Raw genomic sequence first — 66985 nt, forward strand, 5'->3', positions numbered from 1 at the left:
TGAAATTCAAAATTTGTAAAAATTTATGTAAAATCATGTGAGATGAAAATGGACAAACTAAAGTGTGTGCAATATAGAAGGGTAGGCAGTGGACATTCTGAACTTTATTTGAAGTCACTAGGTCACATGACCAATGAGTTATTGAAATGTTAAATGTAGAATAATTAATGTAAAAACGTGTGAGATGAAAATGGACAAACTAAAGGGTGTGCAATGTGTAGGCCCACTGAGTGGACATTTTGAACCTTGTTTGAAGTCACTAAGTCACATGACCAAGGAGCTATTGAATTTTTAAATGTAGAAAAATTCATGTAAAAACGTGTGAGATGAAAATGGACAAACTAAAGGGTGTGGAATATAGAAGGGTAGTCAGTGGACATTCTGAACCTTGTTTGAAGTCCCTAGGTCATATGACCAATGAGCTATTGAAACTCAAAAATGTAAATACATTCTTTTAAATAGTGCGAGATGTAAATTGACAAAAAAAAGTGTGTGCAATGTGTATCTATGCCATCGGGTTAGCTACAACCAGTTTTGAAAGTTTTAGGAGTAATGGTTAAAGAGTTGTTGAAATTTGAAAATTTTTATTTGTCACTATGTTGACGGTCCCTAACTGCTGTTGGTTGACTTAAGGAAAACTACAGGCGAATATCCGTCGAATATCCAACCTGAAACTGTCTTCACCTCGGTTGTTCTCCATGTGTAAAAGGCAGAAGGGTGCCTATGGTCCAGGGCGTTAGTGCGAGTTCCTCCACTAGGCGTTGAAGGCGCCCTGGAACAGAGCTAACAGAAGGGAAGCTAATGCAAACTATTGTCATTAACTCGTGACCGTAAGCCCGCCCCGTGACATCGTACTTCAAAACAAGGATGCGTCTCGACTTTAGAAATGGAATAATTCGCCACAATCAAAGATCACGCGGATACGGAAAAGCTGTAGAATCAGCGTACTTGTCAAGTTCTTATCTACTCAAAGGTAGGATAAGTGTTGATGTAGAAATGAGACTTTTCAATAAACCTTACAGTGGGGCACATTTGGCATAGGCTATAGCAGGTGTATTCAACTCTTTATTTTCCTACGAGGTCCGGAGCCTGTTGGATTTCTGTTCTATCTGATCATTATTTGCGCAGACCTGGGTCTGAATCAGTCCCTCTGATTAGAGGCGAACTAAAAAACGTAGTGGAACTGGCTTCGAGGTCCAGAGTTGAGTTTAACGGGGCAATAAGTTTCGTTTGCATGGGTTATACTTCTTTCTAATTATTTCTAAACCAGTTGACAAATCAATTCGATATCAACTCAATGAAAAATCGGATACTTTTTGTTAGTTTACTTCTGATACATTTGTAACAACATTGTAACATAATTGTAACATCGAAACTATTTTGACCTCATTGCTTTTGCTTCAGATGTTGTCACTTGTTGTCCTGCTGATCCTGTTTCAACCAGGAGAGGGAGGCACCTCACCTATCTCCTGTTACAATGATCAAGGGGAAGCTGTAGACTGGTGAGAAAACAGCTTTGGGCAGACTGAAGATTGAACTGATATGACCTTCTTCCCTTAGGTCTCTTAGCTACTTAGTCACAGACAGTGTGCGTAGCAAGGTATGCTAAAACAACACAAAGTACTGAGAATCAAACTCTCTCTCCTCTCTCTCGGTTGCTCTCTCTCAGGTTCTATCTCTACAAACTCCCCCATGTTGATCGTGAATTTCCCAACGATGGACAGAGTTATCTACTGATGGACAAAGGGAGCGAGGGATGGACGGATGGAAACGTGTTGGTGAATGACAGCACTGGAGCCCTGGGGAGGACAGTGGGCCAGCTGTATGAGCAGGGGAAGGTCTGGTTCCTTCTATTATAAATATCAGACCACATTTGAATGAGCTGTGAAACTTAAAGGGAAAATCCACTCAAAAACCATCTGTTGATACAGGTCCAAAATGTTTTTTTCATGATGATATGGCCGGTGACATTTTGTTTGTTGGAAGTTCAATATCTCGAAACTTGACTGCTGACTTGCAAACCGTTTTGGGACTGTATCAACAGTGGACTAATGAAAAAAAAATAGCAAAAGATAGTTTGAGTGTTTTCCCTTAACAGTTTCATTTGCAGTAACACAGCAGTATTTACAACTGCTGACATTTTTTGGGTCAAAGTGGAATGAGACAAATTAAAATGTGGAACTATAACTTTTTGTGGGTTGTTTGTTTCACTGTCTACTTTTCACTAAGGTGCAATGGGCGTTTTCTTTTCACCCAGACAGCCATGATAAATACATACAGCATATGACGTTATCAAAGAACAAACACTATTGACACTATAACCCTTGTTTCTGAGTTTAGAGTGTACAATATGCATGGAAGTGTAACGGCTGTCTGTAAGAGGGAACCAAGGTGCAGCAGAGGATGTGCTCATCATTAGAATTTTAATTCAAATAAACAAGAGAACACTACAAAATGAACAAAACGACAGCAAACAGTCCTGTTAGGAAAATACTCAAACAGAAACAATTACCCACAAAACCCAAAGGAAAAACATGCTCCTTATGTGTGACTCCCAATCAGCAGCAACGAGCTTCAGCTGTGCCTGATTGGGAGCCACACACGGCCCAAAACAAAGAAATACCAAAACATAGAAAAAGGAACATAGAATGCCCACCCAATGTAACACCCTGGCCTAACCAAAATAAAGAACAAAAAACCCCTCTATGGCCAGGGCGTTACAGTACCCCCCCCCCCCAAAGGTGCGGACTCCAGCCGCAAAACCTGACTCTGAAGGGGAGGGTCCGGGTGGGCCTTCTTACGGCGGCGGCTCAGGTGCGGGACGTGGCCTCTGCTCCACCCTTGACGTCGCCCTCTTAGGTGGCGCACCTGGCCGCGCCGAAGGTCTGGTGGGCGACGCTGACTGCGCCCGGCTGGCGGGCGGCGATGGTTGCGCCCGGCTGGCGGGCGACCCTTGTTGCGCCCGGCGATGGTTGCACCCGGCTGGCGGGCGACCCTGGCTGCGCCCGGCTGGCGGGCGGCGATGGTTGCGCCCGGCTGGCGGGCGACCCTGGCTGCTCCGACGGCACTGACCCAGGATTCACCAGGCTGGGGAGACATGACAGAGGCCTGGCCCTAGGCGTAGGCACAGGACTCACCGGGCTGGCGGGCGTCCCTGGCCACTCCGGCAGTTCAGCGCAGTCTGGCCACTCCGGCAGTTCAGCGCAGTCTGGCCACTCCGGCAGTTCAGCGCAGTCTGGCCACTCCGGCAGTTCAGCGCAGTCTGGCCACTCTGGCGACTGTTGACTGGCGGGAAGCTCTGACGACTGTTGACTGGCGGGCAGCTCTGACGACTGTTGACTGGCGGGCAGCTCTGACGACTGTTGACTGGCGGGCAGCTCTGACGACTGTTGACTGGCGGGCAGCTCTGACGACTGTTGACTGGCGGGCAGCTCTGACGACTGTTGACTGGCGGGCAGCTCTGACGACTGTTGACTGGCGGGCAGCTCTGACGACTGTTGACTGGCGGGCAGCTCTGACGACTGTTGACTGGCGGGCAGCTCTGACTGCTCTGGACAGGTGAGACCCACTGGAGGCCTAGTCCTGGGAGGTGGCACAGGATGGACCAGGATGGGGAGACCCACTGGAGGCCTGGTCCTGGGAGGTGGCACAGGATGGACCAGGATGGGGAGACCCACTGGAGGCCTAGTCCTGGGAGGTGGCACAGGATGGACCAGGATGGGGAGACCCACTGGAGGCCTGGTCCTGGGAGGTGGCACAGGATGGACCAGGATGGGGAGACCCACTGGAGGCCTGGTCCGAGGAGGAGGCACAGGATAAACCGGGCTGTGGGGGAGCACTGGAGTTCTGGTACGGACACTCTTTACCCACACTCCAGGCTGAATGCCCACTTTGGCCCGGCACAGGCGGAGAGCAGGCATTGGGCGAACTGGACCCTCCCAGCGCTCTGGAGACACAGTGCGCAAAGCCGGCGCAGGATAACCTGGACCGAGGAGGCGCACTGGAGACCAGACGCGCTGAGCTGGCACCATCCGCCCTGGCTCGATGCCTGCACTCGCATGGCACTTGCGGGGGGCTGGTATGTAGCGCACCGGGCTTTGAACGCGCACTGGGGACACCGTGCGCTCCACAGCATAACACGGTGTCTTACCAGTACCACACTGCTTCCAGTAAGCACGGGGAGTTGGCTTAGGTCTACCACCTGACTCCGCCAATCTCCCCGTGTGCCCCCCCCCAAAAAAATTGTGGGGCTGCCTCCCGTGTCCGTTGAGCTCCCTTGCCTCGTACCAGCGCCTCTCAGCTCTCGCCGCCTCGATCTCCCACTGCGGGCGGCGATACTCCCCAGCTTGAGCCCATGGTTCACCTTCGTCCAGTAATTCCTCCCATCTCCAGGAATCCTGAACGATCCTCTCCAAAGTCCATGAGTCCTTCTCCTGGTGCCTCTTCTTCCTCTGCTGCTTGGTCCGTTTTTGGTGGGTAATTCTGTAACGGCTGTCTGTAAGAGGGAACCAAGGTGCAGCAGAGGATGTGCTCATCATTAGAATTTTAATTCAAATAAACAAGAGAACACTACAAAATGAACAAAACGACAGCAAACAGTCCTGTTAGGAAAATACTCAAACAGAAACAATTACCCACAAAACCCAAAGGAAAAACATGCTCCTTATGTGTGACTCCCAATCAGCAGCAACGAGCTTCAGCTGTGCCTGATTGGGAGCCACACACACGGCCCAAAACAAAGAAATACCAAAACATAGAAAAAGGAACATAGAACGCCCACCCAATGTAACACCCTGGCCTAACCAAAATAAAGAACAAAAAACCCCTCTCTATGGCCAGGGCGTTACAGGAAGTGTATATCTTCTGATGATGAGTGTGTGTACTTTCCCTTGCAGAATGCTGACGTTGCATACATCCTGTACAATGACCAGAGACCACCCGAGGAGGGAGAAAGAGGGTTTGGTTTCCTTAGTAACCGAGGTGGCCACACTAAAGGTCAGGACAATATAAACCTCAGCTGTATACTGTATACAGGCATCACATTGTAATGTTAATCTCAGCACCCAGGTATCTGGCCAGCTACTCCATTTGTTGTATGTTAATGTCTTTGTCTGTCAAGAAAGTACTGTTGTGAAATGATTCCGTTTTCAATGAGTGACTGTTATCTCCCTCCGTCTCAGGTGTTGTCTTATTGGACAAGACACAGGGCTACTGGTTGGTCCACAGCACCCCTCATTTCCCCCCTGTAAAGGAAATAGGGCAATATTCCTACCCAGGTAGTGGTGTACAGAACGGACAGAACTTCATCTGTGTGACCTACCCACTGGAACGCTTTCAGGCCATTGGTAAGACTGTAATCCTGTAAAAGTAATTTGGAATACTATAGGTTTACCATAGAATTCTGATAAAGGATCTTGGATTATCCACCCTGTTATAATGCATGAAGCTGTGAATTGTTTCTATTTCATGTGACTGTTTCATGCTGAGACAGTCTCTCTGTGCGTACAACCCGATCCGACAAGGTGGGAAATCCGTCGACGTGCCCTTGAGCAAGGCACTTAACCCTAATTTTCCCCAGGGGTGCCGTACTATTATTGCTTACCCTACAAACGAAATGCTATGTCATAATCATTCTCCGTGGGTCTCTAATGATAAAGTACTGCTGCCCCTATCACTGAAAAACCTGCATGCAGTGAACATTTTTTTTACAATTAACTCATTATTACGCAACAGTTAATAAAGCCACATTAATGTTGACACAACAATTGTGAACCAAAAATAACATTTGCATAAACAATTTAGGTCATTAGCATTTTAGCATATTGTTGTAGCAAGTGCCACTACAACCTGGCTAGCAAATGGTGCTGTTACCATAGTGACAGATAGGGTTATCCTCTATGGCACTGTAACTATAGAGACCATAATCCTCCCATTGTGCGATGTTTGCTCTGTAAGTTTCATGTCTCTTGTGCAGTTATACTGAACAGAAATATAAACACAACATGTCTGGTGAGTATGCAGGCCATGGAAGAACTGGGACATGTTCAGCTTCCAGGAATTGTTTACAGATCCTTGTGACATGGGGCCGTGCATTATCATGCTGAAACATGAGGTGATGGCGGTGGATGAATGGTATGACAATGGGCCTCAGGATCTCGTCATGGTATCTCTGTGCATTCAAATTGCCATTGTTGAAGTGCAATTGTGTTTGTTGTCCATAGCTTATGCCTGCCCATACCATAACCCCACCTCCACCATGGGATAAGGCGTAAGGCACTACCGAGGGTAGTGCGAACGGCCCAATACATCACTCGGGCCAAGCTTCCTGCCATCCAGGACCTATATAATAGGCGGTGTCAGAGGAAAGCCCATAAAATTGTCAGAGACTCCACAGTCACCCAAGTTATAGACTGGTTTCTCTGCTACCGCACGGCAAGCGATACCGGAGCGCCAAGTCTAGGACCAAAAGGCTCCTCAACAGCTTCTACCCCCGAGCCATTAGACTGCTGAACAATTCATAAAAATCGTCACCGGACAATTTACGTTGACACCTCCCTCCTTGTACACTGCTGCTACTCGCTGTTTGTATGTTATCTATGCATAGTCACCTCGCCCCCACCTACATGTACAGATTACCTCAACTAGCCTGTACCCCTGCACACTGACTCGGTACCGGTGCCCCTGTATATAGCCTCGTTATTGTTATTCTTATTGTGTTACTTTTTATTATTACTTTTTATTTTAGCCTTCTTGGTAAATATTTTCTTCTTCTTGAACTGCACTGTTGGTTAAGGGCTTGTAAGTAAGCATTTCACAGTAAAGTCTACACTTGTATTCGGCACATGTGGCAAATAAAGTTTGATTTGATTTGATACTCTGTTCACAACGTTGACATCAACAAACCGCTCGCCCACACAACGCCATTACATGTGGTCTGCAGTTGTGAAGCCGGTTGGACGTAGTGCCAAATTCTCTAAAATGACGTTGGATGCCACTTATGGTAGAGAAATGAACATTCAATTATCTGGCAACAGCTCTGGTGGACATTCCTGCAGTCAGCATGCCTATTGCACGCTCCCTTAAAACTTGAGACATTTGTGGCATTGTGTTGTGTGACAAAACTGCACATCTTAGAGTGGCATTTTATTGTCCCCAGTACAAGGTGCACCTGTGTAATGATCATGCTGTTTAATCAGCTTCTTGATATGCCACACCTGTCAGGTGGATGGATTATCTTTGCAAAGGAGAAACGCTCACTAACAATGCACAACATTTGACAGAAAAAAGCGTTTTGTGCGTATGGAACATTTCTGGGATCTTTTATTTCAGCTCATGAAACATGGGACCAACACTTCATGTGTTGCATATATATTTTTGTTCAGTTTAAGATGAGTGTCATTAAATTGTGATGGGAGTTCTCAGTGGAGGCCAACTTCCATCATCCTCAAAGCATTGTGTTGTCTTGAAACATTTTCAATCTCATTTTAGCCACAATCAGTGAGTGGTCTTATACGTACAGGCATTTGTCTGCTACTCTGTTTGAAGAATTTGAAAAGTCATCATACTAATAAGTCATGTCATAGATTAAGATAGTACTTGTCTTGGAGCTTGGTGCCTATTGAATCACACAGACAGACAGACAGACAGATCAGTCAATTCATAATGATTTGCTTTACTTTTTACACAATTCGTTGATTGAAATGTTTGAAGTGTTCAGTTGACATGTATTATGTTTTACATTGTAGGAGAGCAGTTGCAGATCAACCAGCCCAATGTGTATGACTGTGGTGTCCCTGCTTCCTTGGCCTCTCTGGTGCCCGCACTGGCTGACGTCTGTAACAACAGCCAAGGGCAGATGGCCTATAGCAACTTACCGCACACCAAACCTGCATCCAATCGCAGTGTGTCTCTCACCTCATTGGGTGGAACCGAGTTCATCAGCTTTGCCAAGGGGAAATCATTCAATAATGGTAAGGAACAATTTAGAAACTATTCGTTTGTCATTTTTTCAAATGTTGAAGTGTTGTTTCATGGTTAGAATGACTATTCATGTCATTGCCGTTTTGTAGTTGTGAATGACCCAACATTTATCCACAATATCCCCATTTCCCCTCCTGTCTCCCATTAGATCTGTACCACTCCTGGGTGGCTCCCTCCCTCCAGTCAGACCTCCTAGTCCAGTTCTGGATCCGCTCCGTTGGCATCCTGCCCTCTGACTGCTCCCTGGGCTGGAAGGTCCTGGACATCCAGCTTATCTCCCCAGGCGGCAGGATCACCTTCAAGGCCTCCAACGACCACTCCAAGTGGGCCGTGAGTACCACCGGGGGTGGGGTGGATGGAGCTGCTGGCTGGGTGTGTGTGGGCGACATCAACCGGAACGAGGCTGAGGAGAAGAGAGGGGGCGGGACGGTGTGTCTGCAGGACGCCACGGTGTGGAAGGCCTATCGGACAGCGGCGCTGGAGTGTGAGATGTGCGGGGGAGGGACTAGCGGGTGTGATGTGGACGTAGAGGATACAAGGCACTACCAGGGAGATATGAATCAGTAAGCATCAGTGTGGCATCAGTGTAAAGTTACTAGTATGCACACAGTTCACTGAGCAGCTAGGTGTATTAGTATTATTAAGCTCCATGAACAAGGTACCCCATAGAATGTTGATTAATAAGGTATCAGCATCTAATTCACTTTTTTATGGCAGTTTTGGAGTGTTTCATAAATTGCCATGAATAGAAACATACTTGAAAGGGAAGTGGCACTCCTATAATAATTAAACAATGACCACTTTGCTACATTCTGTGTTGCTAATGACTGTAGGAAATGCTAATAAGTTGCTAATGACTGTAGGAAATGTTGATTTTGATCTCAGGTACATTTTATATGCGTCTTTTTTCAACCTTTTTTATGTAACAATTATTTTTTTTTAAATGATTGTTAAAGTATGTATAATGTTTTTTCTTTATTTCTCTTTTACTTTTTAGTCAAACATTTGGTGACGTTTTCAGCTTTTAGATTGAAACAGGCAAAGATACTGACTGTCTTCTGTCCCAATAAAGAAAGTACTGTTGCGGGGTGCACAAATATTTTGCAAAAGGTTCTTCATTAAACTTCCTCATCCACCAACAAGCTAGATACTAAACCACAGTCTGAATCTTTTATATGTACATCTTTGTACATTTATTTGATAAGAATAGACACAGCAGAATTACAGCACATATCCGGGGAGTTGCATAGAAATTCCTCATATTACTGTCACATCTAAATGCATAGAAAAAGGAAATGTATCACACAAAAACAACAGGGCATATGTAGTGCATAAACATGCCAGCTTATACAGCACTGTGAATGTGCATCATATGTACGTACATTCCAATGCATATATCACAGAGGCTTCATGTCAAATAGCACCCTATTAAGCCCACTACTTTTGACCAGGTCCCATAGGGCTCTGGTGAAAAGTAATACACTATATAGGGAATAGGGTGATATTTGGGACACTTTTAAGTGGTTCAAGCACCAATGAGAGAAAGGCACTAAACAATCAGTAGCTTAGCCTGGCGCTAACACTTCATCAAATGACGTTACCCAGAATCCTCTCTCCTCTCCCTGGAACTACTGTATCTATGCTTCAGCCTTAGGAGAGACTTCAACAGCACTGGCCAGAGTTCATCAGTTAGGGCCTCCGACCATCTGTCCCCCATGCGCCCTTATGCATACAGGTTTTTCTTCCTACGGGTCTCATCCTCATGGGATAGAAGCAGAGCCTTCTGCAAAACCCTCTACATTCAGTTCCTGGACTAAAGACATTGCATAATGAAACCTTATAGCTGTCAGATCTCTATCAAACGTCAGAGAAAATATCAATTAAACATCATTCAGTGATTGGTCAGAATCCCTCACTTACCTCGCATGGGTCTTTGAGGACTGACTTTGGGAGCCCTGGTTGAAATACTCCTCAGACAGACTTCCATTCCAACTACCAACTAAACCCATTCAGAGACCATTGATAAAGATTAGCTTATGCTGTATTGAAAAGTATAGCATTAAGGTGCAATGGTAGACATCTTTTCAATACGCACAACATAGTCTGGACTTTCATTAGTGTCTTCACATGAATTGTTTAGGTTAGAGTTTGTGGGTTGATGCTGTTACGCCTAATGGTTAGTACTCAAAATATGACTATATTCTATATGGGAGTGGCAAGGCTGTAAATGTAAAGTTATTGTATTTTACATAAGATACTACCAGAAGTATCATTCAATATGTATGCACAAAGCCCAAGCGAAATGATCATGTAAATCTTTGACACGTCTTGACCCATCTGAAATGGTTGCAATTTGAGGCAATTTCATACATTTCATGTTACTTCACAATGAATAACATGTCATTCTGACACTTGTTGATAGCTCCTTGGGAATGTAAACACAATCATGACATCGTCCATACATAAAAAAAACATATACATACAAAGTACATAGTTAAAACATTTTTGATGAGCCCCCGTGCTTTGCTATAAGGAGAGGCTTCAGTGACTCTGTCTGTCACTTATTCAGATGCATTATGTCGTAATGTCAGCCCAGTGCTCTCCCCAACATTCCCATTCTCGAAACGCCTTGCATAATGAATATGTCGTCATGCTGCTTGTATCCACTCTCTATGGCGAAATGTAAAACTTTGTTGTGGTCATGGTCAATTCAATGAGGTCATATCACCCAAACTACTTTGATTTAATGAAGTTCTCTACTATCAACTCATTTCTAGGATGGCACCTGAGGCACATTCCTCAAATACTCAAGATGATTTGGATTCCTCAGTTGCTCTTGGTTCCAAAGCTATTCCATTTGGTTAAATAGGAAATAAGATGCCAATGAGACTTAAGGAACAGAACCATTCACCATCTGTTAAAGATTTGCAATGGTCTTGTTCTAGGTGTATATTTGCAGTGGTATGCATTGCCAACGAGAGAGACATGCACCCTTCTACACTAATGGACTTCCCTGGTGTACACAAACGGGCAGCCTATTTATTGAAATGTCCCAGGTAAGAATACGTTCATCAAACAAGTTCAGACAGGTTTCAGGATACATTTTGCTAGAACAAGCTCGGTCAGAATGTGTTCCCACTTCGGAAAAAGATTAGGAAAGACAAGGCCACATCTCACTTAGATATCTGCCTGCATTCTTATCGTGACCTGTCCTTGAGAAGAACTAGCTACATTATGTCTCAGATATAGCCTATTTGGGAAAGAGCTGTCTCCGCCCCTTGGCTTTGATTCGAGGGAATGTGGCACTAGTTTCTGTGCTGATTGGTTGAGAGCGAAAAGGGGTGTTGCCTCCTTGTCTGCGCAGCAGGAAGTCCACACTAGAGGAAGTCATGGCATAGAAGACGTTTCCTGTGGCAGGGATGACCAACTCTACAGGGCAGAACAAGAAAAGTCATCACTACAATCAATATGAACAGAGAACTGTTAAAGTGATTTCGCATGGTCGGGTTGAGAAATGTCTTTACCTTTTCCCTCTGGCAATAGTTGGATCAGCTCATATCTGGATGCTTGTTTGGGGTCCTGACTGTGTTTTTCTAAGGCAGAACTGATCACAGTGGGCGTCTTGTCATTGCTTGTCACCTGAGGAAACAGAGAAGGAGAACGACAATGATACCAGACAGCTTGACTCCTAGTTATAATATCCTGTGTACAACCTGAGGAAATGTTTTGGATTACTATCATTAACGGATATTTGCGGATTAAAGTAAATAGTCATGAGTGCAGGGTGTAGTGCAGTGTATAATTTGATACCAAAAAAAAGGCAAATATCTCTAATCAAATCTCAACTCAATATATCATTATCCCAGCTCAGTACCAGTATGCTTCTGTACATATTCCCATCTTGTAAATCCATCCGTATCCTGACGATCCGCATATCAGGCCCAGGCCCTTTGTTGTTATTGGTGGGATTGTTGCCACAGGAGACTGATCGACGATGTGATTTGATGGGAGTGGATGGTGTCAATGCAGACGGGATGGGGTCATTGGTGGGAGGGGAGGAGTCAACATCCAGACAGGAAACTGAGGGGGATTTCATATGCTGAAATAATAATAGTGATGAAAATAATAAATAAAAACATTATACTTACTGATATGACAAGATAAAAAGTGGCTGTTCCGTGAAGGCCAAAGCAAATAAAAAGACACAGAAGAGAATTAAAAGATCAAAGATTTTCCTCTTTTAAAAGTGCTCTTCTGTGTGTTTTTACGACATTTGTTTTAAAACAATCATATTTGATTACTAGTAAACAGCAATACTTAGCAATAACTACGAGTATTTGCGCATGAATAGTAATTGCATGCTCTGCAATTCTAGCTGGCAATGCAAATATACTTTTGGGAAAGTACGTAAAATAACTGGAGATATTAGGTCTTATTTTGTAATTACCTTGGTGAATTTGGAAAGAAAGTGACAGACGGGGGAGGGGAAGTCAAAAAGACCATCACTGTCAGCAACAAGGCTGGTCCTGGAGGAATTCAGGCTGTAAGGAGGTGAGAGAATCATATCATGTATGTTCATCATGCACCGTAATCTGCATGACAACAACCTACAAAACATCTTACTCAACCCCTGAGAAATACATAGTAAATGTACAAGCTTAGCTCTTTCCAATGTTGCATGTTAATTTACCAGCTCTTGCACTGTGTGAGGATATTTTTAATGTAAAAAAGTATGCAGGACTTACCCCCAGACCCCCCCCCCCCCCCCCCCCCCACCAAGTACATTTTCCACAACTGATTACTTATGGCCACATTACTACAAATTTGACAGTCAAATAGTCAAGATAGTCACTATATATACAGTATATAGTATGTGGACACCCCTTCAAATGAGTGGATTCGGCTATTTCAGCCACACCCGTTGCTGACAGGTGTATAAAATCGAGCACACTGCCATGCAATCTCCATAGGAAAACATTGGCAGTAGAATGGCCCATACTGAAGAGCTTAGTGACTTTCAATGTGGCACTATCATAGGATGACACCTTTCCCACAAGTCAGTTCACCAAATTTCTGTCTCGCTAGAGCTGCCCCGGTCAACTGTAAGTGCTGTTATTGTGAAGTGGAAACATCTAGGAGCAACAACGGCTCTGCCACGAAGTTGTAGGCCACACAAGCTCACAGAACCGGACTGCCAAGTGCTCAAAAAATTGTCTGTCCTCGGTTGCAACACTCTCTGCCAAGTTCCAAACTGCCTCTGGAAGCAACGTCAGCACAATAACTGTTCTGGGAAGGCTTTCAGATCAGGGCTCTGTGCAGGCCAGTCAAGTTCTTCCACACTGATCTCGACAAACCATTTCTGTATGGACCTCGCTTTGTACACGGGGGCATTATCATGCTGAAACAGGAAAGGGCCTTCCCAAAACTGTTGCCACAAAGTTGGAAGCACAGAATTGTCTAGAATGTCACTGTAAACTGGGAGCTTCCTGAAATGGGTTTCTTAATCTTAACGTTCTTAATCTTAACGTCTTCTGGGAAAGCCTTCCCAGAAGAGTGGAGGACATTACAGCAGCAAAGGGGGGACCAACTCCATATTAATGCCCATGATTTTGGAATGAGATGTTTGACGAACAGGTGTCCACATACTTTTGGGTCATGTAGTGTAGTATAGTTCACAGAAAATGCTGACTGGCCATTCTTTTACAATAGTACTGAGCCCATATAACCAATGTATTTCACTATACATAGTGAAAGGTATCTGCAGTGAATACTACCGGTATGTTGTGTGTAGAGTGTAATAAAAGGCCTCATTACTTTGGGCACCGTGTGATGATCACTGTAGGGTTCAGGGTACGACCAGAGCTCGGTTCGCACGGCACCTCAATTTCATTGGACAGTCTGTAACTGCAGACATCATGTGACGTGATTAGCGATCATCATAATTGTAGAGTTCCGTTTGAAATAACATGTATGTACAAACGTGAATGTTTTGATTGTGAAATGAATAAAACCAAAAGATAATCACGGCTTACCTTTCTTCTTCATTTAACGAGGGTACACTTTGGTACCACTGTAGGAATGCCTCGTCAGTGAGGAAAACACAGTTTTTACAGGAAGACTGCAGTAGTCGGATCTGAGCTAAAACCTCAAACTCCTGCAAAGAGAAAAACAAATCATTATCGTCAAATGATTCTCCAGTACTAATGGCACATTATCAGTTGAAATGCTAGAAGTTAAACATTAATATGGGCATGGAGGCACTGCTCCAGAATTCAATACACGGCCACACATTTAATGAGTGGCACAACAGAAAAGCAATTTATGAAGACCATCTGCTATGTTGAGCCAGAGGCTAATGAATTGGTCTGGATCCTGGAATAACTCAACATGTGGACAATGGGTGATGAGGAATTTAAACAGCAGCAGCGCAAGGCCCTGATTGCATCACTTACTCGTCTCCTCTTGTCAAAGTTGATGTAGCCGTTCTGAAATGGAGGAACAGGATATTATGTCAATGTCAATGCAACTTTTTTTTTTTACAACTTCACCACCAGAGCTTATTATCAACTTCCTGTTGATGGACACATGATGAGGGATAAATGACTGTATACGAAGGGACTCACCTCTAGTCTGTCTTTGACGGCCGTGTCCAGCATGGTGAGGTCTGTGAGGAAGATCCCCAGGTAGGGAACTGTGCCCTGGGCACTGGACTGTGTGAGAGAGGGGAGGGGTGGAGAATAATGAAAACCAAAAACAGAAGCATAGGGCTTCAGGCTTCCCAGACACAGATGAAGCCTACTCAATGCATGCTCAGTGGAGAACCGTGGGTTAAGACCGGTGAATGTACTGTATATCAAGTTGTCCTTACTTAACCATCAACGATTCCTATATTGAAGAAATACCAGCATTGCATTACGTTACATCAGCAAAGGGTTATTTGATGCCCTTTGTACAGTATATTCCATGCTTCTTCCTTCAAGGCAAAAATGATTATGAGCTTTGCGAGAGACTTCAAACTCGCTTATAAGAGCACTTTACCCCTATCTGTCTCCTCTTGGTCATCTTGCCGTCCAGGTTGGCGAACTTCGAAGTGCCCTCCTGAAAAACACAGACAAACATCTAAGCATGATGATCTGGAACACAATCTAGAATTTAGAACCATGGCTATGTGCTCTAAAACCCTGTGTAGTAACTGTGTAGTAACTGTGTAGTAACTGGGTAGTAACTGTGTAGTAACTGTGTAGTAACTGTGTAGTAACTGTGTAGTAACTGTGTAGTAACTGGGTAGTAGGCCCTCAATTCCAGACAAATTGAGAGGGTAAGGAAGCAGCTTGCTTAGTAAGTTATCAAAGCACAGCAGAAGGCAGTGTGATATTTTTCCAACATCAAAGCCTGGAGTGAAGCTTTCAAACGAAAGCTCCGGCATATGTTTCGATGAATTCCTGCGTGGATGCCTTGGTGAAATTGCAGCTAATGTAAGGTATTGGTGCATGCACAACGCACAACAGTGAATGAAAATGCTGCTAATCCTACCGATTTCCAGCCCCCCCCCGTCAGAAATTCACAATGCATCCTAAATACATGTTTAGAAACGTGTGAATTTAGATTGACAGGACGTTGACATTGAGAGGCTGTACACCCCCAGATTAAGCCTTCCTCTGGGTTAAAAGGCATGATTCATGATTCAAAGTGATTTTTAGCCCTGGAGTAGTGCTTAATCTGGATCTGTGTAGTGCAACCGCTCTTGAATGTATATGAATTTGAGATGAGTTAAACACGTTTGGTGTGATCTGTGATGACACTTCACATGAGACCTGTCCTCGTTTCATACTACTTGTATTATGGGATGTCTGTCAGTGCACTGTGTGTGTCTGTGTCTCTGTGTGTCTCTGTGTGTGTGTGTGTGTACATGTGTATGTACATACAGTACGTGTGTGTGTGTGTGTGTGTGTGTGTGTGTGTGTGTGTGTGTGTGTGTGTGTGTGTGTGTGTGTGTGTGTGTGTGTGTGTGTGTGTGTGTGTGTGTGTGTGTGTGTGTGTGCAGTAACTCTGAATCACTGTGACTCACCTCTTTCAGCAGCTCCCTGCTCTGGGAGTAGTTGTCCTTCTCAGAGAAAATGTTGGACAGCTCCTCGTATCTCCTCACTGCTTCCCTGTCAGACAGAGTCACATGACAACAACAATGAGCTATGCACCCAAAGAGGGTATTAGGGGCCTGGACTGACATTTCTCTTCTGTCTACTGGGCCTTACTATAATCCACATCCAAGCGAATCAGCTAGCCATGATTAGTTTAGCTATGATTGGGGAAATTATAACAAGATGAGATGATCAACGCATGGTAGTGTTTTGGAACGTTAAATGTGTTTGACTATGGGAAAGGATGGTGTTATATCAATGACAACGTGATTAAATTCCTGAGTTTTTGAAATGGCTGTGTTGTAAAAAAAAGAAAAAAGAAATATATTTTGAGTAGTGTTTCTCTCTGTGTCACGATTTGTTGTTTTGTCATTTATGTATTGCAAAGTTTCACGGATTTAATAAAATGTGGAACTACAACCACGCTGCACTTTGGTCTGCTCCTTTCGACAGCCGTGACAATGACAATACTTTGAAAACATCTGCAATACAAGTACGTTTTGCTGTGGCCTAGGGTGGTCAAGTGGTCTAAGCCGCTGCCTCCAGTGCATATGTACCGTTGTAGCATGGGTTCAAATCAGGCCGCCCATTTCAGCACACTCTCCTTTACCTAGAACAAAAAGGGTTCTTCAGCTTTCCGCATAGCAGAACCCTTAGAAAAACCCCTTCTGGTTCCAGGTAGATGTCACGGCCATCGTATAAAGTGGACCAAAATGCAGCGGGAGTGTGTATACTCATCTTCTTTTTATTAGGCAGAAAGAAGGAAAACCAAAACAAAACAACGATAAACAGTCCTGTAAGGCTTACAGCTATACAAAGAACAACTACCCACAAATCCCATAGAAAAAACACCCCTCTTAAATAGGACCTTCAATTAGAGGCAACGAGGAACAGCTGCCTCCAATTGAAGGTCAAAAGAATAAACTAGACATAGAAATAGAAAAACTAGAAAATAGAACATAGAAATACAAAACATAGAACACAACCCAAAAACCCCGACAACACAAAACAAACACACCCCTGCCACGTGACAGGACATGACAGTAGAACCCTTTTGGCACCCTTTTTTCTAAGAGTGTATCGCTCTCTATCCAATAAACATACAAAGACAAAAATAAATAAAAAATAAGTATGTTTTTCTGTTATAACAATCGAAATGCTTCCTCCACCAACCTGTCAGTTTCCAGCCACGTCCTTCTTAGTCTGTGTACAGGGTTACTCTGCAGGGCAGACACGATGGCGTAGAGAGACGAAAAGTTTTTCCTGGCTCTGCATTCCTGTTGAAACACACACAGGACAGCATTGTCTGAGAATACCTGCAGCCGGATCAATGGGGTTGTTTGGCACTCGCTGTCTGACATGGTCAACTATGTACATTCCTAAAGTGACTTTTCCCATAAAAACCTGTTGATGAGGTGAGTGTTTTGGCAACAAACCGTGATATCTAGCCTGAGAGTGTGTGTGAGATTGTGTGTGTTCCAAACAAGTTCCTTCACACACACAGGAGCTAGCTAGGCTTTTAGTCGTGAAGGAGAAAGAGGTCTGGCAGTGACTCAGCTTGCTCATGTGTCCATAACAACCTGAGGGCTGTGTGTGTGTGTGTGTGTGTGTGTGTGTGTGTGTGTGTGTGTGTGTGTGTGTGTGCGTGTGTGTGTGTGTGTGTGTGTGTGTGTGTGTGTGTGTGTGTGTGTGTGTGTGTGTGTGTGTGTGTGTGTGTGTGTGTGTGTGTGGAGTCAGCAGGAACAGCCCAACTGCAAGCAGCTAATGTTCTCCTAATGTTACAGGATGTCAGAACTACATCTACTGTGAGCACCTTTATAGAGAGAGGAAAGTATAATGATGAAAGTCAAGTACAGTGTAGTTTTGTTAATGTTTTGAGAAAGACAGCTTAGTATTCTGCTCCCAATTCTCTACTTCAACTCAAAATCCCAAACCTATTGCTGTTGTGCCCTTGAGCGAGGTATTTAACCTCGACATTCCTCCAGAGGAATGCTGCTTCCAAACTCTCAACGGGTGTGTGTGGACAATAAAGTTATTCTATTGTAATGATGACCGGCTGACCTCTGCCACGCTGATCCATTTCTCCAGGAGGCAGGCTCTCTGCTGGCTGCGGAGCTGCGTGGGCCACAGGCACGAAGCCATCACGGCATTGGCCAGCCGGTTGAACTGGCGTACAGTGGCCCGGACGGACCAACATACACCCTCGTGGCCCTTCTTGTCTCTCTGAGACCACAGGGAGCCCAGGCAGTGGTACGGGACCAGACGCACAAACAGCTCCTGTTAGGAGAGAGTGGGGGAAGAGGTAAGGAGTGAGTGAGTGAGGGAATAAGAGGTAGAGAGTGAGTAAAGATTGAGAGAGAGAGAGAGAGAGAGAGAGAGAGACAGAGACAGAGAAAAAGAGACACTGAGAGAAACACCAAGAGAGACAGAGACAGAGAGAGACAGAGAGAGAGACACTGAGAGAAACCGAGAGAGACAGTCAAACAGAGTGAGAGAGAGAGAGAGAGAGAGAGAGAGAGAGAGAGAGAGAGAGAGAGAGAGAGAGAGAGACACAGAGAGACACAGAGAGAGAAAGAGACACAGAGAGAGAGAGAGACACTGAGAGAGAAACCGAGAGAGACAGTCAAACAGAGTGAGAGAGAGAGAGAGAGAGAGAGAGAGAGAGAGAGAGAGAGAGAGAGAGAGAGCAAGGCATAGCCAGAGAGATTGCAAGTGGCAAACATGTCCAGTATGAGAAAGAAAGGGTCAGAGAGACGTAACAATAGAAAAAGAGGAACACAATTAAGACTGTGGTAAAGTGCATGATCCCATGATCTATATAAGGTTAGGCTGAGTAATGATACCGTAGGGGTCAGAGGTTAAACCCACCGTCTCTATCTTGGTGAGCTGCTCAGCGATCAGCCCAGCGGGGAAGCCCAGGATATTGGTGGGATCAAACTTAGTGGGGTCAGCAGGAGGGCTGGCGGTGGTCCGATCTAAACGACAGAGATGATGCAATACTAATCCCAATGAATGTGGTCTATTTTAACTGATACAAAAGAAGAGGCTTATTCAGTCGGGTTGGCAGTGGAAAGAGACATTAGGGTGGTCTTACAGAAGCAGGTTCCACCAGATTTGGATGGTAGACAGCAGACAGTGGGAATAGAACACTGAAGATCATCACAGAAAACTACTGGAAACAATTTGGAGGAGAGTTCTGCCCATATATATCTATGGTTATGCCACCCACAAAATCCTCATATAACCTCAGGTTGGCAGTGCCAGGACTGTCATAAACCCAGAGTGTATAGTGACCTGAACTAGAGTCAGGCAGTAGGGCCTGTTCACTGAGCTCCTCTGCCAGTCTGAGGAGGCGACCCCTGATCTCTGTCCCAGAGGGGTCGGAGGGCAGCAGGGGGGCCAGGCGCAGCAGTAGACCAGGCTCTCCCAGAGAGCGGAAGTCCTCAGGATACTCCGACAGCCACATACTGAACACCATACACACCGCTCTGGGAGAGGGAGAGAGGAACAGGAGAAAATATATACAAATGCATGACACACACACACACACACACACACACACACACACACACACACACACACACACACACACACACACACACACACACACACACACACACACACACACACACACACACACACACACACGTGAGAGGGATCATATAGTATCAGACTCACCTGTTGAAGGGTTGCCTAGTCTGACTCCTTGTACTTTCTCCTGGAGGATGTTGCAATCTGGAGAAAGAGGGAAGAAAAGAGAAAAAAATAGAGACGAAAGTTCCTTTGAGAGAAAAAAAAGCTGCATAAGAGATGGTTTCTTCAGGGCAACGCAGAGGCATCACAATGTCTCCTTTCCTTCCCTTGGTCTTTCTGCAGCACTTCAAAAACGTTTTGTAACACTACATACAACTGGTGTGCAATGCATTGTTCCCTCTGTCTTCCCCACCTGTCGATGAGGATGTCCAGCACTCTCTTGGTAGAGGTAAAGGAGCGATAGGTGGAGAGGAAGATGGTGATGAAGGAGGAGTCTCCCATGGCGAAGGAGTGGAGGAGGTGCTGCACCAGCTTCTCCTCTGTTCCCGCCTTCACACACTGCGAACGAGAGCTGGACTGGAGGGAGGGAGAGAGAGAGATTCATAACAATATTACCATGACGATACAGACTTACAAAGATAACGTGTAAGGATGTAAGGTGTAATTATACTGTCATTTCTGTGCATTGTATAATGGTATGTATTCTCACTGTTGCACTGGTGGGGGCGCCATGCTGTTGCTTCACCACCACATTGTATATCACTCCGTCCTCTTCCTCCTCCAACACAGTAGACTGAGGAAGAGAGAAAGAGTATGATTTAAGAGTATGATTCAGAAAAAAAATTGCATCATTCATACTCTCGCAGAAATCACCCACTGTCACCAAAATCTAGTTATTCATGCTTATCTCAAGTTGCATTGACCTACCAAATCCAGAGGACAGTACCAAGTTGTCTTCATGGGGGAAGTCTCCCCCTGTGGAATACAATAACATCTAATAAAAATAAGTGCTGTCACATGACCAGAACCTTGGGTTTTAACATAAAGCCCCGACGTGCCCATGAAGGATATTATGTTATTAGAATTGTACAATAATAAACACAAAATATTTAGGAGTTTCAAAGGGCAAAGCAGTTTTAACAGAAAATATCTGAGTGGGTTGAAAAGAGAAAACAAACAAACATGGGTGAAATATCACCAGAATCTGATAAGGTTGTAAGTGGAGTACGTCTTAACACAAAACAATCCACAGTCAATTGTAAATGCAGCTGAACCTATATATCAGTTTACACTTCCCCTGCCATTAACACCCATGAAAATGTGATTTTCCATGCTGAAAAATGCATGAGAAAACACAGTGACCTCATCGTTAGTCTGACATCAACAATCCATACCAGTGACCCAAACAGAAGTCCGACTGGTCATATGTGAATCATTCAACATGTAAACCACAATCACGTCAACACGTTTAAAAGCTATTTAGGGCATTGCACTGCCTCCTTTTGCATTATCTTCCCCCTTCAGTTGAGATCCAACCACACTATGATGATAAGCAATATCCAGGTCAACATATACGTGCAAATGCATTAAGCACAAAGCAGGTCATATAGACCACTGACCAGTACATCACAGTTATAAAACAACTGCTGTATCCTATAACGTGTCTATCAGTTTCCTTTTTTGACATGCGGAGGTGCCTTCTGTATTCACCTTCAGTAACCACTTTCTCATTCAAATCAATTGGGGTACCGAAGGTCCATGCTCAGTTAACGTAGCGAAAGGATCTTGTTTTGGGCTCCCGAGTGGCGCAGCGGTCTAAGGCACTGCATCTCAGTGCTAGAGGCGTCACTACAGACCCCGGTTCGATTCCAGGCTGTATCACAAACGGACGTGATTGGGAGTCCCGTAGGGCGGCGGAGAATTGGCCCAGCGTCGTCCGGGATAGGGTTTGGCCAGGGTAGGCCTTCATTGTAAATAAGATTTTGTTCTTAACTGACTTGCCTAGTTTAACAAAGGATGAATAAAAAAATCCATAGTCCGTCTATTATCGTGACATAGGTTCAGAACATGTTGGTCTACCTACTGCAGCATGTTTCTGTTGTTGATCTCATATGTCTGTTGCTCTTTCTCTTTCCCCCCTATCTGTACCTGATTGACATTGACCCAGAAAAACACAAGTTACCTTTGCCTCGACAAGTCCAGACAGGCTACAAGCCTTTAGCTTCTTTGAGAACTTCACAAGAAAGCCACAAACACCATCTTGTCCACTTTCTTTCATCGGTCTTTTTAGTTTCCTATTTTCTCCTTGACCGTCGTTTTTCAATGACCGAGGGATTGTTTGTCTTTGTCTTTCAGTTTGTCTGGCTCTCGGACTTAACACACATAAACACACCTGAAGCCGTCATTAGGTAGGGCCACCCCCTCTGTGTGCCTGCGTCACATGGACACACCCATAACACACACAGAGATAGACGTATGCACACGTATGCACACGTATACACTCACTCACAGACAGACAGACAGACAGACAGACAGACAGACAGACAGACAGACAGACAGACAGACAGACAGACAGACAGACAGACAGACAGACAGACAGACAGACAGACAGACAGACATGACAAGGGATGATATAATATTATACTCACTTGTTGAACACACAGGGGACTCACATAGCCTACACACAATGAGAAGGCCTGCAGCTATTGGCTGAACAATACCTTTTCCCTTTCAATCCCTCCTTCCCCCTCTCCCACTCTCTTTCCCTGTGTGAATGACCTACATTTGTAACTAAACCTGTTTGACTATATCTCTTCCCACAATAAATAGAGTAAATTTAGAGGGAGACCTAATTGACTAAACTCATCCTACATCATCAACATTTCAACAAACCTGCTCTGAGGATCATTACATCTTCTGACACTGATCTGTTAATATGTGACATATGCTAATGACTTCATAAATGTTCCTACTCAACTAATAAAGCAGGAAGCACGCCCTGTTTACATAAGGGGCTAACGACACTAGCGGGTGAGCACATGTTGACACACAGGTGAAGACTTTCACAGCCTCACAATGATAGACTGGTTCAGGCTACAGCCTGTTAGCACTAGTAGAAGCTAGGTCTGGCTGTTAGCATGTTAACCTCCTGCAGGGAGGAGATCAGAGACCTGGCAGTGTGGTGCCAGGACAATCACATCTCCCTCAATGTGAGCAAGACAAAGGAGCTGATCGTGGACTACAGGAAAAGAAGGGCCGAACAGGCCCCCATTAACATTGACGGGGCTGTAGTGGAGCGGGTCGAGAGTTTCAAGTTCCTTGGTGTCCACATCACCAACGAACTATCATGGTCCAAACACACCAAGACAGTAGCGAAGAGGGCACGACAACACCTTTCCCCCCTGACGAGACTGAAAAGATTTGGCATGGGTCCCCAGATCCTCAAAAAGTTCTACAGCTGCACCATTGAGAGCTTCCTGGCCGATTGCATCACTGCCTGGTATGGCAACTGCTCGGCATCCAACCGTAAGGCGCTACAGAGGGTAGTCCGTATTGCCGACTGCATCACTGGGGCCAAGCTTCCTGCCATCCAGGCCCTATATACTAGGCGGTGTAAGAGGAAGGCCCAAAAAATTGTCAAGGACTCCAGTCAACCAAGTCATAGACTGTTCTCTCTGCTATCACACGGCAAGCGGTACCGGAGCACCAAGTCTAAGCCCAAAAGGCTCATTAACAGCTTAAGACTGCTGAACCCCCCCCCCTTTGTTTTTACACTGCTGCTACTCGCTGTTTATTATCTATGCGTAGTCACTTTACAAATTACCTCGACTAACCTGTGCCCCCACACCGGCACCCGGTACCGAGTCAATATAGCCTCGTTATTGTTATTTTATTGTGTTACTTTATTTTTTACTTTAGTTTATTTAGTAAATATTTTCTTAACTCTATTTCTTGAGCTGCATTGTTGGTTAAGGGCTTGTAAGTAAGCACTTCATGGTAAGGTCTACACCCGTTGTATTCGGCAGTCGTTGAAAAAGTCATACTTGAGTAAAAGTAAAGATACCTAGAAAATGACTCAAGTAATAGTAAAAGTCACCTAGTAAAATTCTACTTGAGTAAAAGTCTAAAAGTATTTTTTTTACAATATACTTAATTATTAAAAGTAAAATAATAAATCATTTCAAATTCCTTATATTAAGCAAACCAGATGGCACCATTTTCTTGTTTTTTTTATTTATGGAAATCCATTTACATCATTTACAAACGAAGCATGTTGGCTAGTGAGTCCACCAGATCAGAGGCAGTAGGGATGACCAGGGATGTTTGGTTGATAAGTGTGTGAATTTGACTATTGTCCTGTCCTGCTAAGCACTCAAAATGTAATGAGTACTTTTGGGTGTTAAGAAAAATGTATGGAGTAAAACGTACATTTTTCTTAAGGAATATAGTGAAGTAAAAGTTGTCAAAAATATAAATAGTAAAGTAAAGTACAGATACCCACAAAAAAGACTTAAGTAGTACTTTAAAGTATTTTTACTTAAGTACTTTACACCATTGGTATCCGGCACATGTGACAAATAAAATTAGATTTGATTTGAACTCTAGCTAGCATAGACTACTAGCCTTTGTTAGCCTGTGTAGCCTGTTTACCGGCACCTATAACCACACTGACTGCACACATTTGACTCTATGCAACAGACAGAAGGAAGGTTGTGTAAATATATACACTGCAAACCAGTTGAAGAGGATGTCTACCCTTGGTTTATTCACCTTAATGTATACAGAAAGAACATAATACACAGGACTTTTAGAGATGATTATTTCTGTGTTGTCATCAATGCTAGCCTACGTCAGGTCACGAAAAACAGTGACTACAGGCTTTGTACTGTAGGCCTACAGTAGCACTGTGCATTCAACTAATCAGGGTGTTATGAACTAGGCTAACAGCACAGTCGCTGTTTATAAGAGACTGCAGTTGTAAAAGTGAGGCAAAATACAACTTGTTTACATTTTTGACATCGGTCTACTGTAGGCCTACTTTTCTATGGTATTATGTTTTTGTCTCAAGCAGTAGGTCTAAGGTTAAGTTGACCCACAACTCTTCCTGGTACAGTTACCTACAGTAGAACCACTTACTTGGGACCATCCGTGTCAACCTCAACCAACCACAATCCCCACATCTCAGTCTGTGAGTGGCAATGGAACAGGGAGGCACCAATGAGGATGTCTAATATTGTGGCATGTAACAACCCCTACAGTGTTTCTGTTCTACTAAATGCACAAAATCTTTGAATCTGTTTGAGTCCATTTTTACCCAGCAATCAATACAAGGACTTGGCTGCTCCGCTGTAAGGAAAAGCTGGCACACGGCGCAGATGATAATAATCATGGAAGTAAGTGGCTGAGGTTCATTCCATGAGAAACATCTTGATAAGGAAATTTGCTTGACTCTCCTCAGATACCGCATCATTCAAATCTCCCATTTTGTCTGCTCATGTTTACAGATTTTGTCCAATGTTTTCTTTCGTTCGCCCACTTTTTCCATTGCTACTAGTTTTAACTCAATGTTTATACTCTTTATGTGGAACCTCTCTCATGATTCAACATGCTCCTTGTCTCTATATTTCCATCTTTTCTCTCCATAGAGGAAGTACATAATGAGCGGAGACAAACACAGGAAGCACGATGTGCTGTTGTGACGAGCTGCTATTTTTTGTCTTTCTCTTTCCCTCACAACCCGGCCTCCTCTGACCACTACGATAGGCATCGGTGCAGGGGAGGGGGAAAGCAGGAAGAGCCTCACAATCTCTCAATCTTCACCCCCTGTCTTTACACATTCTCAAGTTCTGCTTCCGTTACTTGTTCGTCAACATCAGACATTTTGGGCTATGTCTCTTTAAATAAGTATATATGGTTGTTATACAGTATGATCAAATGGGTACGTGAGCAAATGGGAGCGTATTGTCATGTGAAAACGTAATCCCACCGCTGAAACCAATATTGTTGACTACTTTATACAGCAGTACAATTGGGGCTCGTAAATATATCCTCAGAAGTTTTATTTTAAGATGCCTATTGTTTTTTTTAGCTCCCTACTCTCCCTCTCAGGCTCCCACCCCTTCCTTCCCATCTTTCCCCGCTCTTCTTCTCACGCTTTCATCTGTGCATCCCATGGTACCCTCTCTACTCTTTAAAGTGAGCCCTGGTGGTATTCTAGAGCTGCTCTATTTCCTTATATCAAAGTCGTATCTGAAATCTCTTTTAAATCTTTGGTTCATAAGGTTGTTTTAACTATCAGGGTCATATTGGCAAGACACTTCGTTTTTTGGTTCAGAATGAATATTCAGTAGACTATATGGGTCACCACAGCACTATATGACAAACCATTGGCCCCATTTTTAGATAAGTGGAAATACTACTGAAATTATTCCACCAAGCTATACCTGCAAAACAAATGTTGATGCTGGTAGCTCATATCTATGAAACCTGACCTAAAGAACATGTTGCCCTGTGTGGAAAAGTTTCATTGCCTGCAGGGGGGGATGGATTGTCATTGTGAGGCCTGACCCCATTGTCTAAATCCATTCACATGCATCTAAGTTTCCCTCATTAAAGAGTGAACAAGTGGCTTGATTCAATTCCACTTGATAGAATGTCCTCTGAAACCCGGCCTATGATATCTGAGTGGAGTGGGGGATGTGGCAGCTGTACAACACACAACACATAGACCCACCGGCTGGTTGCCACCCATAGATTATTTAACACGAGACACATAGTACAGTGGTCATGTCATGTGACACAAACAGAACGAGAGGGAAGTTACCACTGCAGCTGGTGCCTGAGTCAGTGCGACTTCTTTTTATAGCCCCGGGGAGTTTCTTGAGACTGCATGCTAAGTGAAGTCAAAGCCAACGAGACGAGCATCATGCGCACTACGAACTAAAGCCAAGTAGCAAGTGTATGAGAGTTAGTCAGTGGAAAATGATGGAGTTAATTGACATGTAATTAAGAGACAATCAAATAAATGGCAATCGTGTTTTCATCTTAAATTGAACTGATACGGTCTGCAATTATTGGGTGAATATAATGATTTGTCATATCAAAGTGATGAAATTACATTGGCCTAAGTGACATAAAATTGTGGCCCCCTCCCAGTTAGGGGGAGTGATGAGCTCTACAGCAGTCTCACAACTCAATCGCTGGTTGAAAACTGTTTTCTGCCCCTCCCAAAAGATAACATTTGCAGATAATTGGCCCTCTTTCTGGTACTCACCCACAAACAGGCCTGTTGAGGAGTGACGGACTCCATCCTAGCTGGAGGGGTGCTCTCATCTTATCTACGAACATAGACAGGGCTCTAACTCCCCTAGCTCCCCAATGAAATAGGGTGCAGGCCAGGCAGCAGGCTGTTAGCCAGCCTGCCAGCTTAGTGGAGTCTGCCACTAGCACAGTCAGTGTAGTCAGCTCAGCTATCCCCATTGAGACCGTGTATGTGCCTCGACCTAGGTTGGGCAAAACTAAACATGGCGGTGTTCGCCTTAGCAATCTCACTGGAATAAAGACCTCCTCCATTCCTGCGATTATTGAAAGAGATTGGGATACCTCACATCTCAAAATAGGGCTACTTAATGTTAGATCCCTCACTTCCAAGGCAGTTATAGTCAATGAACTAATCACTGATCATAATCTTGATGTGATTGGCCTGACTGAAACATGGCTTAAGCCTGATGAAGCCTGATGAATGTACTGTGTTAAATGAGGCCTCACCGCCTACTCAATCATTTTTTATAGCTACTGTTTACAGGCCTCCTGCGTCATATACAGCGTTCCTCACTGAGTTCCCTGAATTCCTATCGGACCTTGTAGTCATGGCAGATAATATTCAAATTTTTGGTGACTTTAATATTCACATGGAGAAGTCCACAGACCCACTCCAAAAAGCTTTCGGAGCCATCATCGACTCAGTGGGTTTTGTCCCACATGTCTCCGGACCTACTCACTGCCACAGTCATACTCTGGACCTAGTTTTGTCCCGTGGAATAAATGTTGTGGATCTTAATGTTTTTCCTCATAATCCTGGACTATCGGACCACCATTTTATTACGTTTGCAATCGCAACAAATAATCTGCTCAGACCCCAACCAAGGATCATCAAAATCCGTGCTATAAATTCTCGGACAACCCAAAGACTCCTAGATGCCCTGCCAGACTCCCCCCGCCTACCCAAGGACGTCAGAGTACAAAAATCAGTTAACCACCTAACTGAGGAACTCAATTTAACCTTGCAGAATACCCTAGATGCAGTCGCACCCCTAAAAACAAAAACATTTGTCATAAGAAACTAGCTCCCTGCTATACAGAAAATACCCGAGCTCTGAAGCAAGCTTCCAGAAAATTGGAACGGAAATGGCGCTACACCAAACTGGAAGTCTTCCGACTAGCTTGGAAAGACAGTATCGCGCAGTATCGAAGAGCCCTCACTGCTGCACGATCATCCTATTTTTCCAATTTAATTGAGGAAAATAAGAACAATCCAAAATGTATTTTTGATACTGTCGCAAAGCTAACTAAAAAGCAGCATTCTCCAAGAGAGGATGGCTTTCACTTCAGCAGTGATAAATTCATGAACTTCTTTGAGGAAAAGATCATGATCATTAGAAAGAAAATTACGGACTCCTCTTTAAATCTGTGTATTCCTCCAAAGCTCAGTTGTCCTGAGTCTGCACAACTCTGCCAGGACCTAGGATCAAGGGAGACACTCAAGTTTTTTTGTACTAAATCTCTTGACACATTGATGAAAATAATCATGGCCTCTAAACCTTCAAGCTGCATACTGGACCCTATTCCAACTAAACTACTGAAAGAGCTGCTTCATGTGCTTGGCCCTCCTATGTTGAACATAATAAACGGCTCTCTATCCACCGGATGTGTACCAAACTCACTAAAAGTGGCAGTAATAAAGCCTCTCTTGAAAAAGCCAAACCTTGACCCAGAAAATATAAAAAACTATCGGCCTATATCGAATCTCCCATTCCTCTCAAAAATGTTAGAAAAAGCTGTTGCGCAGCAACTCACAGCCTTCCTGAAGACAAACAATGTATTTGAAACACTTCCGTCTGGTTTTAGACCCCATCATAGCACTGAGACTGCACTTGTGAAGGTGGTAAATTACATTTTAATGGTGTCAGACCGAGGCTCTGTATCTGTCCTCGTGCTCCTAGACCTTAGTGCTGCTTTTGATACCATCGATAACCACATTCTTTTGGAGATATTGGAAACCCAAATTGGTCTACACGGACAAGTTCTGGCCTGGTTTAGATCTTATCTGTCGGAAAGATATCAGTTTGTCTCTGTGGATGGTTTGTCCTCTGACAAATCAACTGTAAATTTCGGTGTTCCTCAAGGCTCCGTTTTCGGACCACTATTGTTTTCACAATATATTTTACCTCTTGGTGATGTCATTCGGAAACATAATGTTAACTTTCACTGTCATGCGGATGACACACAGCTGTACATTTCAATGAAACACGGTGAAGCCCCAAAATTTCCCTCCCTGGAAGCCTGTGTTTCAGACATAAGGAAGTGGATGGCGGCAAATGTTCTACTTTTAAACTCGGACAAAACAGAGATACTTGTTCTAGGTCCCAAGAAAAAAAGAGATCTTCTTTTGAATCTGACAATTAATCTTGATGGTTGTACAGTCATCTCAAATAAAACTGTGAAGGACCTCGGCGTTACTCTGGACCATGATCTCTCTTTTGACGAACATATCAAGACTGTTTCAAGGACAGCTTTTTTCCATCTACGTAACATTGCAAAAATCAGAAACTTTCTGTCCAAAAATGATGCCAAAAAATTAATCCATGTTTTTATCACTTCTAGGTTAGACTACTGCAATGCTCTACTTTCGGATAAAGCACTAAATACACTTCAGTTAGTGCTAAACACGGCTGCTAGAATCTTGACTAGAACCTCCCCAAAAATGTGATCATATTACTCCAGTGCTAGCCTCTCTACACCGGCTTCCTGTTAAGGCAAGGGCTGATTTCAAGGTTTTACAGCTAACCTACAAGCATTACATGGGCTTACTCCTACCTATCTGGTCCTGCTGTACATACCTACACATACGGTACGGTCACAAGACGCAGGCCTCCTAACTGTCCCTAGAATTTCTAAGCAAACAGCTGGAGGCAGGGCTTTCTCCTGTGGAGCTCCATTTTTATGGAATGGTCTGCCTACCAATTTGAGAGATGCAGACTCGGTCTTAACCTTTAAGTCTTTATTGAAGACTCATCTCTTCAGTAGGTCCTATGATTGAGTGTAGTCTGGCCCAGGAGTGGGAAGGTGGACGGAAAGGCACTGGAGCAACGAACTGCCCTTACTGTCTCTGCCTGGCCGGTTCCCCTCTCTCCACTGGGATTCTCTGCCTCTAACCCTATTACAGGGGCTGAGTCACTGGTTTACTGGTGCTCTTCCATGCCGTCCCTAGAAGGGGTACGTCATTTGAGTGGGTTGAGTCACTGACGTGATCTTCCTGTCCGGGTTGGCGCCCCTCCTTTGGTTGTGCCGTGGCGAAGATCTTTGTGGGCTATACTCGGCCTTGTCTCAGGATGGTAAGTTAGTGGTTGAAGTTATCCCTCTAGTGGTGTGGGGGCTGAGCTTTGGCAAAGTGGGTGGGGTTATATCCTGCCTGCCGGTATCGTCAGACGGGGCCACAGTGTCTCCCGACCCCTCCTGTCTCAGCCTCCAGTATTTATGCTGCAATAGTTTGTGTCGGGGGGCTAGGATCAGTCTGTTATATCTGAAGTATTTCTCATGTCTTATCTGGTGTCCATGTGAATTGAAGTGTGAATTGAAGTATGCTCTCTCTAAATATCTCTCTCTTTCTCTATTTTTCTCTCTTTCTCTCTCTCTCTCGGAGGACCTGAGCCCTAGGACCATGCCTCAGGACTACCTGGCCTGATGACTCTTTGCTGTCCCCAGGTCACCTGGCCGTGCTGCTGCTCCAGTTTCAACTGTTCTGCCTGCGGCTATGGAACCCTGACCTGTTCACCAGACGTGCTACCTGTCCCAGACCTGCTGTTTTCAACTCTCTAGAGACAGCAGGATCGGTAGAGATACTCTGAATGATCGTCTATGAAAAGCCAACTGACATTTACTCCTGAGGTGTTGACCCTCGACAACCACTGTGATTATTATTATTTGACCCTGCTAGTCATCTATGAACATTTGAACATCTTGGCCATGTTCTGTTATAATCTCCACCCAGCACATCCAGAAGACGACTGGCCACCTCTCATAGCCTGGTTCCTCTCTAGGTTTCTTCCTAGGTTCTGGCCTTTCTAGGGAGTTTTTCCTAGCCACCATGCTTTTACACCGGCAATGCTTGCTGTTTGGGGTTTAAGGCTGGGTCTCTGTACAGCACTTTGTGACATCAGCTGATGTAAGAAGGGATTTATAAATACATTTGATTGATTGATAAATGAAGTAGTATAATATCTCACAAACACATTCTTTCCAATAAAAGAGGCAAGAACTTACAATGGAAACAATTATCTGCGTACTTTAGGGTTGAAAAGGAGTAAAACCCAGACATTAGTGACAGAACAACAAGGCTGTGTGAGTATAGAATAACCCAGCAATGGACTGCCACAACTAGTCTGATAAAACCTTTACAGCCTCTGTCTCGGCCAATGGAACATAAACAAAGGTTATACATCGTGAGAAAAACACGCATGCTGTCAACCTGTCCAGGTTTGCAGACTTTCAAAACAACCAACACAACCCTTTCTGTTTCAGGGGAATTCAACTGGATATAAATAAATAGTGAATTATATTAGAAAATACATGTAATATCGTCATAAAAGTAATGCTCATGAAAGCAACATCTTAGCAAAAATGTTACAGTAGTCTACTTGGAAATCTCAAGACATGAGCATTTTATTCAATGCTTGGTGGTCAAACATCATCTCATTCACTGGCATGTCTTGATGGAAAGTACCTCCTCTTTAGTATCTGTCTTCGAAATCAAAATGACTGAAATCCCTGAGGTTCTTTGAAAACCAACCGACCGCATCTGCTGTTTACTCAAGGAACTGGTAGGGGAGCCCTGTTACCACGGTTTCACAGACCACTGCTCTAATACCCTAACCCCCTACCCTGGTTGGTCTGAGGAATGTGATCAAGACTAAGAGGACAACCTGACTTAAAGCTGCAATATGTAACTTTTTGGGTGACTGACCAAATTCACATAGAAATGTAAGTTATAGATATGTTATTCTCATTGAAAGCAAGTCTAAAATGCCGTAGAGATGTTCTATGTGTGCTATTTCTATGCTTCCCGGTCTTAAGTTTCATTTTTAAGACTTTTACTTTCGGTTTTGTAGTCAGATTCAAACAGCTGAAAATACAATATTTTTGGTTTTTGAAAAGATTTTTCACAGCGGTTTAGATGGTAGAATGATTCTAATAGTTTGTATTTTCCCTAGCACTGCACAGCTGATTCATATAATTAAAGCTTGAAGGTGAGTTAGTTATTTGAATCAGCTATGTAGTGTTAGGTCAAAAACCAAAACGTGCACCCAGGGGGGCCCCAGGACCGAGTTTCTGTATCAAATCAGCCATTTATTGGATTCCTCATAGGTGAATTTATTTAATATGAGACCACTGGAGAAAATGTGCTATATGAGAGATCAGGAAACAGTGCCCTCCATAACTTTACAGATATTAAAGTGCAACTGCACCTTGATGTATCCATCATCACAATGAAACTACTACTGCAGTTAATTGCTGTGAATGAGTTACTTACAGTACATGTTCCTAATCAAGTTCATTAAATATAAAATCACTTCCAACCTCAGAGGAGTCCAGTCCAGCACTCTCAGTCACTTGTCCTGATTGGCTGCTGAGGCGAACATCGTCAGGCGCTAAAGGCCGGTAGCCAATGAGGGGTACATCCCTTGACTCCACCCCTGGCAGGTCCATCCCACCTGTTCGCATACTACGAGGGATCATGGTGCCGACGGCTAGAGACACAAAATAAGCAATAGGCACTTATGGGGTTAATTGGTTATAATTTCAAAATTTTCGACTCAGAAAATGAGAGTCAATGGCACAGGACCAACATCATTTTATAGTTCATGGACTTTAACCAACTCGGAAAGGCATAAAGAAATAAACACAATAGTATATATAGTGTGCAATAAAAATAATTGTGTACCAAAGCTGTGGTGGTATCAGTTCATTTGTTTACATGATGATTTACATTTCACTGTGTCCTGCTCCAGCATTGAATTTGAATGCCAGCTCTTCCTGCATTTTCCCTTCTCCCTCCCTGACATGTGGATTGCCATGATGATGGAAATCTAATAAACACTGTTACACTGTAGGGCAGGAGGAGGATGTTGACATGTACCAATATATATATTTAGAGACAGCAGATATTCGTGTGATGATGCATTGCTGATTCATATTAATGAAACTGTTTCAGGATTTTTTTTGCCAAGCATGTGTGGTGTAGGCTACTGTATATGAATGTACAGCATATGGATATGTCAGAAGACTTCCTGTTCTTGTATGGTTAATGTCATTACTTCAGTAATGATGCTAAAGGTGTTTAAATAGGTGGAACAAACATTTTATGTTTCATCTTTATCTGTATAATTAAGGGTTTGCTATTGTTATTTTATTTTATTTTACTGCTGCTCTTTAATTATTTGTTACTTTATTTCTTATTCTTTTAGGTATTTTTCTCAAAACTGCATTGTTGGTTAAGGGCTTGTTAGTAAGCATTTCACTGTAAGGTCTACATCTGTTGTATTCCGCGCATGTGACAAATACAATTAGATTTGATTTGATTTGATTTAGGCTACCTGTTATACATAGCTTTTTGTCTGTGAAATGAAATGCACTTTTCTACCCTACATGCACTGTTATACAATAGGCTTAGATGGGACACTAATCAACTCATTCACCTCATCTTTGGGAACATGGTACTAAACTTTTAAGTGTATTTCAGTCTTGAGGGCCTACATATAATTAGGCCTCGTGTTATTAAAAATATATATATATTGGTTATAGGAAAACATATCTGTAAAATGTGTCTATATACTGACTGTTAGTTTGTCATCATAACCAACCAACGGTTATTCACCGGTCTGAATAACTTCCATTCATGACATTGCTGCCTTTTTGAGGAAGGCAAACATTACATTTTGGTCTGCATGAGTGAGTCCACACTGTAACTAGGCTACAGATGGTCACACCCCAATTGCATATGTTCCCTTTCAATTCAACCAACCGATGGGTGGTGCTGTATTGACTTCTCAACCAAATTATGTTCACCTTCAATCATAGGAAACAAGACGCTATAGGGGTTAAGCGGAATATGATGATAAAGTTTGCGTGTAAAGCATTTGTTTCTTTAGTAACCAAGTACATAAGGTTTAGGCCTATTTGTAGAAGGCCATATATATTCAATGCAATTAAAGAGATGATGAAATTACAAAATGTCATTCATGGCTACATCGTATGAACGAACTTACTGGATGTTGCGTGTCCAACTACCGTCAGCTAAATTCCGCCAGCATTGGATAGCTGTAGTGTCTGCCGCCGTGTAATATACGGTTACCGGTTAGTGGACGAATGTCGCGCCTATCCGTTCCAGCACCGACGTCGGAAGAGAGTCTCGCATCCACTCTATCAGTATCTGTGTCCCCCTCTGGTCGCCTGTCAAGCTTCTAGTGCTGATAGCAGCACTGAGCACATTCGTGTGCCGCACACTCCCTCACTGCTCTCTGTGCTCCGACAGCGCAGTTCCTGTAGACGTGTGCCCAGCGCATTTAGCAACATAGCCTACACTTGTCTCACTGGCTGAGAGAGGGGGAAAAAGTGGTCGTCTCGAAAATATAGTCTATTTGGACTGTGTGTTGGTGTACAATATGAAAAATGTCAAGTCATCTATGGGCTCCTAAAATTAGGGTTTAAGAACAAAACCAATAATTCCCTATGGAAAGCACACACACACACACACACACACACACGCACACACCCGTGATATAATCTAATATTTTATCTGCTGGATTTTTTGTACATTTTCTTTTGGCTATCTGCCACATTTTTTTTCAATGCTGACAGTAGGGGAAAACGTTTCCAAAAGGAAATTGACCCTAACACAGCTGGAAGGCATTACAGTGTGTCATGCCCATAGGGGCCACAAGGGTATGTGCCCCCTCAGATTTGTCCTTTTTATTTTTTTCATGTAAAAAAAAGGTTCCTTCCAAGTTGCACCACAGAGTAAAGGTATGCACAGAGTAAAGGTATGCACAGAGTAAAGGTATGCACAGAGTAAAGGTATGCTAAGCAGAAAGCTGGATACTCTAGTTCAGGGATCATCAACTAGATTCAGCCGCGGGATGATTTTTTATTGAGCGGAGGGTCAGGGAGCCAGAACACAATAAAAAATATAATCTAGACTGCAAATTGACCGTAAGAAGCCCAAATAGATATTATATTTGACTAAAACATTTTAATTTAAAACCTTGCTTACATTTGCATGCCATCACATATCTCTCTCTATTATGCATGGTAATACCTTTGAACAGATTTCCAAAATTAAAATCACTTGGAGCTGATTTGCCAGTGTTGTCCAGTCTATTATGCCCCCCCCCCCCCAAAAAAAAAGAAAAGAAAGGTTTTTATTTTTTGGTTTGAAAACTTGGGGGGGACAAATAAAATCACTCACGGTCCAAATTCGTCCTGTTGAGGAACCCTGCTCTAGTGTGTGTGTAGTCAGTATCGTCAGTGGAGGAGGAGAGAGAGAGTGTAGAGTAACACACATAGCGTTTCCTTTGACTTTATCTGGGATGGACGCGTAGGAGGAATGTTTGAAAAATGAATTCCTTCTTGATGAATAAATAAAGCAAAAATGTTTTATTTCTCTGTAATACTAGCCACTTAGCAATTTTATGAAGTTGGCTTTCGCTAGCCAGCTAGATACACTACATGGCCAAAAGAATGTTAACTCCACTTCAAATGAGTGGATTCGGCTATTTCAGCCACACCCGTTGCTGACAGGTGTATAAAATCGAGCACACAGCCATGCAATCTCCATAGACAAACATTGGCAATAGAATGGCCCATACTGAAGAGATCAGTGTCTTTCAACGTGGCACCGTCATAGGATGCCACCTTTCCAACAAGTCAGTTTGTCAAATTTCTGCCCTGCTAGAGCTGCCCCGGTTGTGAAGTGGAAACATCTAGGAGCAACAACAGCTCAGCCACAAAGCGGTAGGCCACACAAGCTCACAGAACGGGACGTCTGAGTACTGAAGCGCGTAGCGTGTAAAAATTGTCTGTCCTCGGTTGCAACACTCACTACCGAGCTCCAAACTGCCTCTGGAAGCAACGTCAGCATGAGAACTGAACGTTAAGCAACATTAAGGCATTTATATACAATTTAAAATATTGCATAATTCATAACAGTTTACCGAATACATTTAGTGTGTTCCCTCAGGCCACTACTCCACTATTACATATTTACAATTCAACATCCGTGTGTAGAGTGCGTATCTTATCATGTGTATGTGTGCCTGTGCCAGTGTTTGTGTTTCTTCACAGTCCCCACTGTTCCATAAGGTGCATTTCTATCTGTTTTTTTAATTACATTTTACTGCTTGCATGAGTTACTTGATGTGGAATATAGTTCCATGTAGTCATGGCTCTTTGTCGTACTGTGCGCCTCCCATAGTCTGTTCTTGATTTGGGGACTGTGAAGAGATCTCTGGTGGCATGTCTTGTGGGGTATGCATGGGTAGCTACCAAGCCATTTCAGGCTATTAATCAAGTCAGAGAAGCTTGTCTAACTATCTTAGCTGGCATGCCTGCTGGCAAGGTTGCTAGACTTTAGAAAAGCAAGCAATTACTAATGACTCAAATTCCTTTCAATCTTTTACCCAGATTTTAGTGGAGATGCAGAGAAGCATATTTAGGGCTATGATACTATATACCAGTGTGGTAGTTGTACTAAACTCCTAAGGTATAAAAGGTCTTGAAGAATCAATGTGCATAGTTCATTAAAATAGCAATTGAATAGATAAAGAGGTATGCTTAAATAACCTATTCAGAAAAATATATTTTATAACATAGTCTAGATTGCAGGAAAAACATTTTCAGGTGTCTGAAAAATGCAAAATCCTCCAACTCATGTGTGTGCGGGCGGGGGGGAGGACAACCCCCTCTATAATAATGGGTGCATAACCAAAGTTCCCTCATGACCAAAGTTCCCTCTAAGCGGCGTGTGTGCAGGCTTGCAGTATCCCTGAGACTGCCACGCAGGCAGAAGAAATATGAGCCCATGGAGAGAAGGGTTTTTCCTCTTAGTTAACACTATTAATATGTCCCTTTACTGTGGCAATGGTGATTGAATCAATGCAATATTAGCCACTTTCAATGCAACATACCAAAACAAAAAGAAACATAGTGAAACTAACTATGCAAGAGATTTTGTTGTAGGCAGAACGCATCAGAGTAGGATTCTATTACATTGACACGTATGACTCAGCCCGTGCTCAAAACAGACCTGTGCGGCATAACCAATCAGAGCTGCAGTAGGCCTATGTGCAAATAGACAATTCCATATATGGATCTGTGCCATTTACTTTGAACTGAACTGTGTTTACAGCATGAGCGATCGTGAGTAGATGTGCTTGTTTTGAGATCAAGGCGAGAGTTGCAAGTAGCCATGTGAGCACATTTTGTTAATATCCTTTGCTAGTTAGTGAGTTCGCACAGTTATAGATCATTTGTAGTCAGCAATAGGGGAGTGATTGCTTCCTACAAGAGCACAAAACGTGTACAATTCTAGACTTCTTTGAAAAGCTAGTCAGGCAAACAGCATTTTTTTTGTCTTAAAGGGGCAGTGTTGTATTTTGAGGCATGCTTGAATAAGCTAAGTAGCCAATAGGCAGAAGATAGCATAATTTGTCTGATTCTCTGTAATAATGGTATGGAAATAATAATGCATTTTATTTTGTAAAGTGGTTTCTTGCATCAAACAATACAACAACATTTTCAGTCACCTCCTTGTCTGAAGGACAAGTGGATAAACAGGTTAATGTCAAGCCCTGTATGTTTTTTTCAAAAGTCTCATGGAATGTAGCTCTACATTGAACTGCACACATTGGCTGCTACTATAGGCTGAATGATTAAACAGCTATTTCCATGTTAATATGTTATGGGATGCTTTTTCTTCGTTGTTTTTGATGGTAGGCCACTCTGGTAGGCCTACATTATAATCAAATAGCCACAGTAGCCTACTTGGCCACTGTTAAAACTGTAACGTCAAGTGGGTACAGCCTCAGGGCTCATAGTAAATGTTCACAATGTTCAAGTTTGTGCTCATCAGACCGGAAATTTGCTCAGTGCTCAATTAGAGGGAACATTGTCCATGACGCCCCTGGATGTAGTAGCACATTATCTTAATAATGGTGCTTGTTTCCTTCTTTCTCTGTAAGCTTCCTCTAATATTCTTAATTAAACCCTTCTGTAGACACTAGCCACACTGAACGTGCCTAGTTTTTATCAGAAGCTCATGACTGTCTGCTTCCCCTCCTCTCTGTCTCATGACAGAACCGCTCACAAAGCCCCGGCTGTGTGTGTGAGAGGCATCTTTATTCCAAAAGGGAGAGCACATGAAAGGCATCAAGTTGTCACTCTTATGACCTCTGCACAAGCCCCGTATTAACATGAATAGGGGTCCTTTTTCTCTTCTGTGATGATACTTAAGTTGGGCTAACGGGCTCACTATCGTTACTCGGTAAACAGTGAATCTTGCTGTGAGACTGCTAGAAGCATAATTCCGTTTTGCCATTATTAAAAGTGATCCTCATCCAAATGCTAATGATACATTTGAAAATATCTCTGTCATCACACAGTTATGTGAACTGAACTGTAGTTCAGCTAAATGCCACCACTGCATTTTTATTCGCCTACCACTACACTCCACTACTGACAAAGCAGCGCATTAGAAGGTGTAGTGTGCTCGCCATCTAGTGTAGCCAATGAGGAACTCATTGTCATCCTTTAGAAATGCCAGTGGCCATTTTGAGCGCAATATTACCATATGCTTGATACATTCATATGACAAAAACAAGCAAATGAACAAGTACATATAATCTAAAGATAAAAAATAACATATGAAACACCTCATCGCTTGTTGTTTTAACTATTAAATTATAAGCTATGTTGCCTACTCATAGAATTGTCAGTGCTAAGTTATGGTATGACACTTTTAAATGCCCTTTAATCTGCCGTTCATAAATGATATACATGAACATGGGCTCATAATTAACCAATGGTAAATAAGTCAAATTGTTACTCATTCTGACATTGGTTATTACCATGTTATGTTATCACCCAATTGTTGTGAGAATTGAAAGCTTGTGTGACCAGTGATATTCATGGTGATAGTGAGCAGTGACAAGTGATGATGACATTATTGAGCGTAGGTACATATTATCAAGCAGTAAAGAATTGACGATTGATCATAGATAATCAATATTTCACACACAATATGTATATTAATAGGAAATGTATAGGACAACTATAGACTATTGTAAATCACATTCAACAATTCCCTTTGATGACTACAGTGACAAGTGCTCAAAGTAATCCAAGCCTTAAATGATCCTTAATTACTTAGACCTGAAAATAGGCTTATCTGGCAAGGGGACCACAAAGACTGCACAAAGTAACTCTATATAAACAATCACAATGTTTATTATACATACTGTATATTACAGCCGAGGCTATATAATCAAAATGTGTAGTAATATTAAGAAATTAGATAATTTATGATTACATTATGATTATAGTCTTATTTTAGCTGGAAGGAAATAAAAATGCCTACTATAGCAAGGAAACTATTTATTGTGCAATTTACTGAATGGTAAAAAAAAAAAGAAAAAGTGAATAACACGTGTGAGCGCAGCTTCCACTGGCTCTTCTAAAACTTTCTCCAGGACTCCAAACTTGCAGCACCCTTCTTTGGGAGGTACCAATTAATGAGGTATGTAAACTTCCACTAATTGCCCACTTAAACTCCAGCGACTACGTCGTCGGCTGATTTTTAACGGGCTTTTATCACAATTTAGTTAATTCTTCAGAAAACACAGCTTGCCTTGTCATAACGGTTTAGCGGCAATTTCTTCGGATGTTAAGGTGTTCCCGCCGCCGTTGACCCGGTCCCCCCATCTCCCTCCCACTCTATCGGTGTTTTATGTCTGCGTCACAACAAGTCGGTCGAGAAAGAGGCAGGGATGATGGCGTCTCTCGCGGGTTGATTCGCGTGCTGCTCTGACAAACACGCTTAATAGCATCAATAGGTGGAGAAAAGAGAGCAAAGGCACGGGAACATGACGAAACGACGTCGCGGAGGACAGACAGACCATACAGACCGAGAGAAAGACGGCCGCACCGACGGTGTCTCACTGACGACTTGACAGACATACGCGCTTGGCACAGACACATACATGCACATCCACTTTGGCACACACGTAGGCTTCACATCCAACCGGGCAGTAATTGAGACGAGAGGAAAACAGAAGAGAGAAAATATTTCATGTCAAGCCGGCACAGGAATCGCTGTGACCCCAACGGAGAGGAGTTCGACTTGACAGGTAGCAATGGCTCTCTGTTCATCCAGCAACACTGTCTATGTTAATTTTTATTGATCTGAAAATGCTATTATGTATCATGTGTCTCTTTGACTTGAGTGCCTGCACTGGAACAACCGCTGGATGTGCAGAGATTATGTCCATAGGCTACAGCGATTCCTTTCTATTCAAGTTTGTCGTTTTAGATTTTCAAAGAGGATACAACACATAAGTGCATGAGAAAGCAAAGTATTGAGGCGTCCAGTGGTGTTACAATCAAACTACAGTGCAGTCATCATGCAGTGGTGAATGCATTTTCTCACATGTGTTGTGCCATAATGGTTTGTCCTGCTCCATGCATGGGCATTTACACTCATCATTCAATCTGCTGGATTCTGACTGTGGCTATGCTGGGTTTGTGAGAATGTAACCCTTTATCCACTCCAGCCCAGTGCCTACAGAACGGTAAGGCCATAAACCTCTGTCGGCAATGGCAGCAAAGTATTCAGTGAATAAATTGGATTTCCATTTCACATGAGCCCCCTCCTCTTCCTCTCCCTTCTCTCTCTATCTCTCTCCCTTCTCTTCCAGGATGGGGGGAGTAAGTGAAGGGGATGATGTGTTAGCTCGATGGAGTGATGGACTACTGTACCTCGGCAATGTGAAAAGAGTAAGTGTGTGTGTGTGTGTACGTGCGTGCATTTGGAAAGTATTGAATTTAGGTTTGAGTGAACAATTCCACTCTGTTTCCATCCCTCTCCTCAGGTAGATGGAGTCAAGCAATGTTGTCTGGTGAGATTTGAGGACAACTCGGAATTCTGGGTCCTAAGAAAAGACATTCACTCTTGTAAGACTTACAACTTACTCTTGTTTTCCTCAGTTAACACAAAACATTTAACAGAAGGTTTTTTGGGCACTGTGAATCAAAGAAATATCACCTAAAATGTTGATACAAATATTTCATACATATCTACCCTGATGCTCCAACTTTTATCATATTTGATTAATCTTTACTTTTACCCTACCTTGATTCACCTCAGGGAGATGAAAGAAATTCATAAAATGTTTTTAGATTTTTCTCTCAGCTTTGAAAAGTTTGTTCTTAATTTGACGCTCTCTCTCCATTCCGATCCATTTTAGTTCAAAAGAATGTTGTGCAATTAAGGTCTCTAGTCAAGGTTGAAATACAACATTCCCTGGAAATGTTGGCAATTCTGATGGGGTACTTTTAGGTGTAATAGGTGTAATTGGTGTATTTATGAATTTATTAGCGTAATGACTCCATAGGGAAATGGCGCCCCCACGTAGTTAGTGTAAAGTGAAGGGAAGCACAGCCAAATATCCACATGTCAAAAGGAGTGAAATCTGAAAGGGTGCAGGAGACATTGAAATCAATGAAGTGGCAAGGAAATGAATCAATATACATAAATTAACACTGTTGAGTGATATCTTTCTCCCCCTCTCTCTGTTACTCACTCCTTTTCTCTCTTGCTTAAGTCTCAGTTGGAGTGGAAGAAGTTTGCTGTATCTGTGATGCCCCGCCTCTTAAAGAACCTCTCATCAATTGTCTTAAATGTCGTCACTGTAAGAAAACACAACATGTTATGTACTCTTCATAGAGGTATTTTCAAATAATAACTTATGACGGATAGGCACAACTATTTTAAATAAAGTAAAAAACAATGGCATCTATTTTTTTTTCTTCAGGTTTTTTTACCAGATAATATACACTGAGTGTACAAAACATTAGGACACCTTCCTAATATTGAGTTGCAACCCTTTTGCCCTCAGAACAGCCTCAGTTGTCTGGGGAAATGGACTCTACAAGGTGTCGAAAGCGTCCCACATAGATGCTGGCCTATGTTGACTCCAATACTTCCCACAGTTGTGTCAAGTTGGCTGGATGTCCTTTGGGTGGTGGACCATTCTTGATACACACAGGAAACTGTTGAGCGTGAAAAACCCAGCAGCGTTGCAGTTCCTAATGTTTTGTACACTCAGTGTATAATATTTCATGAAAAGAGACAAGGAAAAGGCCTCCATCTGTAGCATATCCTCAGTATGTGAATTACAGTAAACACTCTCTCCATTCCATAACAGGTTATCATCCTGAGTGCCACACTCCGTCCATTGAGCCGGAAGCTGACAGCAATTCTTGGATATGTCGGCAATGTGTCTTTGCAGTGGCAACCAAGGTTAGACTGCTAATCTTTGTTTCACACGCTGCCTCTTGGCTCAGGGAAAATATCCAGTTCAGACTTGTCATTTTTTTAAAAATCTATCCAGAGGATTTCAATACCAGTGTTGTGTTAAACAATGTTGTCAATGGATATATCTGAAGGAAACCACAGAAATGTTTCATCTCTGTATTATTCACCATAGGGATTAGATACTTCTCTACATTGTGCCTGGACATCTGACCAGTTCGTCAATGCAGATTTTTTGAAGATTATACTGTATTATAGTCATTATGGTCAGTAATTCATTTATGCTCCAATTCTGTACTGTAGGTGTTAGATGAGGGAGCACTGTGGTTAAAGGCTAATTGCTCATCGGTCAATGTCAATCTCATTGACCTGACTTTTCTTAAGATATTATCTCACTCTGCTGACCTACAATAAAATGAGATGAATTGCTATTTCTGGATAGTTCCCATCCAATGTCATCTATCTTGAATGTACTGACATGACCGTGAGTGGAGAGGTCGCTGTAGTGAATCGATTTGTCAAAATTGTCTTTCAGAGAGGGGGAGCCATCAAACGAGGACGGTTTGCCCGGCTCATGCAAATCATGAAACTTCGGCTGCCCTATCAGCTGTCATCTTTAGACTGGGACCCACAGCATCTGACCAACCAGCAGCAGTGTTACTGCTACTGTGCCGGACCTGGAGAGTGAGTGACAATTTATCGCTTCTAACAGATGCCCTCAGTAGATAAATTATGTTATACAACGGGTGGGTCTAATCATGAATGCTGATTGGTTAAAACCGCATTCCAGATGGTGTCTATTCTACAAGTTACCACCGGCTAAGTCTATGATGTTAAAATGCCTGTTTACTCTGTTCCTTCTGACTGCACAATCCACTGATCTCCACTGTAAAAAGCATCTAGACATTATCTCACATTTCTTTTAGACTAACATTTAGTTTTTAACAGCGGAGATTTGTATGAACCTTGGTGTCTTCAAATTCTATCTCCAGCTGTCCCATAGTAACAAACATGTTGGGAGTCGGGATGAGACAGACATGCAAGGCAGCTTTTCTCAGCCAGTTGAAATTATGAATCAGCATAATTTTTTTATATATATATAATCTATCAATAGAAATGAGAAAACAGGTAAAACGAAAGAAAGTGCAGCTAGTTTGCAGTATTTCCAGCTTCAGTTTGAAGTGATTGTGTTAGCTGTGTTGTTGGCTAACTCCTCTGAACAACAGTGTCCTAAAGAGAGAGCACATCTTCTATGCCAGGCGAAATCGCGCATCAGTAGCTCATTGTTATGGATGTATCCAAATAAATGTCACTAGAAAACATCGTAAACAAACGCAAATGTAGCTACTTTGCTCTTATTATGACTGCACTGTTTGACATGACTGTAAGTTAGCCGTAGTTAGCTAGCTCGCAAGCAACAATAACAATGTTGCCAGTCAGTATTTCAATGGAACATTTAGAACAAACGACTGGGTCGCATCCATAGATACAGAACAAAAAGACTGAACGACTGGGTCGCTTCTCTGGCAACCGAACCGATAGAACGAACGACCAGCCAGCTTGGGTATCAACCCTAGATTTGTGTCGGGACTATATCTTGTGGAAGGATGAAATAGTATGAATAAATGAATCAAAATAACGTTTATAATGAAAATATGTCAATCATTATTTGAATATGTTGTTAACTAGTTGTATAAAAGTGATAATGCCCTCAAAGCCAGTGTTTGGAGGATATATTTTCATGGTTTGCCGGCCCTCGACTTTGTCTCGGTTCTAACAACACCCATGCTAATATATCCTCCAAACACTGCTTCTCGGGCATTATCACTTAATAATAACATTTTATAACAAGTGTTTAGCACATGTATTGGTCAATAAGCTTTACTATTAATTTTCCTTACCAACAAAAACAAATAGAATATTCATGTCGGAATCCTGTATGTCCTTTTCACCATTATATAGCTCTACTGTCAAGACATAATGTGTTTTTTCAGTTGAGTATTGCAGCCTCTTGAAAAATACATAATATAGTGTACTCTTGTCAGGTAGCCACCAGATGTTAGCTATGTTTAGGCCATTGGGGAGTGTGGCTAATGTTTTTATTTATCAACTGCAGGTGGAACTTGAAAATGTTGCAGTGTGGAAGTTGTGGTCAGTGGTTTCATGAAGCTTGCACACAGTGTCTGACCAAGCCGTTGTTATATGGGGACAGGTGAGACAGAGTATTGTTATCTATAACCTTGTACTGCTTCTTTGCGTTACCATTGTCCAAATCATAACAGAGAGGTTATAAAACTGGCAGTGGTAGGGCTAATGCTGTTAGTGTTTATTGCTAATAGCAGTGCAGTTGTTATTCTGCCTCTCTGGTGTCCAATGTAATGTGGTAGAGGTAAAAATGAATTCAAATTAGTCCAGTCCGCTACACCATTATTGTCACATTAACCATCTGTATTATCCTACTGGCTTAATGCCCATGATATATTATATTACTCTTTGTTTCTGCGCAGAAAAATAATGTTTGAGGTGAATGTGGTGGGTTGTTACGTCTGCTAAACAAGTGATGGAAACTGGGAAGAATTTGCTGACAGTAGCAACCATGTGCTATGTCATGTTTCCATTGACTTTTATATCTGGTCAATCACAGACAAAAATAGAATCATCTGTGTTTCCTTTTTTTTCCCTGAAAGGTTTTATGAGTTCCAGTGCTCAGTCTGTGCAAACGGACCAGAGACAATTCAACGGCTACCCATGAGCTGGTAAAGCTATACAGTATCTGCTAAAAGAAGATTACATAATTTAAACTGCAGGGATTATCACACTGAAACACTCTTGAAAACCAGTTTCTTCTGACAGGTTTATTGAGTCATGTGGGTTACAATATGTTAATTCCTCTTACTCAATGATCTAATGAAAAGCTTTGTGATGTGAAAAATTCTGAACTAACTGTCTTTTCCTGGTGTGTTTATTGTAAATACAGGGTAGATTTGGCCCATTTGGTCCTCTACCACCTCTCCTTGTGCTGCAAGAGAAAATACTTTGATTTCGACCATGAAATCATGTCGTTTGCCAATGAGAATTGGGACTCTTTGCTTCTAGGCTCGGTATAAATATTTCCTCACTTACGTGCTATGATGAAACGATGTGAAAGTGTTAGCTAGCGTAATTTTTAGCAGTCATGTGGTAATTATGTGCTTTGATTTCATTAGCTACTTGTCATTGTTATTTAGCACATTTGAAATGGTAAATATCATTTGTATTTCATGTGGCTCTCAGGTACTACAGTTGCATTTAAATCAGTCATACACTTTTTTTAATGAACTGTTCACAAATCACATTAGTAACTAACTACATTATTCATGGAAATGTTTACCTTTCACCAATGAATGTCAATGTGTCTCCTAAATGTGTTAACATTTGTTTCAGGCTACCATCCACAGTGTTAATCAAACTCCTGATTTTCATTCCTCCCTGTCCCCCAGCTCTCTGACACACCAAGGCAAGATCGCTGTCACAATCTGCTCAACGCTTTGAACTCTAACAAAGACAGGTGAGAGTCTGCATATGATGCGAAGAATAAATAGAAGCCACAGCTATGCTTGACCAGATTTATGATAGCGTTGCTTCTGGAATTGTACATAAGGGTAACGAAAATACAGTTAGTTAATTGTTTCTTAATTCTTTGATATTATCAATTGAGAACGATAAGAAAACATAGACAATAAAGAACGGTGACCTGACTTTACAAAGTTGTTGTCTACAAGTTTTGAAAGGTGTCTTTTTCTCTGTGATGTCATCCAGGTTTGTCTCTGGTAAAGAGATCAAGAAGAAGAAGTGTCTTTTTGGGCTCCAGGTCCGAGCTCCGCCTCCCCTGACCTCTGATTCGTCCCCCCTCATCACTGACCCACCCATCAACATCACCCAAAGGAGAAGGTCAGAGTAAGGACAACTTCTGTGATTATTATTCTCTCATCATCACAAACACATGCCTCAGGACCCAACTCTTTATATGGATACATTCATTCTAGTAATTAATTACACATTTACAATAGTGAAAAAGAGCAACACCTTGTAGACGGTGGTCCTTCCAGCTGAATAGGAACAACTGTTCCTAACTAAACAGGCACCTGTGTGCCTCATTAAATCATTTAAGGGAAGGACTCACTTATTTCACTCTGGTGAAAATGTTTATAACTAAGATTTTTATGAATAAATACATAATTGATAGTGTGTTTGCATATGTGTGTGTGCACATTCGCATGTGGATATTCATTCTCTTGCTAAACACTCTCAACACCATCTTCTCTTTTATTCTCTATAGGCTTAAAATAAAAAACACCACATTTATACCCTGACATATAGTACCAGTCAAAAGTTCGGACACACTTCCTCATTCCAGTGTTTTTCTTTATTTTTACTATTTTCTACATTGTGAAATAATATGGAAGACCTCAAACTATGAAATAACACATATGGAATCGTGTAGTAACCAAAAAAGTGTTAAACAAATCAAAATATATTTTATATTTGAGATTCTTCAAAGTAGCCATCCTTTGCCTTGATGACAGCTTTGCACACTCTTGGCATTCTCTCAACCAGCTTCATGAGGTAGTCACCTGGAATGTATTTCAATTGCTAAAAGAAGATGTGTGTGTCCAAACTTTTGACTAGTATTGTAGTTTTCTAAGTAAAAACATTGCACCACTCCTCAAGTTATTTACTGTGTCTCTGTGTTGTTACGTGGAGCAGCCCATTGTCACTGCCCTGCCAGAGGAGAGCAGTGGGGCCAGAGTCACGCAAATCAAAGCGGCGCATCATGGAGACACAGGTCAGTGCTTCTGTCTCGAAGCAGGCATCAAGTGAGAGATCAGCCATCAGCCACCCCCTCACTGCATAGCAAAGAGCTGCCTGGCATTGGAATGACTTGTCAGTCACAGTCAGTCAGTGTGTGGAGAAAAGGTTCTCCTTATAGCCAGTGTTGTCTGTTTACATGTTCTTCAAAGCCCAGCCTACCCCTCATACACTATTGAATTGAAGCTGGTTTACCGTTTATGACTCGATCGAATATGACAACATGTTATGGTCACGGGTTTAGAAATATATATTTTAATATGAATAGAAAATACACATCCTTTTATTCTACTGCTCAGGCTGGCTCCCTTATCCTGAGACAATAAATGTTATAGATCGGTCGTATTTCAGCGGGCAGCACTTCCAGCAGTCTGTTGTATCCTGAGCGGACATGAATCATCTGCCATCTTGGGGCAGCTTGGTTATCCCAGGGAAAGTGAGAGGGGAAGGTACGCTGATATGCGGCATCTGGGAGCGCTTCCAAGTGCACTTTGCAGTCGATTACAGTTTGGCCAGGTGGCGCTGGCACTTTGACAGTGCAGCATTGACAGAGCACCTCGATTTTAAAGGGACAGCGCGCTAGTAAGGGGAGGGGATAATGCTAGTATACCACTGCTGTAATTACTGTATATGTTGTGGGTCACAATCCAGCATTGGAGGTTGACAGAGCTGAGGGTGTGCTGAGAACTGAGCAAGCAAAGGATAGATGGGATAGAGTACTGATGCTTTTGTTGTTATGGTAGCAAGCTCACACTGTAAGAAATGCTACCTCAGTCTCCACAATATGAATCTACTTATCATTGGCAATGGAGGTGACAGATATACACTATGTATATACAAAAGTATGTGGACACGGCTATTTCAGCCACACCTGTTGCTGAGCATCACACAGCCATGAAATCTCTATAGACAAACATTGACAGTGGAATGGCCTTACTTAAGAGCTCAGTGACTTTCATTGTGGCACCGTCACAGGATGCCACCTTTCCAACAAGTCAGTTTGTCAAATTTCTGCCCTACTAGAGCAGCCCTGGTCAACTGAAAGTGCTGTTACTGTGAAGTGGAAACATCTAGGAGCAACAACGGCTCAGCCGCGAAGTGGTAGGCCACACAAGCTCACAGAACCGGACCTCCGAGTGCTGAAGCTTGTAGCACGTAAAAATTGTCTGGCCTCAGTTGCAACAATCACTACCTAGTTCCAAACTGCCTCTGGAAGCAGCGTTGGCACAAGAACTGTTCATCAGGAGTTTCATGAAATGGGTTTCCATGGCCGAGCAGATCACCATTCGCAATGCCAAGCGTCCGATGGAGTGTTACAAAGCTTGCTGCCATTTGACTCTGGAGCAGTGGAAACGCGTTCTCTGGAGTAATGAATCGCGCTTCACCATCTGGCTGTATGCCGGACGAATCTGGGTTTGGCAGATGCCAGGAGAACGCTACCTGCCCAAATGCATAATGACAACTGTAAAGTTTGGTGGAGGAGGAATAATGGTCTGGGACTGTTTTCATGGTTCAAGACATTTTTTTTCCGGTGAATGGAAAACTCAACGCGCATATGATGACATTCTAGACTATTCTGTGCTTCCAACTTTGTGGCAACAGTTTGGGCAAGGCCCTTTCCTCTTTCAGCATGTGCAATGCCCCCATGCACAAAGCGAAGTCCATACAGAAATGGTTTGTCGAGATCGGTGTGGAAGAACTTGACTGGCCTGCACAGAGCCAGGCCTAATTGCCCAACACCATTGCCCGACCTCACTAATGCAAGTCTCCGTAGCAATGTTCCAACATCTAGAGGAAAGCCTTCCCAGAAGAGTGGAGGCTGTTATAGCAGCAAAGGGGGTACCAACTCCAAATGAATGCCCATGATTTTGGAATGAGATGTTCGACGAGCAGGTGTCCACATACTTTTGGCCGTGCAGGACATGGATCATGCTATGCCTTGATGAGACATATTAAGTGATGATAATTAAGTGAATCGTGATACAATAGCAATATCATACTGTAAATAATTTCAAAGCTACTGCAGCAGTGTGTTCGCGGCATACAATACAAATGTGTGATGTGGAATTGTAATGCAGGTTTAAAGCTGTCACGTGAAAATATTTCCTTTTGGAAAGACTAGCCCTTTGTACTAACAAAGTTCCAGCGTCCGGCCATTTTAAAAGTGAAATGCAATTACATTTTTTTAAATTATATGTATCAAATGATACAGTATGTTAACAGACCTTGGTTTTTATTTAGATGTATTCACAAGCAGTATGGATTATTCTATAAAGATAACATGAAAGGGCATGAACTGAAGTATCATGTTTAATGTGTGTTTGGATCCACTGATTTGGCGTCAGAACATTAGCTAATCAGTGTTTCTCCTGTGTCCAGCCTTGTCCGCCCCCGGTCCCAGCCACCCCAATAGATCTGGTGCCATGTTGCCATGGCTACGTAGGTGGAACTAACCTCTACAACTCCAGGAAGGAGGAGGAGCTGAATTTGGGGTTGGTACTGTTATTGTATTGGTTACACTTTACATACTGTATAACAAGTAATGATGCATTGTACTGTATTTACAGAGTGTTACTGTTTTTTTTACATTACATCCTCACTGATTTAGGCTACCCTTATCAAATCAAATTATTGGTCACATACACGTGTTTAGCAGATGTTATTGCGGGTGTAGCGAAATGCTTGTATTAGGCAGTATGTCAGTGGAAATCCATGCATTGTTGCTTTCTGTCCGTTTTTAAAATTGTTTTTATTATATCCCTGCTCTTTCCACAGCTCTCCACCTAAGAGGATGTTTGCCCTGTATCACCCCACCTATAACGGAGCCCCAGCCATCTCCAGAACCCTGCATCACTATAGGTCAGTATTAACCCCAGCTCCTCCTGCTCTCCGGGGACTACCCTCAATCTAGACATATAGAGAGGAAACCATAGCTGTGCCTGGATGACAATGGCAAAAAGTATGAATCGTGAAATATTCACCTTTCTCTCTCTCTTCAGTGCGGAAGACCCTTGTCGAGTGCCGCCCCCCTGCCTCCCCTTCTCCCTGTCATCCTCCCACCATCACCACAACAACCACAACCACCACCAGCAGCACCACCAGCACCAGTCTGGCCAGAAGTTGGATCCCTGCCCCTCCCTCATGCTGCGTGACGTCCCTTCCTATCCGGGCGGCGTGGGGGGAGGCGGCGGGGGGGATGGGTCAGCTGCCAGGGGCTGGGGGGGCGGGGACGGGGTGAGGATTTTGGCGAGGCGAGTAACGCCAGACGGGAAGGTCCAGTACCTTGTGGAGTGGGGGAACGTGAGTGTGTACTGAGAGAAAGTGAGAGAGAGATGGGGGGGTGGAGGGAGGATCAACACACCAGAGTGCTTGGCAGCAAAGAGGGGATATTGGGGAGAGAGAGAGAAAGAATGACTGTCGTGCAGGTGCCACATCAGAAATGTGTGGCAACTTCAAGTACAAGCAGAACAAAAACCCCACACAAGGCAAATCCAGGTTGCTCAAACGATATCGCCTCCATTCTATATCATCACACTACGTGTTACTATATCTCCCTATTTGCTAGTGTTTCCCCTATATTTGTACTGTATACCTTTGGAATATGCCTTTGCATTTATCATGTTTACGTTTGAAGATTGTATATACAGTATTTGATTATAGGCAATTTGTTACGTTACCTTTTGTCATACTTGATTTACATGATAGTATGTAATAGAAATATATTAGGAGCCGCAACAGGGCTTTTGTTTTATAGTTAGATTTATATATTCACAATATATTATTATAGAATGATTTGACGATGTGGTTGCATAGTGCCTGTCTGGATTGTGCATCTGCAGAATGAGAAGTTTACCTGAATCTAGGGATCAGGTGATTGAAATGTATGACATGTATGATAACTATTCTGTAAGGTTTTCTTCCTCATCCACCAATTGCAAATTGAAGTCACGACAATGTTGTTTAGGCTTTCACACACAGAATTAGTGTAAAATACATTCCAAACAAATATCAAAACACTTCAAGATTACTGATCAAAATCTTTGATCAGATAGCCATGGAAAATGGCCGCTTGTTGAGCCAGATTTGACTGTCAATTTGTTGAGGGGTGCTTTACATTCTTTTAGGGAAGAGAAGTCAACAAATTATGGTATTATGTGCAGGTGAAACTATTTGTACTGTTTTCCATTTTCAGGTCATAGACAGAGGAGTCAGCTCCTATCTTCCAGGTTTACACTGAGGATGAGAGATAGCGTTAACTCTGGCCCACTTCAATGCTGATACCTAAGCCCTAGTCTGGACACTGTAGATCTGACAAGATTGGATAGATATGAGCAATATGGCTTATGTTTCATCCGGCCTATCAGAGGGAAAGGTGGAGCTTTCATCGTATTTCTCATATATCCGATCCTTTCAGATGTACCCAAGTGTCTAAGAGGTAAGGGCTATGGGTTTGTGTTTGATTTGGAACTGGGCCCCAGAGATCATAGTGGAACAGGAGGTTGTGTATAGAACTCTAGAATATCATAGTGCAAGGTTCAGAGTTTATATTTATACAGATCCTTTATTTCTGCCTTTTGTGGGATAAAACACAGATAAGAGTAAATGTGTGTGTTGTATCCCCAGAAGACAGATTGTGTTACAGGTGTAGTTACAGTAAATAACACAATAGGCAGTTATACTGTTATAATCATGTCAACAGAAACCATTTTCAGTCATTTTTTTAAAACCACAACAAGATGTCGCCCATTCCCCAGATTGAATGATGTGAAATATGCCATCTCTTACTTAAGCAATAAGGCCTGAGCGGGTGTGGTATATGGCAAATATACCATGGCTAAGGGCTGTTCTTAAGCACAACCAAATGCGGAGTGCCTGGATACAGACCATAGCCATTGTATATTGGCCATATACCACAAACCTGAGGTGCCTTATTGCTATTATAAACTTGCTAACAACGTAATTAGAACAGCAAACAAGTAATTTTGTGTCATACCTGTGGTATACGGTCTGATATACCACATCTTTCAGCCAATCAGCATTCAGGGCTCGAATGACCCGGTTTCTAATAGTGAATAGATGATTGCTCAGCCTGGTCTCATAGACTAGACGTAACATAGTAAATGTAAATCCGGAACACTCAAATTAGTATGATATGTTACATTTGGTATGGTTGGATAAGACAGAAGGTTACTTAAGGCAAAAAGGAAAGTAATGTGGTTGGTCAGAGTGGATGGGTAGGCATATAACGCAAATGACTAGCAACCCAAAGGTTGCGTGTTCGAATCTCATCACGGACTTTAGCATTTTAATTTATTTGCAACTTTGCAACTACTTGCTACTTTTCATCTACTTTGCACCTTCTTAGCATGTTAGCTAACCCATCCCCTAGCCCTAACCTTAACCCTTTAACTTAACTCCTCACCTTAACCCCTAGTGTAGTTAACATTAGCCACCTAGCTAACTTTAGCGTTAGTCACCTAGATAACGTTAGCCACAACAAGTTGGAATTCGTAACATATCATACGTTTTGCAAATTCGTAACATGTACAAATTGCAATTCCTAACATATAATATGAAATGGATAATGGACATCCACAAATTAATACATATCTAATTGGAGTGTCACAGATTTACATTTACTATGTTACGTCTACCCCTGAGGCCAGGTTGGATTGCTAAGGGTTTGACACATTTCTAAATGTCAGTGCAGGTCAAATGAACCTCCCAACTCAGTCCTTCCCATCCCAGTTTAGGATTTAGATCATTCTCAGTGAATTTGGCTGTAGTTGAATAGGAAGAGGTCTGTGGAACCATCAGTTCGATGGTAATGAATGTATCTGTATGTTTTCTATGGTAAAGTATGTCTATAGACCCGTCAAGTGTTCGTTACTGTAGGTTATAGATGGAACTATACAAAATTACTTCAAAGGACTGGGGTAAATCTGATTTTGAGTTGAGGAATAAGAAGCTAAGAGAGTCTCTATAGTCTTCTCTTTTTTTATTTGTAGTCAAGTCCAAGTTTGGTTTGATGTATTTTTGGACTTTTGGTCAAATTACGTTTATACATGTATAACCTAGGCTGATACAGCCAATGTAAAATGTAAAAAATTAAAATTTGCCCTTCACATCTTACCAATGTGCTTTGAGTGTTTTCTGTCCATTTCTTGTTTAACTTACAATATGTATATGCCTATTTGTATTTACAGTAGGCTAGCCAATAATAATATATGATGAATTGCACTTCAGAGAGTTATTTTCTGTTCTATTCCATTTTATTCTATTGGTATAGCAATAGACTCCACTCCCCATTCACATGTAAGTATTTTGTGATTAATCAATAGCCCTTCTGCCAGGCAAACCGACTGGCTAGTCCTTATTGCTCCATTGCCAAGAATCTCTTTGCCATGGCATGTCAAGAGCAGTTGATTCATTGCAGTGACATTTCAGATAGCCTACTGAATCTTAGAGGGCTATGGTGATGCATACTGCAGTAACTGTATGTTATTCTGTATAGATGGTGTCATTCTAATTAGCAGATCACTATTGGCCTTTACATAGGTCGTTAGGCCGAAATGTATATTCAGCATTAAAGCTTTGGATGTAATTATGTGTAATGCATGTACTTACTTACATTTCCCACTAGGAGGAGGTGTAAAGGAAAGATTAAAGTGCATTACTGTTCAGTCTCCAACTGCAGCTGCAAGAGTCTACCGCCAGGTGGTAGCCATAATCCAAGTTTGACACCGTACTGTGCAGGCAGGTGAAGCAACTGAGCCGATCAGGACGCCATGTTGGCTCTATGGACCACTATTGGATCCAAGAGGAAATCATCAGCTTCCAACTGCACACGTGATGCCATTCTTGAGCCTGATAATGTGTAGGTAGGCTCCATATCAATTTGTGCATGTGTACGTTGGACGAATACAATGCACATGTATAACTACTTTTAACTGTGTTCTTTTTAGGACAACAGCAACTTCAAATGTGTCGCTAAAAATGATCAATAGCCTTATCAATAATTTTGCCCGTTAATCTTTGTAATGGAACAAAAAAGTTCAGGAATAAAGATGAAACCATTTAGCTCTGAAGGTAGAGCCTACAGGCAAATAAAAAAATGTGGTTCGTTTTGACATTTGAGATGAGTTGGTGGAAGTCATTCTCGAAAACCATTTATTTAGCCTACCCCTTGAGAATATTTCCATTGACCATGTCACCAGACATAGGCCTACAGCCTAAAATAAGTTTATGACTTCCCAATAGTCTAGTTTATAGCCTACCACCAAAACGAGAGAATTATAGCGAACTGTAATGTAGGCTACCGCGTTATCGGCAGCAGCACCAATCGGTGTAGTGTGTTCGTGTGTGCGCACGTTTGCGTGTGACTGTGCGTGCGGTGGCGTACGCGTTTGATAGCGGTAGAAGGGGCCGTATTCAATAAGGCGATTTTAGCCATCATTGCTTCTTGAACTTCAAGGAGCAAACATGGAGCATACAATGCATAGATAGGCTATAGCTATAATGGAAAGCGCACACACGCGCGCACTCACTCACTCATCCGCCCCCTTTCTCTCTCTCTCTCTCTCTCTCTCTCTCGTGTTTTCCCCCACACCTCAATAACGGTGCGTGCGATATATTTGTGCATATATTTTTATTAACGTGGGTACATTTTCAATGGCTTTCGGTGGTCGTGGATTATAATTTCAATTTCTGAACAGCAGTGGAATATTGGCTACCATCGACTCCAATGGTGAATAGCGTATTCCTTATTTTCTGACTGGTGTGTGGTATTTTTGTTGCATGCCGAGAGACTGTCAAGACTCGAAGACCACGTTCAATGCCGTTGGAACATGTCCTATGTCCCCTTTCAAGGTAAGAGAACAATATTCGACTATTGCATCTCCCTCCCTCCACCTCATCTCTCTCTCTCTCTCTCTCTCTTTCTCTCTCTCTCCATCATACAATACAGAATTTAGCAAAGGGGTGCGTTAACGCGGCGTAGTGAAAACACAGGCAGGTACAGCAAGAGGTAGTGTCTTCGAGATAGCTGGTTTTTTTTATCACTGTGTGCCAGTCAATATGTCACTTTGCCTGTGCATGCTGAGTAGGATAGTCCATCGTGTTGCAATGTGCTGAGGTGTGCATGCCTGCTGGTATCACATTCTTGCAAGTCCATTTCCCTGTGTCTTTAGATCATGGTCACAGGTAGCCTACTGTATCTCCATGACACTGTAACTTTGCCCCTCTAGTATTGAGGCATATCTATTCAATGTGTGCAGTAAGGAGCCTGAAGGGGTACTTATTTGCTTGTTTTGGAGACTCAATATTTAATGAGTTTGTAGTGGAGGAAAATGGTCCATGAAAATGTATGTTCGAGTCAGTTCCCTTGGAGTTGTGACACCGCAACCATGACTAATGCTGTGTGAATGTGAGTGCAACGTGAGCCCCTTCAATCATTCAGCCTTCAAATACTTTGTTTGAGGTAATATATCTTGTTGATTGACTGTATGTGTAAAATGTTATGGTGACTTGAAAGTTTGGTGGGACTTTGAGAGATCCAAGGGTTGTATGGTACACTGAGTCCAGTCCCTATTACCAAATGATCTCTGTACAGCAACTGCAAATCTTGTGTGAGGAGAATGTATGTGTGTGTGACAGAGAGAGAGAGAGAGAGGGGAAAGATAGAGAGTGATAGAAAGAGGTAAAGGGAGAGAGAGAGTGATAGAGAGAGAGAGGGGGGTGAAGGAGAGAGAGCGAGAGACTTGAGGCTGCTGAGGTGTGATGCCTTGTAACACCGGGTACAGTAAGGACACTGCCGTACTGCTGTACTGGTTGTGCATTGACAAAGTTCAAACTCAACTCATGTTCAGCAGCCAATACATGAATGTCTTAAAGTTATCAGTCATTCAAAGAGAAGGGCCAGTTCAAACTCTGTAATATGATGCTTTTGGTCATCTTCTAACACATCACAAGCGGATATAGCCCAGCAGCCTCTTGTGTGAGCACAGCAATAGAAGTTGGTTGCATAATATTGGTGAGATGTTACGCTACTGTATGCGAGCCCACTCTTGAGAGATCACTGCCAGAAAAATGTGTGCACAGTAGTATTATACCTTCAAAACCCATGTCAATAGGAATGTACAGGCTATACTCTTTCCACTACAATAGATGGGACCTGTCACAGGTGTCGTAATGTAAAGACCAAGGCGCAGCGGGTTGCATGCTCATCATAATTAATTTATATGAAAAAACAAGAACACAAAGAACGACAGGAACAGTTTTGCAGGCTAACTAAAAGCAGTGCAAAAACAACTACCCACAAACAGACAGGTGAAAACAAGCTCCCTAAGTATGACTCTCAATCAGAAACAACGATGTACAGCTGTTCCTGATTGAGAGCCACACCCGGCCAAAAAAAGAAATACACAACATAGAAAACCTAGAATACCAAAACAAGAACATACACCAAAAATCCCAGAACACATAAATACAACACCCCTCTACATACACACAACCCTCGAACCACATAAAACAAATACCCCCTGCCACGTCCTGACCAAACTATAATAACAAATAACCCCTATTACTGGTCAGGACGTGACAGGACCGTTAACCTTTCAGATGTAACAGGTTTTCTGGGTAGAGGAGTCTGTGTTTGAATCTCAAGGTAATGTTATCAAAATGAAATCAGGTGATCAGTCCCATCTTTTTTTACTTATGGCTGACTGAACAGTAGTTCCCTGTAAGAACACTTGTTTTATCTCTCCTTGACGAACACCATGCCGGAATGCATCAGTTTTAAAGTTGTTAGACTGAAAATGCCATAGAAATAATATAGTATTTTGTGTTTTACGCCAATGTTTAAATGTAGGTGTCCCAATTCCATGCTTACTCAAAAGTCATTAGGCCTATGTGAGGCCGATCATATGGACATTTAATGTGAAGATAAGATACTGTAGGTCTCTCTCTCTCTCTCTCTCTCTCTCTCTCTGTCTGTCTCTCTCTCTGTCTCTCTCTCTCTCTCTCTCTCATGGTGCAGATGGACAGCATGGAGCACCAGCCAGCCACTGAGCCAACCCAGTCATGTCGATTTTACAGTAGTTTGATACAGCAGCTCCTGTCAAGCATGGGCATTCATTTTAAAGAGACAGTGCACCGCCAATGCACTGACTGCAGCACTCCTCTCGTGTGACATAAGGGGCTGTCTTACACCCCAATCGAGCTGTGCCAGGAACCATCATCTGTTAGGCTATTACTGTACTGTATGCTCGAGATCTACCGTGTTCGATGATCTGTCAGGGGAAAAGCTCATTCATTTTCCAATGGGTGTTGAGTACATTGGAGTTCTGTTTGCAGTGGATTGAAGTGTTATATAGAATGAATTCTAAAATGAGTAAATGATTCCACTCACTAGATACCATCTCGTCTGATGTCAATTCATTGTAGTGATTCTGGCATTTTGTGAGTTAAAGTGCCTGCTGTCCAAGTTTCGTGAAGTTGGGAATTCAGATGCCAACTTCCCTCGAGACGTGAAAAGTCAACATTCAAGAACGTCAAGCGTGACTATGCCTCAGCCTTTATCAGCGATGCTAACAGCTAGCGTATACATGAAAGCAAAGACAGTGTTGTTCGGTATCCTCAAGGAAATATCATATTCATAATTTTGGCCCACAGACGTGAAGTCAATCCAAGTTAAACTGCCCCTCATTTTCTTGTATCTGCATACTGTTTAGCATATTCATGGCACAGTGCAGCGAACGTATGAATAAGCACTGGAGGTGGCGTAGAGCAGTTTGATGGCAAGATTATTTACGCATATTAACATTTACTGGCAGATGCTTATTAAAGGTTTTTGGTTTTGTACTAGGTCAACCAACGACTTGCCTTTTATCATAAAAAGTGTTCATATTGCACCATGGACCATGATGCTATACGGCACAGCGAGATAGGGTCCAGATTGAAACATCTTCCAGGCCATAAAGTATCGTGCCTTGTGTTAGATATCCATGCTTAAGTGAAAGTGTCCACTGCAGCATGTGTCATTCAGCCAAAGCACAGTATAAAATGTACACGGTTTATTACAGGGTATCACAGTGCTCCAATGTCCTTGATGGTTTCTGAGTGTGACATGATAAAGTGTCCTCTGGGTAGTGTCAGCAAAAATGTTATTTTGAGGGCTGCCCCCCATAAGCCATGTTGTCTGGGGGGAAGGACATGTTTGTTGTGGTTGAAAGACCTGAAAATGATATTGTAATAATGCTAATAGCGGTAGTCCAAAAATGAAATCAGACAAACCGAATGTTTTTTGCTACTGTAGTTTGCTTGAGTACTGGGCGAGCTCCTTAATTATAATACACATTATAATTCACATTTCCTGGCTCAAATAAAGATCCTACATCTGTAGTCTATGGATATAGGGCCATGTCAGGGAACTCTCTCCCCCTTGAACAGTTCTAGTGCAGTGAGTTCAGGCATGCCGCTAAGCCTCAGTCCACGGCTCCACTCCCTCACTATCTCTCTGTTCCCCAGCAGTACTGATTGAACCTGGTGGTGAAAAGGCCCAGACATACCCCATCCGCTAAAAGCCTTACTGCTGATTCTGAGGAAATCTACATAAGGATCCCATCAGAAATGAGTAGCTAGGAGAAATGGTTGCTTAGTGCAGACCACACTATGGGAGTGGGCCCCACTTATTCAATTCCACCGCAAAGCCTGGAGCCCAATGACTCAATGAGTTTGTGTTTAAAGGATGCTCGTCTTTTGATTGATCCTGTCAGGATTCACTCATGGCAAAAGGTCAGGATGAGCTATCTCCTCTCCTAAGCCAATCAGAGGGCTGCCAATCCGGGATAATGGTTGGCTCACAGGCCTTCCAGACATTATGTCATTGGATTCCAGGGATTCTCATGATGCACAGGTTGTGCCTTCAGACCTGGAGATATTCAACAACTTACTGTACATATGTCATTATATTAGTAATAGAACAAATTATATTAGTCATGGAGTCAAAATGGAGCAGTTATTGGATGTTTGTAGGGATGATTGAATGTCATAAAAAGCTGATTATAACTAAAAACAGAAGGTTTCACTTGCAGATGTATCATTAAAAAATAACATTTAGTTGTTAAAGGTGTGATGTTAGTTTGTAATGTACAGGTAGGATCTTAATTTGATCAGCCTGTTGCAGGAGAACGTTCCTGCAATACAGGACATGTCAAGCCTGAAGTGTATTTGAGGTTTAAAAAGGCATTTGTAATTTCCACTTAGAAATCTCAGACTTGATTTTCCCTTACGAAAAATGCATCAACCCCTACAAAAATGTCCATGAACTATAATCCACATAACAATTCAAATTTCCAGCTGCTGCAAGATTATTTTCCTGCTGTAGCAAACTGGCTCAAATTAAGATCCTACATCTGTAAGATGAAAGATTACTTTTATGTTTTTGGTTTACACCCATACTGTCCATTAATATTGTTTATATGCAATTCAGTTATTGGCACAGTATAGGCTTTTTCAAACAACCCTTTCTGACCCTTTTCCGTCAAAGTATCTAAAATAAATGTCCTGGGATAGGTTTCGGGAGAGTCTGAATTCCACACCGTGTCATTTGAGATGCTGATAGCACAGCCTGTGATAAGTGCCCCCTAAAATAACAGATTATTAAAACACTACTGTGGTGCCTCAAGCAGGATTACAAATTGGAGATTTGGGATCACAAAGATAATGTTCACTGAAGCCTTGTACGTACCAGGGACCCAGAGTTACAATGAGAACCAAGAGGTATTGCTCTGTAGGGTAGTTAATCACTCACCTGTTGAGATGTTCAGTCCCAGACATTTCAAGTCTATTTTCAGTGTTATGTGTACATTTCACACTTTTTTGTAAGTCAAGTAACACTTGATGTGGGATGTCATAATGTATAGATTGCATACATATTATACGCAGTTGTAAGAATGACGCGGTGGTCAAATCAGGCCATGACAGTAGCAGACAACCTCACATTACTCATTGATATACTATAGAACTTGACATTTGAATGTTAGTTTGTTTTCTGATATGGCGCAAGGTTTAGGAGAGTTACAGTAGCCAGTCAGGACGTCAATAATGTGCTGACAGGACTTTACAGCCATCTTATTACAGTGTTATAAAGGCAGACGGCTAATTCAAATGTGCTCTCAAACCGTCAATACCATGCTAGCGATGGGCTAATTCGTCCCTCCTCTCTTGTGACGCTAATAGGTGGCTGATATATGCAGTGTGCACTTTTACTGAAGGTGGTGAGAAAAGAGGAGCGGATTTTCACGCGATGTACCTCTCATTCACAGATGTGCAGATACTGCAAAGAAGAATGGTGCATTTTAATTAGCTGTAATCAAATACACTGATATGCTGATACTCAACGACGGGGCCATTGGACCCTGACATTTCAGAGTAGTCTATTACCATTTTAAAGTTTCACTATTACACATTTAGGGTAGTGTCTCTACTTCAGAAAAAGATTAGTCATTTTACAAGGCTCACAAGAATGTGTGTGTGTGTGTGCCGTGCATGCTTTTGTGTGTGTGTGTGTGTGTGCGTGTTTGTGAGTGTGCTTGTGTACAGAGCACTTGTAGTGTATTTGAGGTAAAAAGGCTCCTGAAGTTTGTAATTTCCACTTTGAAATTTCAAACTTGATTTGCCCTTACGGAAAATGTATCAACCCATTCAATATTGTCTATTGATTATAATCCACATAATAATCCACATTTCCTGCTGTAGCAAACTGGCTCAAATTAAGATCCTACACATGTGCGTATGTGTGTTTGCGTGTGCGTGTGCGTGTGTGTGTGTGAGTGAGTCTGTGTGTGTTTTTATTTTAGTGATTAACTTCTACTCTGAAGATCTCATAAAGGTTAGCAGGCTCACTCTACATGCCTGTCGCTATATTTAGCATCTCATCTGCACCACATTTGAATCTTCACCACACAAAATATAAGTGCATTTCAACTGTATTTGCTGGCATTCATGCAATGTTTAAGTGATATGCCCTTTTGTTATTTCAAATAATGAATCATCTAAATTGGAGTGGATTGTTGAGAGAGACTGGAAATGCAATCCAATTTCTAGTGTTTTTTATGTAAGTTTTCTTTTCAGGAGGAAAGCTCCTGTCCTAGTGGTTTTCAGAGAGTCTATCTTGCAGTTGTTGCTCTTTTTGGCATTTGAATGTGGAGTTGAGTTGCTCTGTATGAGAGTGGAGATAATGGCAGAACATCCTGATCTCTTTGATCAGAGTCTAACTGGTAGAAATGGACTGCTGGGAGAGGAAGGTGTGAGACACCTATGACACACTTTTAATTGTAGCTTCTCGCTTCAATGCCATGTTTGAAATCTCCTTTCCTCCATGAAGATACTACACTGGAATTCACACTCACTTTAACCACAGAACTGGCTTCAAAGTGTCTCAGTTTGTTTGACCTAGCGAGTGGTGAGTGTTCATATTAGCTAGGGGTGAAAAGTTGACTGAGATTGTGTTGACCAAGCAAGCGGGATGTCAGAGCTGGATAACCCCTGGTTTGAGATGAAGAACATGACACACAGGGTTATATGGACTGAACAAAAATATAAACGCAATATGTAAAGTGTTGGTCCCGTGTTTCATGAGCTGAAATATACATTTTCATACGCACAAAAGCGTATGGAATTTCTCTATAATTGTGTGCACAAATTTGTTTACATCCCTGTTAGTGAGCATTTCTCCTTTGCCAAGATAATCCATCCACCTGACAGGTGTGGCATATCAAGAAACTGATTAAACAGCATGATCATTACACAGGTGCACCTTGTACTGGGGACAATAAAATGCCACTCTGAGATGTGCAGTTTTGCCACACAACACAATGCCACAGATATCAAGTTTTGAGAGAGCGTGCAATTGGCATGCTGACTGCAGGAATGTCCACTAGAGCTGTTACCAGAGAATTGTATGTTAATTTCTCTACCATAAGCCGCCTCCAACGTCATTTTAGAGAATTTGGCAGTATGTCTGGATGAGGCAAACGGCTGCATGAGGCAAATGGTGGTACTGGTTATCTTATCCACGCCCCTTAGGTATCTGTGACAAGAGATGCATATCTGTATTCCCAGTTATGTGAATTCCGTAGATTAGGGACCAATACATTTTTTTCAATTGATTGTTGCATGTTGCGTTTATATTTTTGTTCAGTACAGGTTCCTTTCTAGGTTAAAGTATACTGCTCAAAAAAATAAAGGGAACACTTAAACAACACATCCTAGATCTGAATGAAAGAAATAATCCTATTAAATACTTTTTTCTTTACATAGTTGAATGTGCTGACAACAAAATCACACAAAAATAATCAATGGAAATCCAATTTATCAACCCATGGAGGTCTGGATTTGGAGTCACACTCAAAATTAAAGTGGAAAACCACACTACAGGCTGATCCAACTTTGATGTAATGTCCTTAAAACAAGTCAAAATGAGGCTCAGTAGTGTGTGTGGCCTTCACGTGCCTGTATGACCTCCCTACAACGCCTGGGCATGCTCCTGATGAGGTGGCGGATGGTCTCCTGAGGGATCTCCTCCCAGACCTGGACTAAAGCATCCGCCAACTCCTGGACAGTCTGTGGTGCAACGTGGCGTTGGTGGATGGAGCGAGACATGATGTCCCAGATGTGCTCAATTGGATTCAGGTCTGGGGAACGGGCGGGCCAGTCCATAGCATCAATGCCTTCCTCTTGCAGGAACTGCTGACACACTCCAGCCACATGAGGTCTAGCATTGTCTTGCATTAGGAGGAACCCAGGGCCAACCGCACCAGCATATGGTCTCACAAGGGGTCTGAGGATCTCATCTCGGTACCTAATGGCAGTCAGGCTACCTCTGGCGACCACATGGAGGGCTGTGCGGCCCCCCAAAGAAATGCCACACCATGACTGACCCACCGCCAAACCGGTCATGCTGGAGGATGTTGCAGGCAGCAGAACGTTCTCCACGGCGTCTCCAGACTCTGTCACGTCTGTCACGTGCTCAGTGTGAACCTGCTTTCATCTGTGAAGAGCACAGGGCGCCAGTGGCGAATTTGCCAATCTTGGTGTTCTCTGGCAAATGCCAAACGTCCTGCACGGTGTTGGGCTGTAAGCACAACCCCCACCTGTGGATGTCGGGCCCTCATACCACCCTCATGGAGTCTGTTTCTGACCGTTTGAGCAGACACATGCATATTTGTGGCCTACTGGAGGTCATTTTGCAGGGCTCTGGCAGTGCTTCTCCTGCTCCTCCTTGCACAAAGGCGGCGGTAGCGGTCCTGCTGCTGGGTTGTTGCCCTCCTACGGCCTCCTCCACGTCTCCTGATGTACTGGCCTGTCTCTTGGTAGCGCCTCCATGCTCTGGACACTACGCTGACAGACACAGCAAACCTTCTTGCCACAGCTCGCATTGATGTGCCATCCTGGATGAGCTGCACTACCTGAGCCACTTGTGTGGGTTGTAGACTCCGTCTCATGCTACCACTAGAGTGAAAGCACTGCCAGCATTCAAAAGTGACCAAAACATCAGCCAGGAAGCATAGGAACTGAGAAGTGGTCTGTGGTCCCCACCTGCACCACTCCTTTATTGGGGGTGTCTTGCTAATTGCCTATAATTTCCATCTGTTGTCTATTCCATTTGCACAACAGCATGTGAAATTTATTGTCAATCAGTGTTGCTTCCTAAGTGGACAGTTTGATTTCACAGAAGTGTGATTGACTTGGAGTTACATTGTGTTGTTTAAGTGTTCCCTTTATTTTTTTTGAGCAGTGTATAATGGCCTTACCATCATTCCACACTGCCATTGACTATACACAGTCGCTTTCCACTGACATGTGGGGCTGAACTTCAGAAAACCGATTCAGTCGCTGTCCACTTCAGTGGTGCTGAATGCAGAGGTAGAGTATCACTGCTCTACAACAGCTTTGCTGTCAAAACCAGTTTTGTTTATTTGGTTCTACAGTTGACCTTTTTCACATGAGAGAGTAAAAAAGACACACAACTATATATTTGTGCAACTTGATCAGAAGGAAGATACAGTTAAATTACACTTATTTTGTAGACCTCGGGCATACATGGGGCACAAGGGACTTTAACAACAATAAAAAAATATTGTATTTACCTGATTGAAGTTGCAGTAATGGTGACCAGATACATATCTAAATTATGTTTTTGGGGGAATATACAAATGAGATCAGTTATCCAAGTCACTAAAGTTTTTTGAATGGAAAATAATGTTAGTTGTTGAATGAAACAGAGGGAGACTACTTTACTGAGCAAAAAGTGATTTATTTGGCATGCATTTGATCGCTACAGATACACAAGTTAATCTTGTCTGCTCAAGTCCCCTTTCTTGTCCTTTCAGCTCAGTAGCTTCTGTACGGCTACTGTCACCCAGACAGCAAATGTCACCACATGACCACCGATACCTTGATGACATAGGAAGTTGTATAACCGTTTGTGTTGATTGAATCAAATCAGATCGCTCAGTCAGGGGAAGGGGTTGTGTAAGGTAATTGGGGTGATGATGATGTCATTGCTCCCTCTGAATGTAGGAGCATTTGAACATGTGGAGAAAGATGAGGAGAATACTCAAAAATAGGAAAAGCTGACTTACATAATGAATGAAGGTATTGCAGTATTTATAACTGAAACAGACAGTGGTCTTGGACGCCCAAGTACAATTTTACTGTATTTGTTTTAGTGCAACAAGGGATGAGATAACATGCGGTAACATGCACAGGCAAGTCTAAGAGGGTCTGGGACTCAGTTAGGGTTTGTCTTACTATCTCATCCCTTACACTTCTCATTTAAAACCTAATTCAAAGTAATGATATTAATAAATAGAATCTGGCAGTACGGGCTGCTCTGTTAGCCTGCTGCAGGTAGATACTGTTGAGATTAGGACGTTTGTTTGCCATGAAGGAATATGTCCATTCATGTTAATGTGTTAGCGTGTGCACTGTAGAAAACCCTGAGGTGAGCTCTGTGCAGTTGCTTAATTCAGGGGGTTTCAAACTAGGGTCCGCAGAGGTGCTGCAGGGGGTCTGCGATTTTTAAAAATATATTTTTTGGTGAAAATCATTTTGGGGATTTTTTAATGTGAAAAATAATAATTTTGTGAATTTTTGCTAGCTGCAACACAATACCATCGTGTGTACCAATTTTATGTTTCTGTGTCCAGTCTGAAAAAGTTCAATGACTGGAAGTCTATAGGAACAGTTAGCATGCTAGCTGGACTCTGGGAAAGTATATAAAAGGCTTCGTTGCCAAAATCTCAAACTATCCCTTTAATATGGAGGAAATTACAGTTATTGGAGCTAATTACAGGAGTTTTTTTGTGTAGAAAATTTATTGGATATTTATTGGATAGAAAAACAGTTTCAGTGTCAACTTAAATGACCAAAACCAGATAAGCATGCAGAAAAGATATTGAACTATATACACTGAGTGTACAAAACATTAGGAACACTTTCCTAATATTGAATTGCACCCCCTTTGCCCTCAGAACAGCCTCAATTCGTCGGGGCATGGACTCTACAAGGTGTCGAAAGCGTTCCACAGGGATGCTGGCCCATGTTGGCTCCAATGCTTCCCACAGTTGTGTCAAGTTGACTGGATGTCCTTTGGGTGGTGGACCATTGTTGATACACACGGGAAAACCGGTGAGCCTGGCACCTACTACCATACCCCGTTCAAAGGCACTTAAATCTTTTGTCTTGCCCATTCAACCTCTGAATGGCCCACATACACAATCCATTTCTTAATTGTCTCAAGGCTTAAAAATCTTTCTTAAAAATCATGAACTTCACGCAGTACCAGAACATTTCAGCCAAAATCCTGATTGCCTCTGCCAGGAGGCTGAAACTTTGCCGCAATTGGATATTCCAGCAAGTGGATCTTACAGCAAGACAATAACCCCAAGCACACATCAAAATCAACAAAGAACTTGTTAATTGACCACAAAATCAACATTTTGCAATGGCCATCTCAGTCTCCGGACATGACCCCCATTGAAAACCTGTGGTTTTAATTGTAAAGGGCAGTCCATAAGCGCAGACGAAGGATATCAAGGATCTGGAAAGATTCTGTATGGAGGAATGGTCTAAAATCCCTCCCAATGTGTTCGCCAATCTCATAAATCATTTTTGAAAAAGGCATTGCGTTGTCCTCGCAAGGTGAGGTATTGAACGGTATAGAAAACAGGGGTGTTGATAATTTGACCCCTACCTTTTTTGAGATTGTTTTTTATTACTTGTTAAACAAAATATTTCTCGGAACAACTGTATTAGTATAAAACAATATAATTTCCCTTTTCAGTATTTGAGTTATTTATTTTATACAGTCATTTTTGGTCATCTTTATCAAGGGTGTATTCCTACTCAGACATCATTGCGTTGATCTGTAAAAATCAAGGAGGCAAAACGGTGCCAATACCCCAGATACCTCTGATCCAAGACACCTCCGGCTTTTTCTCAATCAGAAGGTTCTTTCATAATTCCACCCAGGGCAACAGAGGGCCTCCCAGTCAGACTCCCCGTCACTCCTCTGTCTGTCAGACGAGATGACTTAAGCTGTGTAGGAGCTTGAGAGATTGCC

At 42.6% G+C, this 66985-nt stretch overlaps 4 protein-coding genes across 17 annotated transcripts in view; 3 read left to right on the forward strand and 1 right to left on the reverse strand.

Annotated features, from left to right (window-relative positions):
- The first annotated feature begins 803 nt into the window (after positions 1 to 803).
- Positions 804 to 9077, forward strand: LOC115178324 (deoxyribonuclease-2-alpha). Its single transcript, XM_029739461.1, has 7 exons — positions 804 to 973; positions 1405 to 1502; positions 1670 to 1838; positions 4896 to 4995; positions 5181 to 5345; positions 7746 to 7970; positions 8129 to 9077. The coding sequence occupies exons 2-7, from the start codon at positions 1405 to 1407 to the stop codon at positions 8545 to 8547; spliced, it is 1176 nt and encodes a 391-aa protein (XP_029595321.1). The 5' UTR covers positions 804 to 973; the 3' UTR covers positions 8548 to 9077.
- A 77-nt stretch (positions 9078 to 9154) lies between these two features.
- On the reverse strand, positions 9155 to 34452 carry LOC115178306 (ral guanine nucleotide dissociation stimulator-like 2). Of its 4 annotated transcripts, XM_029739427.1 has the most exons (20): positions 34196 to 34452; positions 32508 to 32677; positions 20580 to 20627; positions 20362 to 20445; positions 20065 to 20228; positions 19797 to 19853; positions 19413 to 19606; positions 18987 to 19093; positions 18180 to 18395; positions 17292 to 17395; positions 16049 to 16133; positions 15019 to 15078; positions 14604 to 14690; positions 14433 to 14465; positions 14013 to 14134; positions 13795 to 13884; positions 12428 to 12521; positions 11855 to 12079; positions 11505 to 11619; positions 9155 to 11409 (listed from the first exon to the last, which is right to left on the reverse strand). In XM_029739427.1, the coding sequence occupies exons 2-20, from the start codon at positions 32664 to 32666 to the stop codon at positions 11231 to 11233; spliced, it is 2223 nt and encodes a 740-aa protein (XP_029595287.1). In that variant the 5' UTR covers positions 32667 to 32677; positions 34196 to 34452; the 3' UTR covers positions 9155 to 11230. The 4 variants fall into 4 exon arrangements, with proteins under 4 accessions (XP_029595287.1, XP_029595297.1, XP_029595306.1 ...); XM_029739437.1 differs by lacking the exon at positions 20580 to 20627; XM_029739446.1 differs by lacking the exons at positions 32508 to 32677; positions 34196 to 34452 and adding an exon at positions 21835 to 22180.
- A 5458-nt stretch (positions 34453 to 39910) lies between these two features.
- Positions 39911 to 50673, forward strand: LOC115165592 (PHD finger protein 1). Its single transcript, XM_029718804.1, has 15 exons — positions 39911 to 40327; positions 40895 to 40973; positions 41069 to 41150; positions 41801 to 41887; positions 42404 to 42498; positions 43046 to 43194; positions 44627 to 44722; positions 45198 to 45266; positions 45488 to 45611; positions 45990 to 46057; positions 46309 to 46440; positions 47257 to 47335; positions 49738 to 49850; positions 50134 to 50217; positions 50358 to 50673. Exons 2-15 carry the CDS (start codon positions 40896 to 40898, stop codon positions 50671 to 50673), a joined length of 1572 nt encoding a protein of 523 aa, XP_029574664.1. The 5' UTR covers positions 39911 to 40327; position 40895.
- A 4301-nt stretch (positions 50674 to 54974) lies between these two features.
- LOC115178333 (ras/Rap GTPase-activating protein SynGAP-like) overlaps positions 54975 to 66985 on the forward strand; it is a 109674-nt gene continuing 97663 nt past the window's right edge. For all 11 annotated transcript variants that reach the window (XM_029739520.1, XM_029739550.1, XM_029739512.1 and 8 more), the window contains exon 1: positions 54975 to 55227. In XM_029739520.1, coding sequence (XP_029595380.1) covers positions 55206 to 55227 — 22 coding nt within the window. In that variant the 5' untranslated portion in view covers positions 54975 to 55205. The remainder of the gene's footprint in view (positions 55228 to 66985) is intronic.

This window comes from Salmo trutta, chromosome 3 (assembly GCF_901001165.1).
Source record: "Salmo trutta chromosome 3, fSalTru1.1, whole genome shotgun sequence".
NCBI classification, from domain to species: Eukaryota; Metazoa; Chordata; class Actinopteri; order Salmoniformes; family Salmonidae; genus Salmo; species Salmo trutta.

Bases quoted from the DNA above. Each gene is read 5' to 3' on its own strand.
- LOC115178306 (XM_029739427.1), bottom strand. From the start codon at position 32,666: ATGATCCCTCGTAGTATGCGAACAGGTGGGATGGACCTGCCAGGGGTG. The intron at 16,134-17,291 runs GTTGGTGGAGGA...TCTGTCTGACAG, and splicing joins ACGTGGCTGGAAACTGACAG to GGAAGCAGTGAGGAGATACG. The intron at 13,885-14,012 runs GTAAGCCGTGAT...TGATGTCTGCAG, and splicing joins TCGTTAAATGAAGAAGAAAG to TTACAGACTGTCCAATGAAA.
- LOC115165592 (XM_029718804.1), top strand. From the start codon at position 40,896: ATGGGGGGAGTAAGTGAAGGGGATGATGTGTTAGCTCGATGGAGTGAT. The intron at 40,974-41,068 runs GTAAGTGTGTGT...CCCTCTCCTCAG, and splicing joins ACCTCGGCAATGTGAAAAGA to GTAGATGGAGTCAAGCAATG. The intron at 41,888-42,403 runs GTAAGAAAACAC...ATTCCATAACAG, and splicing joins TTGTCTTAAATGTCGTCACT to GTTATCATCCTGAGTGCCAC.
- LOC115178324 (XM_029739461.1), top strand. From the start codon at position 1,405: ATGTTGTCACTTGTTGTCCTGCTGATCCTGTTTCAACCAGGAGAGGGA. The intron at 4,996-5,180 runs GTCAGGACAATA...CCTCCGTCTCAG, and splicing joins CCGAGGTGGCCACACTAAAG to GTGTTGTCTTATTGGACAAG. The intron at 7,971-8,128 runs GTAAGGAACAAT...GTCTCCCATTAG, and splicing joins GGGGAAATCATTCAATAATG to ATCTGTACCACTCCTGGGTG.